At 39.1% G+C, this 72,089-nt stretch overlaps 1 long non-coding RNA gene across 1 annotated transcript; it reads left to right on the forward strand.

The window, feature by feature from the left end:
- Positions 1-21,666: 21,666 nt before the first annotated feature.
- LOC110905311 lies at positions 21,667-24,655 on the forward strand. Its single transcript, XR_002573019.2, has 4 exons — positions 21,667-21,758; positions 21,829-21,923; positions 23,170-23,322; positions 23,804-24,655. It is a non-coding gene; the product is annotated as an uncharacterized LOC110905311 (long non-coding RNA).
- Positions 24,656-72,089: the final 47,434 nt, after the last annotated feature.

The raw sequence follows: 72,089 nt of genomic DNA on the forward strand, positions 1-72,089 counted from the left end.
TTCACTACACTCTCACACTCTCCTCTCACACTTAAAACCTAAAACCCTAGCAAACCAAGATCATCTCCTCTCATCTCCTTCTTCTCGGAACCAAATCGGAGACATCAAGTTCTCGGATCAACTCAACATCGCACTAGGAAGACTACCCCTCACACCCTTCATCAACCGGTTAGTTTTGTGGTCTTGTTGATTTTGAATAACTCTTAAATGTTTGGTAGTGCTTGATTGTTTATGTTAGTTACTATAAAATGCTTGAGATTGCTTGAGGATGATTTTTGTGTCTTAACGAAAATCATCCGGTTTTGGTGTTTAATGGTTTTGTTATTCGGTTAATGCTAGGTGCTTGTTAGAATGATTTTGACCAAGTGATGTGCATGATTTGCTTGATCTCATGAGTTTTGATTTGTGATGAATCATGCTAGATAGGAACCGAGAATAATAATGCCGATTGTGTCAAAACTGATTGTGTTAAAAATGTGTTCTTTGATCTCAAAGCTTTGTGCTTAAATGATGAATGTGGTTTGAATATTGTTTGATTACATGATGAACAGTTTGAAGATGGTTTGCATATTCAAAAAGAGGTGTGTTTAATCCATTTTAGACAAGGAATAGACAAACAAACATGTTTATGCAATATTAGTGGGTAGCACATATTGGTTTCATGAAAATGCATTTCTATTGGTTCGTACAAAATGACAGGTTCTAGAAGGTCTTCATGTGCACGTAACCACGGTTGCGAGTCGGAACCCTTGGTTGCGACTCGAAACCACAGCAGGATTTGTCGAGACCTCCCGGTTGCGAGTCGTAATCAACGCGTATCGATCCGATTGCGAGTCGTAACCACAGCTGCTTTGTCGGAACCGCCGGTTGCGAGTCGGAATCTCTGATTTCGAGTCGTAACCAAAGCATGACGAACCGAGACCTCGGTTGCGAGTCGCAACCTTGGTTGCGAGTCACCCTTGTCTCGACTGGGCTGTTATTGGGCCAAAGAACTTGTTGGATTATCTGCTAACTGGACTGCTTGTGTATCTGTTACTGTTTAGGCCCAATAACCCCACTGTTTGTATGTTGGATTTTCTGTTGACTGGGCTGCATGTATACCTGTTACTGTAGTTGTTTGCATTTATGTTAAGTGTGTTTTATACGTGTTTGCTTGTACCCAACTTGACCCATACTTGGTAACCATGCTAGGACGTGGTGACCAACATACTTAACCAAGTAACGTATCATACCGAGCAACCCAAGGTGAGTTCACAACTTAAAAGAATGCGTCCCTGTGGTATGGGACACGAGACTGAAACAACCCTATCCCCTTGTAAAGGGGATACCGTCTACATTCCTTCCCTAGTTATTGGGAAACAAACTTACTTTATCTTCCCTTGTATTGGGGAAACCCTTTTAGTTAATTACTGTTTATACGGAATGCAACCAACGGCACTAAACGCAACTCTATCACTCAAGTCCCTACTACATAATACCGATTAGTCGCCGGTGCCAGGCGAACGGGTTATTAGTTGATAGCGCTATTTAGGTCTTACCAGCCTCACACCGTGCCATGGTATGGGATCGGTCGTGAACTAATGTACTCAGGCATTCGTCAATGATGATAGAACATTGACATCGGGGCATCCTGCGGAAACGCAAACGGTTACCTAGTGTTCGGTATTGGAAAAACAGTTTAGTCGCTAACTTTTGGGGTAGCTCCCCATGGCATGTATAAACGGATAAATTAACTGGTGAAACAAGTTTTTGGTAATTAAAACTGGACAACTAGTGAACTCACTCAGCATTATTGTTGACCCCTTTACTGCATGCTTTGCAGGTGGCCAGTGACTGGAGCAGCTGCTTGGGATGTGTAGTGGTCGTCTGCCCGTGTGTTGGGCATTTATCATGCTTACCTTATGAACATTGTTTTAAAACTGTTTAATTATGCTCCCGCTACTTTTTACTCTGAACTTAAGACATTGAACTCTAAACTTAACACTTGCTAATCGTAAGGTTAGTAAGTATTGCTTTCGTTATCAATTTAATCATTCAGTATAATTGGTGGCTGGATCCTGGTCAGTCACGCCCTCGAAGCGGGTGTTATCCGCGGGTGGAATTTGGGGGTGTGACAGATTGGTATCAGAGCCATTGGTTATAGTGAACTTGGTTTTAAAAAGGGGAAAAGAATCTTTTTGCGAAAAACCAGACTATAACCCGTGACTCGTGACGACACTACACTCCAAGTACAAGGCTCGACTTATCTGACCTCATAGCTCGGACCCATATTTACTTGCTTGGTTGTCTTATGCTTTCCGTTTTACTATACATACTAGTTTGCCTGATTTGATAGATACATCTTCTCTCTTCTATATTATTCTCGCTATCACACACTCATACTATGTTTTCTGGTTATGAAGACGATGAGTGGACGCGGACGAGGAAACGTCAACATGACTCAGGCTCAGTTCACTAACCTGCTCAACACTGTGGCTGCAGCTTTCGCAGCTCACCCTATAGGTAAACTCGTTGTTTTAGGGTGTTTAGATCCTACCGCCACATCGTCTTTTCGCCTCTAAACCTATTTCGCTTCACTCCTCACAACAGGTCAGCCTGCACCTGTGCAACCACGTGTCTGTACCTTCAAGACCTTCATGGATTGCAAGCCTCTTCCGTTTAGTGGCACTGAGGGTGCCATAGGTCTTCTACACTGGATCGAGAAGGTCGAAGTTGTCTTCGCTGTCTGCGAATGTCCCCTGCTAATTGGGTGAAGTTTGCTACTGGTACTCTTGAGGGAAGCGCACTTTCATGGTGGAAAGCGCAAATTCAAATGCTTGGTTTGGAGACTGCAAACGCTACTGCGTGGGAAGATTTCAAGGATATGATCAAGGAAGAGTACTGTCACAGGGATGACATCCACAAGCTTGAGAATGAGTACTATGAACTCAAGATGGTTGGGTCAGAGATTGAGACCTACACCAAGCTGTCCAACGACTATGCTGCTCTTTGTCCAAACATGTCTCGACCTATGTATCGAAGAATCGAACTGTACATCAAGGGTCTGGCTCCAGAAATTCGAAGCCATGTAACTTCAGCTAACCACACTACCATTCAGCCGATCGTACGACTTGCTCACAAACTCACTGATCAGGCTGTGGAGGAGGGCAGGTTGCCCAAAAGAATCAGTGCTACTGTCGGAACTTCTAGTGACAACAAGCGGAAGTGGGATGGAAATCAGGGCAAGGATGCTAACTCTACTCAGGCCCCAGCTCAGCAAAGGAAAACTGACAACAACAAGGGCACTCAGCAACAGGGTGGCTACCGGGGAAACTACCCTAAGTGCAACAAGTGTAACAGGCACCACAATGGGGCATGCAACAAGGGTCAGTGTCAGCGATGCCACAAGATGGGGCACGAAGCAAAGGATTGTAGAAGTCAGTTCCCGGCAAGACAGAATCAGCAACAACCCCAACAGCAACAGCAGCAGGGAAACAACAGAGCATGTTTTAAATGTGGGGCAACAGGGCACATGCGAAAGGATTGCCCTGAACTGAATCAGAATCGCAACAACAACCAGGGAGCTGGGAACAATGAGCAAAACAACAATGCTGGGAATGCAAGGGGCAGAGCTTTCGTGATTGGAGCTGGAGAAGCAAGGAACGACCCCAACGTCGTGGCGGGTAAGTTCCTACTTGATGATCGTTATGTTTCTGTGTTATTTGATTCCGGTGCCGATGCCAGTTATGTATCCCTTCGCATTAGTAAGAAACTTAAGCACTCGCCTGCATTATTAAGTTCTAAGCACATCGTCGAGATAGCTAATGGTAAGAACATCGAAGCCACGCACATGATCCACGACTGCACCCTAGAACTGTCTGGCCACACGTTTAGTATCGATCTTTTCCCTGTCAAACTTGGAAGCTTCGACGTCGTCATTGGTATGGATTGGTTATCCAAACATCGCGCTGAGATCCTCTGTCAAGAGAAAGCAGTTCGTATACCTCGCCGTTCTGGTCAACCCCTCATCGTTAAAGGCAACAAAGGTGGAGAAGTCACAGGCATTATCTCGCTTTTAAAAGCCCAGAAGTGTTTGCAGAAAGGGCACACCGCTATCTTAGCACTCGTCACCAATACTCCCGAAAAGGAAAAGAGGATTGAAGATTTTCCTGTAGTACGCGATTATCCCGAGGTATTTCCTGAGGAACTACCTGGACTCCCTCCCCACCGTCAGGTCGAATTCCAAATCGAGCTAGCTCCCGGAGCAGCACCTATAGCTCGTGCACCGTACCGTCTAGCCCCTGCAGAACTGAAAGAACTCGCTACGCAATTACAGGAACTATTGGATAAAGGATTTATCCGTCCTAGTTCATCACCCTGGGGAGCCCCAGTACTCTTTGTCAAGAAGAAGGATGGCACATTCCGAATGTGCATCGACTACCGTGAGTTGAACAAGGTTACCATCAAGAATCGTTACCCTCTCCCGCGTATCGACGACCTATTCGATCAATTGCAAGGATCGAACTACTATTCAAAGATTGACCTGCGATCAGGCTATCATCAGCTGAGAGTTCGTAATGAAGATATTTCCAAGACTGCCTTCAGGACTCGTTACGGTCATTACGAGTTCCTCGTCATGCCTTTTGGAATGACCAACGCGCCTGCAGTGTTCATGGATCTTATGAACCGCGTATGTAAGCCTTACCTCGATAAATTCGTGATTGTGTTTATCGACGACATCCTGATTTACTCGAAAAGTCAAGAGGAGCATGAACAACACCTACGTCTTATTCTGGAACTCCTTCGCAACGAGCAGCTGTACACCAAATTATCTAAATGTGACTTCTGGCTTCGAGAAGTCCATTTCCTCGGCCATATAGTTAATAAGAACGGAATTCACGTCGACCCCGCCAAGATCGAATCGATAAAGAACTGGCCTACGCCTAAGACTCCCACTGAAGTCCGCCAATTTTTGGGTTTGGCGGGCTACTACCGCAGATTCATCCAGGGATTCTCAAAGATTGCACAACCCCTCACCATACTCACTCAGAAAGGCATCGCCTACAAGTGGAATGCAGCACAGGAATCTGCTTTTCAGAGGCTTAAGGATAACCTCTGTAGCGCTCCTATTCTCTCGTTGCCTGAAGGCACTGACGACTTTGTGGTTTACTGCGATGCGTCTATTCATGGACTCGGTTGCGTGTTAATGCAACGCGAGAAAGTTATTGCCTACGCCTCTCGACAACTCAAGACGCATGAAAAGAACTACACGACGCATGACTTGGAACTGGGAGCAGTGATCTTTGCTCTTAAGATATGGAGACATTACCTGTACGGTACCAAGTGCACTATTTACACCGATCACAGGAGTCTCGAGCATATCTTTAGGCAAAAGGAATTGAACATGAGACAACGTCGATGGGTCGAACTCTTGAATGACTACGAATGCGCCATCAAATACCATCCGGGCAAGGCCAATGTCGTGGCAGACGTCCTCAGTCGAAAGGACACTATACCAAAGCGCGTGCGAGCACTGCAACTTACCATCCAGTCTAACCTCCCTACCCAGATTCGAAATGCTCAAGTTGAAGCATTGAAGCCGGAAAACATCAGGGCTGAGTCTCTGCGAGGATCGAGACAGCAATTAGAACAGAAAGAAGATGGCACTTACTATGTAACAGGGCGTATCTGGGTTCCACTCTATGGAGATTTACGTGAACTCGTGATGGACGAAGCCCACAAGTCCCGCTACTCAGTACATCCTGGTTCGGACAAGATGTACCACGATTTGAAGACTACATATTGGTGGCCTGGTATGAAGGCCCACATAGCAACATACGTCAGCAAATGCTTGACTTGCGCGAGAGTCAAGACAGAATACCAGAAGCCGGCAGGTCTACTCCAACAACCAGAAATCCCGAAATGGAAATGGGAGCAAATTTCCATGGATTTTGTTACAGGGCTACCTAGGTCTCAACACGGAAATGATACTATTTGGGTGATAGTGGATCGACTGACCAAGTCCGCGCACTTTCTGGCTATTAAGGAAACAGACAAGTTTTCTACCTTGGCAGAGGTTTACTTAAAGGAAGTAGTGTCGAGGCACGGAGTGCCAACCTCAATTATTTCAGACCGAGACGCTCGATTTACTTCGGAATTGTGGCAAGCTATGCACAAATGCTTTGGCTCACGTTTGGACATGAGCACTGCTTATCACCCGCAAACGGATGGACAGTCCGAACGCACCATCCAGACTCTAGAAGACATGCGTAGAGCGTGTGTGATCGATTTTGGCAAGAACTGGGAGAAGCATCTACCGTTAGTAGAGTTCTCATACAACAACAGCTACCACAATAGTATTCAGGCAGCACCTTTTGAGGCATTGTACGGTCGTAAATGCCGGTCACCTCTCTGCTGGGCAGAAATCGGTGATAGTCAAATCACAGGCCCAGAAATGGTGGTAGATACAACGGAAAAGATTGCCCAGATCAGACAACGCATGGCGGCAGCTCGTGACCGTCAGAAGAGTTACGCTGATAAGCGTAGGAAACCCTTGGAATTCCAGGTCGGTGACCGGGTTCTACTTAAAGTCTCACCCTGGAAGGGTGTGGTTCGCTTTGGTAAACGGGGCAAGCTTAATCCGCGATATATCGGACCATTCGAAATTACCGAGAAGATCGGTAAGGTTGCTTATAGATTGAATCTGCCTGAAGAACTGAGTGCGGTACACAACGTTTTTCACGTATCCAACCTGAAGAAGTGTTTGTCGGATGAAACACTTGTGATTCCTTTTAAGGAACTAACGATTGACGAACAGCTACACTTTACTGAGGAACCGATTGAGATCACTGATCGAGAGATCAAAATCCTCAAACGTAGCCAGATACCTCTTGTACGAGTTCGTTGGAACTCGCGACGTGGCCCAGAGTATACCTGGGAGCGGGAAGACCAGATGAAGCACAAGTATCCCCAGTTGTTCCCAAACGAAAACCCCAGCACTGAAGCTACAACCGAATTTCGGGATGAAATTCCAAACTAACGGGGGGATGATGTGACACCCCGTTGAAACGCTTTCACTTACACTAGCTTGACAGTGGCTGCCTTAACTTTCGGGACGAAAGTTCCTAAAACTTGGGGATAATGTGACACTTCGGAATTTCCCGGACAACCTTACGATGTAACTTGTGTGTACATAGATTCTATTAAAATGAAAATTTGAACTATTGTGTTACATGCTATTCATGTAAATGTGTATATAGATATGAATGTGTATGTATTATATATATATAAATAGGTATAAGAGAGTGGGTGTGTATGTGAGATGAACCGGAACCCGAAACCACAACAAAACCCGAGAACCCGACTCGAGACCACGGTCTCGAGTGAACAGTAGCAATGGGCCGGTTTGGGCCTTGTGACCGAGAAACCCAAGCCGGAATCCCCACTAGCCCAATTCGGAACCTTATATAAACCAACCCACCCCTCCCTTAACCATTTTTACAACACTCATTTCACTACACTCTCACACTCTCCTCTCACACTTAAAACCTAAAACCCTAGCAAACCAAGATCATCTCCTCTCATCTCCTTCTTCTCGGAACCAAATCGGAGACATCAAGTTCTCGGATCAACTCAACATCGCACTAGGAAGACTACCCCTCACACCCTTCATCAACCGGTTAGTTTTGTGGTCTTGTTGATTTTGAATAACTCTTAAATGTTTGGTAGTGCTTGATTGTTTATGTTAGTTACTATAAAATGCTTGAGATTGCTTGAGGATGATTTTTGTGTCTTAACGAAAATCATCCGGTTTTGGTGTTTAATGGTTTTGTTATTCGGTTAATGCTAGGTGCTTGTTAGAATGATTTTGACCAAGTGATGTGCATGATTTGCTTGATCTCATGAGTTTTGATTTGTGATGAATCATGCTAGATAGGAACCGAGAATAATAATGCCGATTGTGTCAAAACTGATTGTGTTAAAAATGTGTTCTTTGATCTCAAAGCTTTGTGCTTAAATGATGAATGTGGTTTGAATATTGTTTGATTACATGATGAACAGTTTGAAGATGGTTTGCATATTCAAAAAGAGGTGTGTTTAATCCATTTTAGACAAGGAATAGACAAACAAACATGTTTATGCAATATTAGTGGGTAGCACATATTGGTTTCATGAAAATGCATTTCTATTGGTTCGTACAAAATGACAGGTTCTAGAAGGTCTTCATGTGCACGTAACCACGGTTGCGAGTCGGAACCCTTGGTTGCGACTCGAAACCACAGCAGGATTTGTCGAGACCTCCCGGTTGCGAGTCGTAATCAACGCGTATCGATCCGATTGCGAGTCGTAACCACAGCTGCTTTGTCGGAACCGCCGGTTGCGAGTCGGAATCTCTGATTTCGAGTCGTAACCAAAGCATGACGAACCGAGACCTCGGTTGCGAGTCGCAACCTTGGTTGCGAGTCACCCTTGTCTCGACTGGGCTGTTATTGGGCCAAAGAACTTGTTGGATTATCTGCTAACTGGACTGCTTGTGTATCTGTTACTGTTTAGGCCCAATAACCCCACTGTTTGTATGTTGGATTTTCTGTTGACTGGGCTGCATGTATACCTGTTACTGTAGTTGTTTGCATTTATGTTAAGTGTGTTTTATACGTGTTTGCTTGTACCCAACTTGACCCATACTTGGTAACCATGCTAGGACGTGGTGACCAACATACTTAACCAAGTAACGTATCATACCGAGCAACCCAAGGTGAGTTCACAACTTAAAAGCATGCGTCCCGGTGGTATGGGACACGAGACTGAAACAACCCTATCCCCTTGTAAAGGGGATACCGTCTACATTCCTTCCCTAGTTATTGGGAAACAAACTTACTTTATCTTCCCTTGTATTGGGGAAACCCTTTTAGTTAATTACTGTTTATACGGAATGCAACCAACGGCACTAAACGCAACTCTATCACTCAAGTCCCTACTACATAATACCGATTAGTCGCCGGTGCCAGGCGAACGGGTTATTAGTTGATAGCGCTATTTAGGTCTTACCAGCCTCACACCGTGCCATGGTATGGGATCGGTCGTGAACTAATGTACTCAGGCATTCGTCAATGATGATAGAACATTGACATCGGGGCATCCTGCGGAAACGCAAACGGTTACCTAGTGTTCGGTATTGGAAAAACAGTTTAGTCGCTAACTTTTGGGGTAGCTCCCCATGGCATGTATAAACGGATAAATTAACTGGTGAAACAAGTTTTTGGTAATTAAAACTGGACAACTAGTGAACTCACTCAGCATTATTGTTGACCCCTTTACTGCATGCTTTGCAGGTGGCCAGTGACTGGAGCAGCTGCTTGGGATGTGTAGTGGTCGTCTGCCCGTGTGTTGGGCATTTATCATGCTTACCTTATGAACATTGTTTTAAAACTGTTTAATTATGCTCCCGCTACTTTTTACTCTGAACTTAAGACATTGAACTCTAAACTTAACACTTGCTAATCGTAAGGTTAGTAAGTATTGCTTTCGTTATCAATTTAATCATTCAGTATAATTGGTGGCTGGATCCTGGTCAGTCACGCCCTCGAAGCGGGTGTTATCCGCGGGTGGAATTTGGGGGTGTGACACATTTCCCGAATCCAACTCTTCCCCAAGAACTTCAGCTACAACTGCAAGCTCCTCAATGCTTGTCTCTTCAACAACCTCTTCAAACACTTCTTCGTTCACAATTTCAGCTATGAAAGCTTGTGACACAATAGCTCCTGAGATGTCTTCCAAAGCACAACCCCAGTCATAAGGCTCAGTCACACTCTGTAAAGGTTGAGCCACCATAGCATTGTTTGTCGAAGATGTGGTATTTTCAGACCCACTTGAACGAGCACTTGAGTTGGAGGCAGCATTTGATGTATTGTTTTGAGGTCTTGAGTTGTTTCCTCGGGAGTTGTTGTCAGATCTTTCCATCTTCGGCTTTCGACAATCACGTGCGAAATGCCCGTAGATCCCGCAGTTGTAACATTTTACCTTTGACATGTCGACCCCTATTCGAGTCTTTGTCTGACCTCCTATGAACTTCCTACCCGTCTTCAGCAGAAACTTCTTCGCTCTACGGACTAACAGAGCCATATTGAGCTGTAGATCAAGTTCTTCCATCTCGTCTTGATCTATCTGATCGAAGTCTTCATCGAGACTTGACGGTTCAACGAGCTTCCCAAGACAGAAGTTCTCGTATGCAGTCATGAAGGACGCCAACAGACCCATATTTTCTTCAATCAACTTCAAGCCGCTTGCATCTATCTTAGGAATGTTTACACTTGTTCCTTGAGATTTCTGAGCGCCACTAGAAGAGTACATCCCTTGATTTGAATTGGTTGTTCCGCTTGAACTGACATTGTTGCTTATGAAGGCGTGTTCACTTGCAGGACCTTCATTTTCCGAATACAAAGCAACACCAACTCCACCATTACTACCCTTATCCGTTGGTTTCGAAGCCTTATACAACTGAGGATCTTGGATCTTCTCGAATTCAGATGCTTGATCTTCCATATTCGAAGCGTAACCCCTCAGCTTCTGAACAACTTCTTCCAATGTAAGCTCTTCGTAGAGAACACCCTCTCTGATCAAAGCGGTGTACATATTCCATTCTCTCGAAAGACAATTCAGAAACTTCTCAACCTTCTCGAATTCAGTGTAGATACCCTCTTTACTTCTATCAAGTTCGCTCAGCAGATGATAAAATCGATTCACTGTGTCATCAAATGATTCATTCTTCAAAGCCTTGAACACAACGAATTGAGTCTTCAAACGTTCGAGACGTCGTTTCTTGTACATTTCGTTTCCTTCATATCGCTGGATCATACTATCCCACAATTCCTTTGAACTATTTCTCTTACGGAACGTATGAAGTATAGATTGTGTCATTGCCATCGTTATCATCGACATAGCTTTCTCTTCACAATCATAGAATTTCTTCTGATCGTCTGTGAGAGCCAGATACGTATCAATCGTCAACGTACGTACTGGAGTAGCTCCACATCCTTTAACGATACACAACCAAATTTTGATGTCTTTTGCTCGAACATATCTTTCGAAACGCTCTTTCCACTCAGGAAAATCAAGTTCGTTGACCAACAAAGGAGGTTTGTCGTTACTTCCTACCTCAGCATTGTGCTTGAGGATTTGCACCATCGTAGTCAGATTGTTGTTTGCCATTTCAGAAAACAACAGAGAACTTCCAAACTGTGAAGTGAGCTTTAGTTAGAGTGTGTACCTCGGATCACAGAAACCTGAAATTGAACACAGACAACAGAGCTCGGACACGACACTGTTAGAAAATTTAAACTCAGACACCCTAACTGATTGAAAAATTCGGACACTAACCTCGGACTCTAATATATTAGAAACAAAACTCGGACTAAGAAAAATATTTTTAAGAGGAACTTGGACTTAAAAAGCAATAAAGGTCGGACACTTAAAGCAAAAACTAAAACTCGGACCTAAACTAAACTTAACCTAAACTCAGACTAAATCAAATCAAAAAGGACTCGGACTAAATGAATGCTAAAGGAAACTCGGACTAGAGACATATTTTAAAAAAAAATTCGGACAGAATAAGTTCTAAAATAACTCGGACACAAAAATAACAAAACTCGGACACAATAAAACACTTAAATAACTCGGACACTTATATATATAAAAAAAAATAAACTCGGACTCTCTCTATATGTTAAAAAAAAATTCGGACACTATGTATTATACATAAAGGAACTCGGACTCATATATTCTAAAAGAAAGTGGGACTCAAGATCTTATATATATATTAAAAAAAAAGAAACTTCTAAGTATTGGAATGAAACAACCTCTGACTCAAATTCAAAAGAAAAGGCAGACTATATATTAAAATAAAGAAACTGGGACACAAGACAATATAATATAACTTGGACTAGACTAAAGAACTAAACTCGGATAACACTTTAAAAAACAAACTCGGACCAAATTTCTAGAATAAAACTCGGACAGAGACTTGGACTAAATAACTTTTAAGTAAACTCAGACCTCTATATTCTAAATACTAAACTCGGAAAATAAGATAAAGGCCAAACTCGGACTTAATGAAAAAACAAACTCAAACCAAGACTCAAATAATAAATTCGGATAAGACTAAATAGCTCGGACTGATATATATCAAGTTATACTCGGACTTAACAATTAAACAAACTCGGACTATAATAATGTTAACAAGAAACTCGGACTTAAAATGTTTATCTAACTCGGACTCAAGACTTTACTCTGACTCAAGTTAAACTCGGACTCAAGACTTACTCGGACTCAAGTTAAACTCGGACTCAAGACTTACTCGGACTCAAGTTAAACTCGGACTCAAGACTTACTCGGACTCAAGTCTTTACTAATAAACTCGGACTCAACTAAATCTAAAAACTCGGACCACTTGTAAGGCCTCCTAATCCAAGATCTCACTCAGCTAAAGCAACCAACAGGTGTGCGGAATCCACCTGATGATCAACCACTGTAGATGAAACACAAGAATGCAAGGATTTGAGAGAGAAATCAAGAATACACTGAGTATTCTTGATGAAGATGAATGACGTCACTCACACAAAGCACCACCAGACAAAAGAGAATGATTAGGGCACAGAAATTCACACAGAATCGTTACCTTGTCTATTCCATATTAAAGTATATATACAAGGTGAAGCCCGGACTTTCCACACCAAATAGAAAGCCCGGACAAAACATAGAGCACAAAGCCAACACAGAGTTTTTGCCACAAAACTCAGACAAGCCTAATCTATACAAAACTCAGACAAAGCTAGTCTAAATAAACTCTGTCTAAAATTAAACTCTTTCCAAAATAAACTCTTTCTAGCCAATAAACTCTTTCTAGACAATAAACTCTTTCTAGCCAATAAACTCTTTCTAGACAATAAACTCTTTCTAGCCATAAACTCTTTCCAAAATAAACTCTTTCTAGCCAATAAACTCTTTCTAGACAATAAACTCTTTCTAGCCATAAACTCTTTCCAAAATAAACTCTTTCCAACATAAACTCTTTCCAAACTTTGGACATTGTTCAATAAAGACCCTAAATGTTGGAAGCCTTGCACTTATCACCCAAAAGTGCATTAACAGTTACACATTATATCAAATCACTTTAACAAAAAACAGAATTTTAAACAGAATTTTTTAAACAAAATTTTATCTAATAAATTTTTTGCTGTTTCAGGACGAGAAAGATGGATGATGAAATGGAAATAGAAGACATTAATCCGGAGCAGCCGCAATCGCAGAGGCAGAAGTGTCCACCGGCGGATCCTCTCCTGAATCATCCGTATTTGGAGTTTCCTCCGGATTCTCACGCTGCTCTCCGTTGCGAAAAACTACGGAAGATGCACGTCGGTGCCCATTTTGCGGTTTCTTGGAAAACCCTCCGGGAGCTCGCGGCTGAAGATTGGGCGCGGGAGTTTGGTCCCCGTGATTCACCGTGGGATCGACTGTTTGAGCTAGCGTTTACGCCGAGCTACAGGGAGATACTGATCGAGTTTCTGTCGTCGTTCGAGTTTCATCCTCGTCGGCCAAATCAGGTTGTGCACCCTGCGCAGCCCCCTCCCCCGCCCGAGGTTTCTTTTCGCATGGCTGGCGAGGCGCGTACTATGTCACTTGCAGACTTTGCGGTGCATAGCGGATTGTATACAGAGGCTGAGATCGCTACGGATCTATATACGAAGGTACGTTTAACACAAATTTTTTATTGATATTATTATTATTATTATTTTAATATATAAAATTTATGATTTAATATTAATTTAACGTTTAATAAAACCGATCATCCGTAACTTTTAAAGAATAATAATTTACATCGAGAATGTTTAATAAACATTCGTGTAAACAGGGGTTGGTATAGTTGATAAACCCACGCTTTTAGGGTTTTGGGCTCTGATCGCGGACATCGGTTAGTGGGACCACCAACAATCCAAGGGGAGGGTTACGACGATTAAGGATCCGCTCTTCTGGTACGTTAGTTATTATTATTTTAATAATAGTTATTATTATTTAAATAGAAAATATATTTTTTTTAACCTAAATTGTTTTTTTTTCTAAACAGAAAACTGTTTTTTTAAACAGAATATTTTTTTGAACAAATTTTTTTTTGACGATCTTAGTTTTGACGCTCGTAACGCGCGTACGGTCCTAACGAGCGTGGAAACTAAGTTCGGCGTTAAATTTTTTTTATATTTAGTCGAAGTCGAACCGTAAGGCGCGTAGGTCCCTAACGAGTGTCGAAACTAAGTTCGTCGTTAAAATATATATATTTTTTTAGTATTTTGTCGAAGTCGAACCGTAAGGCGCGTAGGTCCCTAACGAGCGTCGAAACTAAGTTCGTAGTTAAAAAATATATATTTTTTTATTATTTAGTCGAAGTCGAACCGTAAGGCGCGTAGGTCCCTAACGAGCGTCGATCTTAGTTTCGACGCTCGTTAGGGACCTACGCGCCTTACGGTTCCGACTTCGACTAAATAATAAAAAAATTATATATTTTAACGACGAACTTAGTTTCGACGCTCGTTAGGCCCGTACGCGCCTTACGGACGACGTCTACTAAATAATATTTTCTTTATTATTTAGTCTACGTCGTCCGTAAGGCGCGTACGGGCCTAACGAGCGTCTAAACTAAGTTCGTCGTTAAAATATATATTTTTTATTATTTAGTCGAAGTCGAACCGTAAGGCGTAGGTCTCTAACGAGCGTCGAAACTAAGTTCGTCGTTTTATATTTTAACGACGAACTTAGTTTCGACGTCCGTTAGGCCCGTACACGCCTTACGGACGACGTAGACTAAATAATAAAATAAATATAATTTAACGACCATCTTAGTTTTGATGCTCCTAAGGCGCGTACGGGCCTAACGAGCGTCGAAACTAAGTTCGTCGTTAAAATATAGATATTTTTTTATTATTTAGTCGAAGTCGAACCGTACGGCGCGTAGGTCCCTAACGAGCGTCGAAACTAAGTTCGTCGACGAACTTAGTTTCGACGCTCGTTAGGGACCTACGCGCCTTACGGTTGGACTTCGACTAAATAATAAAAAAAATATAATTTAACCACGATCTTAGTTTTGATTCTCGTAAGGCGCGTACGGGCCTAACGAGCGTCGAAACTAAGTTCGTCGTTAAATTTTTTTTTTTATTATTTAGTTGAAGTCGAACCGTAAGGTGCGTAGGTCCCTAACGAGCGTCGACAGAAAACTATTTTTTTTAATAGAATTTTTTTTAAACTTGAATTTTTTTTTTTAACAGAAAACTGCTTTTTTAAACAAAAATTTTTTTTAACAGAATTTTTTTAAACAGATTTAGTTTTTTAAACAATTTTTTTTTAATTATTTAGTCGAAGTCGAACGGTCAGGCGCGTAGGTCCCTAACGAGCGTCCAAACTAAGATGGTTGTTAAAATATAAAACTTCGATCTTAGTTTCTTTGTTTCGACGCTGGTTAGGGACCTACGCGCCTTACGGTTCGATTTCGACTAAATAATAAAAAAAATATATATATATTTTAACGACGAACTTAGTTTCGACGCTCGTTAGGCGCGTACGCGCCTTACGGACGACGTCGAGTAATATTATTTAGTCGAAATTCTAAGTTCAACGCGGTGGCTTCGGAGGAATTTAATGACTTTATTGAAGATATTGGAGTTTGCGAGTATGCTCTACGTGGTCGTAAGTTTACATTCTGTGCTGGGAACAAATTAAGTCGCATTGACAGCATTTTTGTTTCTTCTAATTTTTTTAATGAGTGGCCCAACGCGGAGTACTGGGTGCTTCCTCGGGAGTACTCGGACCATTGTCCGTTAATCCTTAAGGTGGTGTCTAGAAATTTTGGAGCGAAACCATTCCGCTTTTTCAATTCATGATTATGTCGGGAAGGTATCGAGGAGGTGGTCACTAGGGCGTTGTCTTTAGAAGGCGAGTTGGGTGGTAAGCCGGATGAACAGTTTATGAACAAACTGAAAAGAGTCAAATGTGGTATTAAAAATTGGCTCAAGGTTGTTAAGTTTAAAGAAAGGGAGGAGGAAGATTGCTTGAAAAAAGAGGTGTTCGATTTACAGGAGGTTTTGGATACTCGTGATCTTTCAGAAGAAGAGACCTGGATATTTGAAGAAGGCTCGAAGAGATTACGAAGTATTGAATTTTTTCGAAACCAAGATTTGAAATAAAAATCCCGGGTTAAGTGGGCGAAGGAAAGAGATGCAAACACCGTTTTTTTCTATGGATCGATAAATAATCGGAAGGCGTCCAATGCTATTCCTGGTCTTATAATCCATGGGACTTGGGAAACTAGGCCGACTATGATCAAGAGGGAAGTTCTTCATTTCTTTGGTAATAAGTTCGTGGAAGACTTGGTGGTGCGGCCCAAGTTGGAGTGTTATGGGTTAAAGTGCTTGAATTCTATAGAAGCGAACAATTTGGTGGTGCCCTTCACGGATGAGGAAATCAAAGACGCGGTGTTCTCGTATGGGAGTGATAAAGCTCCCGGGGGGTTTCAATTTCCGGTTTGTTAAATAATTCTGGTCATTGTTTGCGCATGATTTTAATGCTATTTTTCAGGATTTTTACAATACCGGCCGGATTAGTCGTGGTGTTGGTTGGTCTTTTATTACGTTGATCCCTAAAGTTAGTGACCCGGTGACGTTAGGAGAGTATCGGCCCATTAATTTAATTGGGATAGTTAGTAAAACTATTTCCAAAGTTCTTGGAAATAGATGAAAGATAGTCATGGGCTCTCTGATCAACGAAACTCAATCGGCGTTTATTGAAGGAAGGTATATTCTTGACGGGCCTTTAATTGTGAGTGAGACTTTGGCTTGGGTGAAACAAAGCGGCAAACGGGTTTTCTTGTTTAAAATTGATTTTGAAAAAGCCTACGACAATGTGAATTGGGGCTTCTTGTTGATGGCTATGCGGCAAATGGGGTTTCCCGAGGTTTGGGTTTTGTGGATCCAAGGTGTGTTAAATTCGGCTAGGTCGTCTATCCTAGTCAATGGGTCTCCCACATTTGAGTTTTCTTGTGGTAAAGGTATGAGACAAGGCGATCCTATATCTCCTTTCTTATTTATTATAGTTATGGTAGCTTTGTCGGGGCTCGTTAAGAAGGTGTTTGACAATGGGTTGTTTAAAGGGGTTGACCTTCCTAATAACGGACCATGTTTATCCCATTTGTTATTTGCTGATGACGCTATGATTATGGGAGAGTGGTCGGACTCAAATTTTAAGGTTCTTAGAAGAATTTTGCGAATTTTTTACTTGTGTTCGGGCTTAAAAATAAATATCAACAAGTCGACTCTTTATGGTGTGGGTAAGAATGTAGAAGAGGTTAGAGAGAAGGCCGAAGAGTTGGGTTGTTGTTCGGGTATCGTGCCGTTCAAGTACCTTGGGATTCAAGTTGGCGCTAACATGAGTAGGATTAATAGCTGGAACCCGGTTGTGGAAGTTTTCAAGAAGAGACTATCGAGATGGAAAGCTAAGGTTCTCTCCATAGGAGGAAGGGTTGTTCTTATAAAATCCGTTTTGGAGAGCCTTCCGTGTTATTATTTCTCTTTATTTAAAGCTCCGGTTGGGGTAATTAACAAACTGGAAGCATTGATTAGAAAATTTTTATGGGGAGGTAACTCGGAAGTTAATAAAGTTCATTGGGTAGGGTGGGAGGTGGTTATTCGATCTAAGAAAAATGGTGGCCTTGGGTTGTCTAGTTTGGACGTTAGTAATAATGCGTTATTACTCAAATGGGTTTGGAGATATAGAAAGGAGGTGGATGTTATGTGGAGGAAGGTTATAGACTCCATTCATGGGTCTTGTAGGATTTGGCAATCGGTTCCGTGTAAGGCTAATGTGAGGGGTGTATGGGGCAAGCTTGTTACTAGTGGGTCTCGGCTATTGATTAACGGTTCATCTTTTAATTCCTTAATCCAAGGGAAGGTGGGTAATGGGTTGCTCATTAAGTTTTGGATAGATCCCTGGATAAGCAACACTCCTTTAAAGAATATGTTTCCGGATATTTTTCGGCTCGAAAAGAATAAATGGTGTTTGATCACAGACAGAATCGGGCAGAATAGTGTTATGTCCTGGGATTGGAAGTCATATCCGAGCACTGTGCAGGAGTCGGACCAGCTTATTAGTTGTCATCGGATGGTGTCGGGGACTGTTCTTAACGAGTATGAGGATTCGTGGCCGTGGAATAATAATCAGCTGAAGAATCTTTGGGTTTAGGATATTAAAGGATGGGTCCGAAGTGGCACGTCACAGGAGCTGGTCAGCACATTCCGTTGGTGTAGATGGTTGTCGGCCAAGTGTAATATATTGTGGAGAGCTTGTTTAGATCGGATTCCTACGAAGGTGGCGTTGAGATGAAGAAATATTGTTACAGGAGATAGCCTTTGTGTTTGTTGTGATAACGCTGAAGAAACGGTCGATTCTCCTTTAAAGAATATGTTTCCGGAATGCAGGTTCGTTCAAGGAGTTTGGAGTGGGATTGCGCGCCGATTTTCCTGTTTTCTACCCAAGACGTGCAGGCTTTGGTTGATCATGTAGGCTGCCAGAGCAGAAAGAAGGAGGTGATTTTGGGCATCTTGGTCATAACATGTTGGCGTATTTGGAAGGCGAGAAACGAGAAGGCTTTCAAGATGACAAATGTGAAGATTGCTCAAGTTATTTCGGACATCAAATCGTTGAGTTTTCTGTGGTATTCTAGTAGGGGCAATGATAGTGTGGACTGGGCGGGTTGGCATTCTTTTAGTTTTGATGTAATGTAATTCGGTTGTACTGTGGATATCTCCGCCTTGGAGATAGTCTGTTATGTTTGGTTCTGAATGAAAGTGGCCCTTCAAAAAAAAAAGTTCATTTTTTAATCATAATTATTAGCTAGTCTTGACTTGATTGACTTTGTTAGTTAGCTACTAGCTAGTTAGTTTGTTAGATTATGTATCTCGTTGTAATCACTCCTTTTGTAATTAATCAAATCATATTGAACGTTTACTCTCTCTCTACTTTCTCTCTCTAAACACACTACTGATTTTTATAATTTTTTTTGGCTTTAATTTCAACAACAGCGGCAGGGGCTTGATTTATAGGAGTTTTAGTTTGTGTTTCGTAACTATAAATAGATGGAAAAATCAGATCAATAGGACATGGGACATGGCACGAACACTCACTACTCTCTCACACTTTTCTCTCTCGCAACTTTCACTTTCACAACAGACATTGTAACACTTAGCAATCTGATCAATATCTTGCACTGTATCCTGACGTTTAAAGCAATAAGAAGAACAAGGCAGCTGCGATTGTCAGCTCCCGAGTTTTTGTGCCGGCGATCTAGATTGATCAAGGGCTTTCCTCGTACATCTCGTGTCAACCTTCACATTTTTGCTCATTTTTTGATGGTAGATACAGCTCGATATCCTGAGGCGTATCCGGAAAACTGTTTTTGCAAACAACTTATTTAGCATATTTCCAACACACTTTTTAGCACACTACCTCACTTAACTAATTTGATCACTTAATTGCTTCGGTAATTTTTGACCAAAACAATTGTTATCGGTCACATTCCTGTACCCTCCGTCACATTTAACCACCATGTATAAACCGAGCAAGTCCACTAACTTGTTATCATACGTGTATGGTGGAATGGGTCGTGTAGAAATTCCCAGTTTGACATTGATGAACCATGTTAACATTTCTTCGAATTTTTTCTCCAATTCATGCTTATACTTAAACACAAATTCTTCATCCTCCATCATTTCCAGCAGTGACTTGCAGTCGGAAAAATCATTGAATTCCATAGCATGAATAATCATTTGACCCCAATCAGGTTCTTGTGTGGATATATTCAGATCTTAAAGTAAGAATTAAGATAATTCTCCTTGTGTTCATCATTCATTGCACTTAAATCGATCACCCTTTGTTTCTCTTTCAAACCAATTTCTTCCTCTTTGGTTAAACCATTTAAATTATTCACCGAAATAGTGATCGGTGCAGAAAACATTGGGTATATCTTCCATGTATCGCCGGATTTTTTAACCGTATAACCTTGTAGTGTTAACTGAGCAAGGCTTAATACATTTCAATATAATTCCGGTGCATAAAACACACTTTGTATACCTAACATTTCATTACCAGATCTGATTTCCATAGCCCCGATTCCCCGAATAAACAGAAAGTTATTCTCCCCTGATTTCGTTTCCACCCCAACCAAATGTTTGATTCGTTTAAGCACATCTAGATTACCGGCAACGTGATGATTAAACATTGAACTCACATACCAGATATCACCCCACTGACCACCTTCTGTTCCGGTAACGATCATCTCTTGACGGTTGACGACTTCATCTTCATGTCTCTGAATTCCAGTGTTGATCGCTTGTTTGATTAATTGAGTGGCTTTGTCATGTTCCTTCGCTTTGCACGAGTAAATCTGATGGCCGGGTTGATGACAGTAATAACACAGCCTTACACGAAGGAATTTCTTCTCTTTTTCGTGTTTTTCATCAAGACAATGTTGGCATGGCATCGTCGTTGCCGTGGGATGAATTTCTGCCTTCTTTGAAACCTTGGCTCTGATACCACTATGTTGGCGGAAGCCGTTATCATCATCTTCATGTTGGGATTCAAGAGGGTTTGCAGCGGAATTAAGAGGACTGTTTTGATTGGTATTCATGATGGAACAAGAACAAAATATGCAGAAATAGTGAAATGAATGAATTGAGGGAAACAATGGAAGAAAGATGGACAATTCGAACAGAATATTCAGAATGTCTTGGTACCGGATCTTGATGCCGGTCATTACATATTTATACCTGAGATTTGGCGGTTATTTTGTGGCGGGAATAACTGCCATAGGCAGTTTGAATATCCCACCCGCTTATCTCATCATTCATAAGTTATAATACATATCGGACATATAAGTTTGCATAATAAATACTAACATAATTAAGTTTACATGTCTAACAACCATCATATTAAGGAAAAAGAGACAAGCGAAAGTCGGATTTCTTTGTTTGGAATAATATTATGAACAACATTTTAATATTGAAATTGGTGGTTTCATAATTGTTCCGTGGATACGTATTGAGTTATAGTTCAATTTCAAATCTGAATTTTGAAGTCACCATTCAAGTCACAAAGGAAAATAAGGGCCGAAAAATGGAAGCAAGTAGCAAGCACCTCTAGTTGTAGTCAAGAAAAACAGAGCGTTGTGAGGTGATTCGGAACCGGCTTACCGGTGGGATTCAAGAGTTGAGCGAGATGTTGTTTAGGTGTGGAATTGGTAACAAATATCCTATGGTGAGTTCTTTTTGCATGTGATTGAAGCTTGAAACCCAACATCTCACCCACGCATGTATTTCGTATATGTACGTGGATGAATGCTTCAAACCTTATTCGATCAAATGTGACATAGAGATACACGACAATGTAATGTGAAAAGTAATGTAAAAATGTGTTGTTTGAAGTATATCATAAGCACATATGCACAACTACATAATTTTTTAGTCTTAGCAAACATACTAAATAAAAGGGCCAGAAGGGTAATTAATAGATAAATAGTGTAAAAATGAGGGGTTAAAATGGAAATCTCACATGAACGCACCATTATAAATAATCAAACCCTGATTCTCTATTTTATTCAGCGCCGCTTCTGTTGGTAAACCCTAGTTCACCGCATCTAGGGCGCCGCATCTTCTGCCTCCAGTTGACGAAAGTATTGTACGGATTCAATGGTTAGTTGTCTTCAGTTCTTGGTTTATATTGTTTTGTGCTGTTAATTATACTGACTGATTCCTGATGCAGGGAACTGAAGAATGCTGGTTAAATCTTGATAGCATGGTGATTGTTCATAGGAATCTATCACCATGCGGAAGATGAAATCTGCGAAAGTGATGCAGGTAACTAACCTAAAAAATGACATTTATGATTAACCTTATTTAAATATCTACAGATGTTTTTTGTATTGGAATCCTTTGTTGAAGTAAGAAATATTACGATGAGCTTTTATACTTTCTCATGAATATAATCAATATTTATTTATAGAACTTCTAAGAATGATAATTGAAACAAGCCGGTAATATCTGAATATACTTTTGGTCGCATTTCAAAACCATTCCATCAAATAATGGGTCCGTTTTCACTTAAGCTTTTATTGATTATGTATCTTTAAAAGGTTTTTGATGTTAACTATATTGATTGTAGAGCTAAAACTTATTTCCAATCCATTTATAGATATAATGGGTTAAATATACAAACTCTATAATTGACGTTAATTTCTATAAAAGAAAAATGTTAGAAAATGAGTGAAAGTTATACCTTTAAAGTTTTACTCTGTATGCAAATAATGGTATTTTTCTATGTGTTATATAATTGATTATTTTGGGTTTTGTTCTTCTTGATGAGAGCTTGGTAACAAGCTAAAATGTGTCTACAACGGAGCTTCTTAATTTCCGTTGAAGACACTGCTTTGAATATGTTTACATTTATGTAGTGTTCAATTTATATATTTAGTCCTTCGTACGACGTTGTACCATATTTTATCATAAGAATAAAGGGAGTACCTTTATTATTATTATTATTATTATTATTATTATTATTATTATTATTATTATTATTATTATTATTATTATTATTATTATTATTATTATTATTATTATTATTATTATTATTATTATTATTATTATTATTATTATTATTATTATTATTGAAAAACACTCATTTTCCATACAGAAATTCCATCGCCTGTGCCCAGTATCCATGTACTGGTATACAACATTAGAAGGCGAAAAAAATAAATGCAACGGTTGTGGACCACAAGATGCAATATTGGTATGCATAACTATATGTTAGCCAATTATACAATCAAGTGTTGCAAAACTATGTAATCTGTGCTTAAATTCTTGAATTACTGAAATTGATTAGATTCTGGAATGTTAAAATGCATCTAGATTGATAATCAATCATCTTCTAATTTTGTAGTAAACATGACTTCTGATTGATCAGTTTCAATCTGGCCTTTTAATGGTAAATTAATAACAGTTGTCAAGTTAGTTGTGAGTTTAGAGTCAACAAATGTGCTTTAATGTTAAATTGTGATCAGGAACTTTTGATTGTATGTTTTTTAATAAAACTGCGATTGCTTAGGTGAAACATTTCCATGCATGGGCCCACAACACGGACTCTAGCATCTTGCGCCCGAATACAGGGAATGGGTATACCGTGTTTCTCTTGATGACATTGGCAGGAAAGCCACACTTGATAAGCTGTTGGAAGATTACATAAGCCTTATTTCAAGAGGTAATTTTTATTATAAAAATTTACCTGAGGTTTGGCTATTTTTGCGACTTTCGTCCATAGTTTGTTTTCCTGCATCTAGATCCAAAAGGTTTGACCTCTTGCCTTTTTCATCCAAGCAGTTAACTTCATCCATTTTTAACGCTAAGTCAGGGGTATTTTCGTCTTTCTAGACATTTTTTTTGTGATGATTAAAGGGTTTGGGTGGGGAGAAAGTCAATAGAGGTGGATCTTTATTTCTTATATTGTTTTTTATTATAATAAAAAATGTCTAAAAAGATAGAAATGCCCCTTATTTAATGGAGAAAAAGGATAGAGTTAACGAGTTGGATGAAGATGGCAAGATTTCAACCTTTTGAATATAGATGCGGAAAAACAAACGTTTGGACGGAAGTTGCAAAAGTGGCCATACCTCAAGGACAAATTGGACATTTTACTCAAAAACTTATACAGCCACATGTTTTCTTACACCGTATTTGTGTAGTTTAATTTCAGATACCGAGTTCTCAAGAAACCCCGCAAGAGTCTACCCGCACACCCACCCCTCTTGCTGCTGTTCAACAAACACTGGTGGCAACTAATCTAGTGACTGATGAACCTCGATCAACCCCTCCACCACTGTCTCTTAAACCCAGTGGAAGTAAGTCCTCTACTAAAGCTCGAGCTCAAGTTCAAGCTCGTAACGATATGCCTGGCACTGGAACCAGTAGGAAGAATAAGCTAGACCGTTATGCACCCAGAATGACAGTTGAAGAATTTGATAGCATCTTTAAGCGGTGTTCTTTCAATTCTTTAAAATACTAGCACCTACTATACATAAACTGAAGCATAGATGATTTTATTTATGCGTAACAAACAAATTCGTTCCTGCCGTGATTCTTTGACTGTGTGAATGAGATGGTTACTCCATTGTTTGAGAAATCATTGACTGCTACAGATACCGGGACGAGTGGGCGCCTTGTGCTGCCAAAAAACTGTGCTGAGGTTAGCATCAGTGGCTTGTTGACGTGGTTTCTGGAATCCCAAGGATGAAACTACGGGTGGTTGTGGACCCAACAATGCGGTTTGTTGATGTGGTTTTTGGACTCCCACGGATGGTGTTCTTCAAGAATCGGAAATATTTAGTTTGGCACAGAAAGGTGAGAAGCTATATGGGAATGGATTAAAACTTTCTGAACCTTGTGATGATTGATTATGATTTGAAGATTAGTTTTAATGACAATTAGATAGTTGGTTGTGATGATTGATTAAGATTTTACGTTTTCCAGAAGTATACACCATTTTATAATTTTATGTGTATCTTGTAATTGATTCCTATAATAGATGTAACATTTAAATACTTATTCAAGGGTTTAACATTTGCTTCGGCTTTTGAATAGTTGTAATTATTTTACAAGTAATGATGAAGAAAGAAGTTTAGAGTGAAAATATATTCTCTTACATATATACTAAGAACAATTTGATAAACATGTTGGTGAGTCTTGGCATAACCAGCTCAAACTCGACTAGAACTCCTAACCAAATTGAATTTTTTACTAAGCCCAAGCTCGACTCGAATTCTAAGGGATTGACTTGGTATAGAGTTGATTTTTAAAGTTCATAATTTTGATTCTTGAAAAAAATAGGCCCACTTTACTTTTTTAAGATTGTAGATTAATTGATGGTGTTAATACCAAAATAAAAAAAACCTTCAAACAATTAAGTGGAGGGCTAAATGCTCCCCTTCTTTATACTTTTCGTTCCTCCTTTCTAAAAATATCAGTTTAAAACTTGTCAAATCATGGCCATTGATTTACATCATAATCTTAATCAAATCATGGCCATTGATTTACACTTGTGTATTGATAAGCAAAGTCAAAGAAAGAAAAGATTGCTAATTGTGATATGTCACTCCTTGCTTAACTACCGATTTGACTTCATTGACTTGTAATCGAATCTTTTATCTTTATCTCTTTAGTTGTATTATGTGGAGTATCTATTAATTATCGAGGTTTAACCGATGTTTATCGCATGTTTTATCGCTTTATCGCTCATCGCAATCGCATTCGCAACTCGAATTATGCGTTCTGGATATTTGTAGGTCCACTAGCGGAGGATCTAGTCGCCTAATCCTTGTGTTGGTGCACTTGTGTCTGTACTTTGTCTGTATTCGGTCTGTATGTAAACGATGTCCTTGTCAGTCTTGTAAGTTGACAAAGTCAACCGTCCTCCTGGTTTGACTTAGTCAACAGTTGAAAGATGTACTGTGTCGAAGGATAAGAGGTCGAAGGATAATGTGGATCCTTCGACCTCATCGAAAGATATGGTTCGAATCATAGACCTCGAAAGGTAATCTTTCGAGGTCCTTGATGATCTTTCGAATACTTGGTCTTCGATAGATGATCCTTCGGACCATCTATCAGATCCTTCGATCAGGCATGCTAGGCTGGGTATATATATACCCATGCAGTGTTGAGTTTGAGATAGAGAGATGCACACAGACAGGACACACACATCCGAGAGATATTGTTGAGAGCATTCTGTCCAGAAAACACACACACACTTTGAGAGTTTACAAGTTAGGTTTGTAAACATTGTGCTTGTAACCGAAACCTTCATTTGCATTAATACAAGTTGTGTTAATCGGTGAACCCGTGTGTGCTTGTGTTCATACTTGTTTAATCCCGGTTTGCTTGCTAGCTTGGATTCCGCACTCGCTAGTGAGTTAGTATAACAAGGTTTGAGGTTCGTCATCCACCGGATAGGGACCTACAAGTGGTATCAGAGCTTGGCTCTTTACCTTGTTTAAAACCGGGTTTTTCAAGTTCTTGGTGTGTGTTTGAACACTTGGTTTAACACCCGTTTTTGTTGGTTTTTCTACACTTTTAAACTGGAAAACGTGTTTTAAACTTACCGGGAGTGTTCATAAGTGGGTTGGGTAACTTAAAACTTGTTTTTAAGTGATTTGGTGTTTTTCCGGCGAATATTCCGGTTAAACTTCCGGTGACTGGTTCTAGGATAAGGTTATCCTTTTTGGGCAATCTTTTCAAAGTTGGTGGGAAAGTTGTCAGCCTGCCATACCCTTTTGCCGAAAGTTGACTTACCAACCCATCACCTTTTCACCAACCCGTCACATCTGTGTCAGTGTGTCAGTGCACATTCGAAAGATATCCTTCGACTTCGAAAGATATCCTTCGACATCGAAAGATCATCTTTCGATCAAGGAAGGCACGATAGATCATCATCTTTCGACACATCCTTCGAAGTCCGAAACATATCTTTCGACCAAGGAATCTATTCGAAAGACAGTGTCCGAAAGATAAGGATTTAACTCGAAAGATAAGGATCTTTCAAAAGGGAATCCTTCGAGTTCTTGAATCTTTCGAAATTATTGTTCGAGATTCAACAGTAATCTTTCGAGAACTGTTGATCCTTCGAACAATAGTTGATCTTTCGATTGTGGTCAGTTTATTGTTAACTAGTTTCTGTGATTTCAGATCTTTCGACCAGGATCCTTCGGCTGTGTGATCTTTCGGGTGGCCATCATCCTTCGTGACTTTGACTTAGAATTTATTTTTCTTGTCAAAGATGAATCCGAGTTGGTGGGGAACTCCTGCTCCAGATAATGGTGAATATACAAGTTCAGGTGTCACTCCCTCATGGTGGGGTACACCGGCTCCAGACGATGGAAAATACACGAATACAAGGTCATCTCCATTATGGGCCGAATCTCCCACACCACCTCGAATTACTGCAGAAATGTGGGCATCAGTTACCAATCAAAGGCAAAGTGAAACGATAACAACAACAGATTGTTTTGGCAATCCAATACAAGTTCCTGTAAAGCCAGCTCCAACCACAGACATGTATGGAAATCCATTACCCCCAGTTGCCGTACAACACCATCATTCTACTGTAGAATCGTCATTTCTTAATCCCAAGAACAGTAGTCAGACAAAAACGGCGTTGTATGCTGAAATTGTCAAAGATGTCAGCAATGGTGGATCCTCGGGGAATGATAACAGTTCTGAACATGTTAGAAGTTCAGATGAAGATGTTTCAACTTCAGTGGAGGGTGATACAACTTCAAGTTCAAGTGAGGATGGATCTGGTATTGATTCTGATGCAGAAAGGCCAACACCTGAGAGTAATTCCAGTCAGGTACGTGTCGATGAACCCACTGCTGTTAATTGTGATGAATGTGCTAGGTTGCATGCTAGGTGTGCTGACTTAGAAGGAAACATGTCTGAGTTGCAAGCCAAACATGATGCTTTACAAGCTAGTTTGTTTGACTTGCAAGACAAACATAGTTCCTTGAGTGCTGAGTGGTGTGACTTGCAAAGCAAGCATGAGGCTTTGCAAGAGAAATATGATGTGACATTCATCCACAATCAGAAATTGACTGTGGATCTTTCCAAATGCACAGAAGCCAACATGTTTTATGAAAACCATGAAAAAGAATTTAAGTCAATGATTGAGACGTTAAAGAAAGATAAAACTGAATTGACTAAAATGGTTTCCAGAAAACAAACGGAAATTAATTTGTATATCTCACGTCTTGAGACAATGCAAAAAGAAATGGTCTGTGTAAAAACGGAAAGTGAGGCAATCCAACTCAAGCTAGATAGCTATTTGAGTTCTAGCTATGTGTTGGATCACATCATTGATGTTCAGAAAGAAAAGCGGGATGTCACGTGCATAGGATATAAGAAATGTCCACCACCTGTGAGACACAATTATGATGCGATGCCTGACGAGGAGGATAGAGTGTTCTTTGAACCATCTGTTCCTCTAGATGTAAAGGAGTTTGCAGCAGGACTCGGATACAAGAAAGATGTATCACCAGACTCAGATACTTCAGCGGATGCATGTGTGTCTTCTGCTGAACTGAATCAGGATCCTTCAGTCATCATTGAGGATGCTGATTCTTCTGATGATGAATCTGATGATACCATCCCAGCAAAGTCCGATGCGGAAGTCAAAGATGGGGACATACCTCTCGAGAATTACATTCTATGTGATCCTCCTGCAAAACCCGCTAAGACTGTTGCAATCGAGTCCTCGTCTGCACAAGAGTCAGAGAGTGTGAATTTGCTGTACACTCTTGTTGGTGATGATAAAATCTACTCTGACAAAGATTTTCCTATTAAGAATGTTAATCAATCTTTAATAAGTAAAGTCTTTGAAGATTCGACTAGTAAGTTTTTGGGAAAGACAGGATCACGTGTTACAGTTACACAGTGTCCTCCTATTCCAAAGGCTGAAATTCGAAAACAATATGGCAATCAAAAATTACCAACAGAGAAGAGGCAGCCAAATCATACCAAACCTAAAGGAAAGGCACCGACTCAGGGTCAGAAGAAACAGACCCAAAAGAAAAACAAGAATGTGAACTTTGTGAAATCTAAGGGAACGGACAAAATCGAAACTTATGAGAACAAATCTAACTTAGATTTTGTTAAACAAGCAACAGTTCTGAAAAGAAATGATCCAAACTGTTCAAAACCTAGTACCTCGGGATCACAAAGTTCATCATCATCGGCAAGACGAACGCATGATGCTTCGGGAATTATTGAACGAAGATATTGTTTTGAATGTGGTACACTTGGACACATAATTCGAAATTGTCCATATCTTCATAAGTTGAAAGCAAAGGTTGATGATCCCCGTGAACAAAATCATGCCGCCCAAGAGAATAGAAAAGGCCAACAGGGCGAAAATCGGAAGATAAACCTGGTGAAATCAAGAGGGACTGATAAAATTGATACTTTCAAAAACAAATCCAAAAAGGATTCTGTTAAACAAAGTAAAATTTTGAAAAGAAACAGTCAAAACAACTATACACAACACACAAACGGTTGTGATGTAGGACCAAGTACCTCAAGATCACGAAGTTCATCATCCGGCTATTGCAGTTATGATACTCCGAGGTTTGTTGAGCGGAGATCATGTTTTGAATGCTGTGGGTATGGACACATCATTAAGAATTGTCCATATCTCACCAAGAGAAAGACAAAAATTGATGCCCCCCATGGTAACAATTACCATAAAAGATCTGTTTCACCAAAACAGGACCCTCGTCTTGTTAAACAACGAGCAAAGAAACAGAAAAAGAAACAAAGAAAAGAAGTTGAAAAGATTTTAAAACCGGAGATTATTCAAACAAAATCTGTTAAATCGGATGTTAAACATGAAAAACAGAAAGAGATTTGGATACCAAAACCGGTAACTGTTTCAGGGGGAGCTACATCAATTCCGAATCATCGGGAAATGGATGTTACAATTCTCGATGATGACGGACGACCCAAGTCTGTGAAGGCTTGGGGTCCCTCTCTCCAACTAATCTCTGAATGAGTGTGCAGGAAGTTCCAGGAGGAACTATTGATAGTCTTAGGATTGTTGATAGTGGAATGTCCTTGCACAAGATAGGCGACAGAAGAAATTGTTGCCTTTGATGGAGAGAGAGGAAAGAAAAAGAAAATTTGGATGAATGAAGTTGCAAAATTCGACCAAATGAAGAACGTGTCAAAATTTGGTCATTATGGTTTTTGATCGGGTCCACAGGAACGAATGAAGTGAAATGTGTGTCGATGCCTTTGCATGGATTGAACATCCGCACACCATTTCTGAAAGAGAAAGTCAAAGACCTTCGCTGGTGAAATGTGGAAGACCAGCCGGACCCGGAGGTTTATGATTTTATTGCTGTCAAGAGACTTTTCAGTAGTTACAAATTCGACCTTGAAGTCCACACCGGGTGGATATCCAGTTGGGAGTGCTTAGATTCCTTGCAATGCACGGAACAGTTGCAGGATACGCCTTTAAATTCTTAATCTCTCCTATACTTGTCGATATTTTAGCTGCTTTGTGAATTGTTATTATCTCGCACAGCACTCTTTGACCTGACACGTTGATCTCGGATATCACCTCACACGTGATTGTTTCAATATGAAACTCATCAATGTTGTCATGGTCCGCATCGCTTACCGACATGCCAACTCACTTTTCCAAAATTTGTTAAATCTTTTCTGATAAAACTTAATTTTGGTAAACGGCATTAAGGTCAAGCACAAGAGTAAACCAACATCGGAAAATCATTTTTGTAAATACCTTTGTGTTTTAAATTTGTCTTAGTTTATTGATTTTAGGGGGAGTAAATCAAAAAATCTGAAAATCCAAAAACATCGAAAAATTTCAAAAACACAAAAACAATAGAAAAACAAAAATGAGTTTCCTGGCGAGCAAAAGAGAAAATGATAGTACATCAGTGGTCTATCCAAACCTCTTTAAACCGTAAATGAAAAACGATAAGCAGCTCTATATAAGATGTATCGGTAGGCACACAATCATTTTAAAGTGTGCAGGGTGATATAAATCTTAAATCGACTGAAGATCAGGTGGGAACCACTCATTGGCATATGGTCTTAGTACCGAAATTTCGTTTGATAGATTGCCGAGGTTCTGAGATATTCGGTCTTTATGCTGCTTATCATCTGGGTATCATGGTTGTATCTTTTACCGAAAAATAACGGGGACGCAAGTCTAGATCTTCCATGATACTATACATACGTGTACATATTGCATACTGCATTCGACCTCAATAAGTGATAAACAATCACATGTCCAAATCAAATAAGTGATAAAATATCACATTTATCCGGGTGTCAAGTTCGTCTCTCTGCTGTACGGAAGTACTGACCTGTTCACGGACTTGCACCTGTGCCCTCATGCATATGAAAATCAAGTTCCTCATCAATAAGTGATTATATCACATAGGGCTTGTTTTCAAATCAAAATAAGTGAGTATCTCACAATTTATACGGTCAAACAGATGATAATCGGTATACTCACCGGTAAGATGAACTCTCGTGCATACCTTGATACGGGAATGTGTCGTGATGTGGATGAACACCGGTCTGTAAGTATAAATCATACCTTAACGTATCCCCTCGCCGTGTTTACATCTGATAAGTTGAGCTTAAGTGGACAACAATACCGATAATTGTTATAGGATGCTTATCTTAATGTTAACTAACTGAACAACAAGAGTGTTTTGGCATGACCGTATACTGATATGATTCTCTTACCCTCGAAACTCACAAAAAGAATGTTTGTATATATTTATTTACTGCTTAACTTTTATTATTTCTTTTAAACAGTTTCGTCGTTTGGTGCATATCAGCACGACATTAGCGGTGATGTCGTTTGATAACACTCAAAGGTTTTTAAATTGTTGTCTTTTAATTTCAAAAATACCAAAAAGATTTTAGCTGTGTTTTAATATAAACTTTATAAAAGCCAAAAAGATTTTATTTCTGCTTTATTTTCGATCGTACGATGTTGGAGCTCAAGTCTTCGTTACCTGAAACCTGACTGAAAACCGAACTGACTAAATCTTCATAAACGGTCAAAAATTTGCATGTTTGAAAGTTAAAAACTAAAATTGACAAATTTAAACTTTCAAACTGTCGGACGGTGTTTGATTATGACATGGTCATTCGTGTGTCATGTGTGTATGTTAACTATATTCCAAGCAGTTGTTCTCATTATGCGTTTAGATTTCTTGCTTGTGCAGATTCTAAAGGCTGGAAGAACATAGTCGATGACAAGCTCTGGAATGAAGACACGATGAGAAGGCGCTCAAGTGATGAAAATGATCGAGTTGCCGTTGGCCATCATCAACATCACAAGGATCTCACTTCATAAAGATAAAGTCTTTTCACGAGCATAACTCAAGGGGGAGCTTATGTTAAGGGGGAGTTTGTCAACACACTTCCTACATGATACGGGTAGTTTGTTGATACACTCTCTGCTTTCAAGACGTGAAGACTTTGAAGATCCTCCGACATTGAAGACTTGAAAGGACATCAGAGTTTTGAGAACTCGAAGACCCAAGACCGTCGAAGTTCGAGACGAGTCTACAACTATAGAAGATAAAGACAAAGCTACAGCCAAGGGGGAGTTTGTTGGTGCACTTGTGTCTGTACTTTGTCTGTATTCGGTCTGTATGTAAACGATGTCCTTGTCAGTCTTGTAAGTTGACAAAGTCAACCGTCCTCCTGGTTTGACTTAGTCAACAGTTGAAAGATGTACTGTGTCGAAGGATAAGAGGTCGAAGGATAATGTGGATCCTTCGACCTCATCGAAAGATATGGTTCGAATCATAGACCTCGAAAGGTAATCTTTCGAGGTCCTTGATGATCTTTCGAATACTTGGTCTTCGATAGATGATCCTTCGGACCATCTATCAGATCCTTCGATCAGGCATGCTAGGCTGGGTATATATATACCCATGCAGTGTTGAGTTTGAGATAGAGAGATGCACACAGACAGGACACACACATCCGAGAGATATTGTTGAGAGCATTCTGTCCAGAAAACACACACACACTTTGAGAGTTTACAAGTTAGGTTTGTAAACATTGTGCTTGTAACCGAAACCTTCATTTGCATTAATACAAGTTGTGTTAATCGGTGAACCCGTGTGTGCTTGTGTTCATACTTGTTTAATCCCGGTTTGCTTGCTAGCTTGGATTCCGCACTCGCTAGTGAGTTAGTATAACAAGGTTTGAGGTTCGTCATCCACCGGATAGGGACCTACACCTTGTATACCAACAAACCCGGTTGTGCAGAATCCAACCGAGAAAGCAAACCGAGATTAAGATAGACACGAGACACAGAGATTCAATGTTTAACACACACACTTGTATATATGAGTAGAGTTCAGGTTACAAGATTACACCGTATAAGATTCACACACACTAAACTCTCTCTCACTGTTCTCAGTTATCTTTTGCTTTCTGTTCTATGTCTCTTGTCTGTCTTCAGTGCTGCTTATATAGAGGAGCAGGACGACGAAACAGGATGCAATCGACGAAACATCATGAGTCGACGAAAGATCATGTCTCACGAAAGACAAGCAGGTCTTTCATCATAAGCATGCAGATAACATGTCTTTCGTCAACAGCAGGTAACTTGGAGGTTTTTCGTCAATCATGAAGGTGTTTCGTCGACAGCAGGTCTTTCTTAACAGATACAAACACAGTAGCAAGCAGACAGATCTGCAACATGCAGATTTGTAACATTTACAACTTGATTCAAAGCTCGACGGAGGATATCGGGCCGTGATCTTCATTCCGTAACATGGACGAACTGAGACGAGCCCCATCCACAAAGTGTATCAACAAACTCCCCCTTGGATGCTATTCGTGAGGGTTCATCTTCCATGTCTATCATGTCGGAGGATCTTCAAGTCTTCACGCGTCGTAAGTACAAAGTGTATCAACAAACTCCCCCTTTCATTTATCAAGTGTTAACAAACTCCCCCTTAAAATAAACCCCATTTTCAGCACTAGATCCTTGAGGTGTTGATGAGAGGTCAGCGGCAACTCGATCATCATTATCTTTTGAGTGCATCCATGTCGTGTCTTCATCCCAAAGCTCGTCTTCTAACACGTTCTCTTTGCTTTTAGCTGTTCCTGATGCCGCATCTGCAGATACAAGAAAGCTAAACGCGTAATGAGAACAACTGCTTGGAATATAGTTAACATAAACAAATGACACACATGTGACCATTTTTCAATCAACTACGGTCCGACAGTTTGAAAGTTTAACAAATTGTTCAACTTTAGATTTTAACTTTCAAAACTTGTAAATTTCGACCATTTATGAAGAATCAGTTGTTTTGGTTTTCGTTCAGGTTTCAGGTAACGAAGACTCGAGTTCCAACATCGGTTAATCAAAGATAATGTAGAAAGAAAACCTTTTTGACTTTTAGAAAGTTTAAATTAAAACACACCTAAAATCTTTTTGGTATTTTTGAATATTTCAAATTTAAAGACGGAAAGCAGTAAATAATTATATACAGAAATGCAGAAACTGAAAGCAGTAAATAAATATTTACATACATTCTTTTTATGAGTTTCGAGGGTAAAAGAATCATATAAGTGTACGGTCACGCCAAAACGCTCTTGTTGTTCAGTTAGTTAACATTTAGATAAGCATCTTATAACGATTATCGGTATTGTTGTCCATATAAGCTCAACTTATCAGATGTAATCATGGCGAGGGGATACGATTAGTGTATGATTTATACTTACCGACCAGTGTTCACCTACACACCACGCATTCCCGTATCAAGGTATGCAGGAGAGTTCATTTTACTCGTGAGTATACCATTTATCATCTGTTTTGACGTATATAAAAATGTGAGATACTCACTTATTTTTGATTAAAAACAAGCCCAATGTGATAGAATCACTTATTGATGTGGACTTGATTTTCATATGCATGAGGGCACAGGAGCAAGTCCGTGAACAGGTCAGTACAACGTACTGAAAAGAGACGAACTTGACTCCCGGATAAATGTGATTTTTATCACTTATTTTGTGGACATGTGATTGTTTATCACTTAATGAGGTCATATGCAATATGTACACGTTTGTATTATGGTATCCTGGAAGATCTACACTTGGTCTCCGTTATATTTCGGCAAAAGAAACAACCATGATACCCAGATGATAAACATCATAAAGACCACGTATCTCAGAGCCTCAGCAATCTCTTAAACGAAATTTCGGTACCAAGACCATATGCCAATGAGTGGTTCCCACACAGTCTTCAATCGATTTAGGTTTATATCACCCTGCACACTTTAAAATGATTGTGAGCCTACCGACACATCTTATATAGAGCTGCTTATCGTTTTTCATTTAAGGTTTAAAGAGGTTTAGACAGACCACTGATGTATTATCATTTTCTCTTTTCCTTGCCAGGAAACTCATTTTTGTTTATCTATTGTTTTTGTGTTTTTGATAATTTTTCGATGTTTTTGGATTTTTAAAATTTGGATTTACCCCCCCCCCCCTAAAATGTAAAAACTATGATAAATTAAAAACACAAGTATATTTACAAAAACGATTTTCCGATGTCGGTTTTACTCTTGCTTGACCTTATTGCCGTTTACCAATAATAAAGAGTTAAATCGTGATTTGTCAAAAACTTTGGTAAAAAGGTCGGCAGGTTGGTCATCGGTGTGGACCAAAACAACATTGACGAGTTTCAGATTGAAACAATCACGTATGAGGTGATATTAGAGATCAATGTGTCTGGCCAAGGAGTGTTGTACGAGATGTTAGAAAATCATAAAGCAGCTTAAATATCGACAAAGATAGGAGAGATTAGAAATTCAAAACCATAATCCTGTAACTGCTTCGTGCATTGCCAGGAATCTGAGTGCTCTCCCAAAGTGGATGTCCACCCGGTGTGGATTTCAAGGCGATTTTGCAGCTACTTCAATGAACCAAGAATTCCCTTTACAGCAACAAGATAATAAACCTTCGGGTCCGGTTGGTAAGTGGCAAATGAAGCATGTGGGAAAGCTTGCACACATCATCATTGGTCGATCCATGCATGATGTATTCCACATGCTTTTGCACCAGCAAAGGTCTTCGTCTTTCTCCTTTAGAAGTAATGTGCGGTTGATCAATCCATGCCAAGGTATCCGCACACCCGGTTGGTTTGTTCAACAAACACATTTTCTTCAATCACACCGAAGAGAAATGTATACTACACGTTCATCTTGTGGGCTTTGAACTTCTTGTGGAAGAAAAATCCATGAATCTTCGAAAAGCTTCAGACGTGCTGCAGACGCGTACATTTCATTGGAATCTCTCCTGTTGATCCGATCAAAACCTTCAACAATCAAATCTTGGCACATTTTTCAACTTGTCGAATTTTTCAACTTCATTCGACCACATTCTTTCACCATCATTCTTTCATCGGACATATTTGTCTACTTTTCTTTTTCATTTCTCTCCATAAATGGCAACAATATTATCCTTGGATACAACAATGTTTCGGAGCCTTATGTCGTTGATCTTGTGCATGGACGCTCCACTATCATCAATCCTAAGACTATCGATAGTTCCTCCTGGAACATCCTGCACACTCATTCAGAGATTAGAGATTAGTTGGAGAGGGGGACCCAAGCCTTCACAGACTTGGGTCATCCGTCATCATCGAGAATTGTGACATCCATTTCCCGATGATTCGGAATTGATGTAGCTCCCCTTGAAACAATTTCCGAGTTTAGTTTACAAATCTGTTTTTGTTTTTCATTTTTAACATCTGATTTAACAGACTGCGTTTGGACAACCTCTGGTTTTAAAGCCTTTTCAACTTCTTTTCTTTGTTGCTTTTTCTGTTTCTTTTCTCGTTGTTTAACAAGACGAGGGTCCTGTCTTGGTGAAACAGATCTTATATGGTAACTGTTGCCATTGGGGGCATCAACTTTTGCCTTTCCCTTGGTGAGATATGGACAATTTCTGACAGTGTGCCCGTACTCACCGCATTCAAAACATGATCTCCGCTCAACAAACCTCGTAGTATCATAATTGTAAAAGCTTGATGATGAACTTCGTGATCATGAGGTACTTGGTCCTACATCACAACAGTTTGTGTGTTGTGTGTAGTTGTTTTGACTGTTTCTTTTTAAAATTTTCTTTTGCATAACAAAATCTATGTTGGATTTGTTTTCAAAAGATTCAATTTTATCCGTCCCTCGGGATTTCACGAAGTTCACCTTCTAAACCTTCTTCTTGTTTTGGCTTTGTTTGCCGTTTCCCTTTCCTTGGTGAACGTGACTTTGCTTTCGTTGATTGTTTTGTGGTTGCAATTTTTGATTCCCATATTTCTTTCTAACTTCAGATTTTGGGATAGGAGCACACTGAGTTACTACAACTCCTGGGCTCGACTTTCCCAAAAACTTACTAGTAGAATCTTCAAAAACTTTATCAATCAAGGATTGATTCACATTCTTGATTGGGAAATCCTTGTCTGAATATATCTTATCAGATCCAATCAACGTGTAAAGCAAATTCATGCTTTCACAATCTTGTGCAGACGTGGACTCAAATAGAATAGTCTTAGCAGGTTTTGCGGGAGGATCACATAAAATATGATTCTCAAGAGGTATGTCCTCTTCTTTGATCACCGCATCAGACTGTGCTAAGTCAGTATCATCGGATTCATCATCTGAAGAATCAGCATCCTCAACAATGACCCGAGGATCCTGATTTTGTTCAGCAGTTCATACATCTGTATCTGCTGACACATCCGAATCTGATGAAACTTCTGTTTTGTTTCCAAGTCCGGTTGCAAATTCTTCAACGTCTAAAGGAACAGATTGCTCAAAATAAGTCATATTCTCCTCATCAGGCATCACATCATAATTGTGGCTAACAGGTGGTGGACATTTTTTATATCCAATGCACGTGGCATCCTTTTTCTCTTTCCGAACATCGATGATGTGATCCAGCACATAACTAGAGTTTAAACAACTATTTAGCTTTAGCTGGATCGCCTCACTTTCACACTTTATACAGGCTAACTCTTTTTGCATGACCTCGAGACGATTGATATAACAGTTTATGTCAGTTTGTTTTCTTGAAACCATTTTTATTAGCTCAGTTTTAGCTTTTCTTAAATTTTCAATCACTGTTTTAAACTCCTTTTCATGGTTTTCATAAAACATGTTAGCCTCTTTGCATTTCGAAAGATCCACTGTCAACTTTTGATTATGGATATATGTCACGTCATACTTGCTTTGCAAATCATCATATTTGCTTTGCAAGTCCGACAATTTATCACCTAAACTAACACATCTATCACACCTATCCGAACTTGGTTCATCGACACACACCTGACTGGATTCACTCTCAGATATTAACTCATTTGCCTCAGAATCAACAACCTCCCTTGTTCATTCATATTCTGATCCATCCTCGCTTGAACTTGAACTTTTACCATCTTCAACTGAGCTACCGTCATGTTCAGAACTGTCATCATTTCCCGAGGATTCACCATTGCTGGCATCTTTGAAAATTTTGGCATAAAAACGCCGTTTTTGTTTGACCATTGTAGTTTAGATCAAGAAATGATGGTACTACAGTAGACCGATAGCTTTGCTCTAAGGCAACTGGTATTGGTTCACCATACATATTTCTTTCCATTTTTGGTTTATGAATTTGGTTAGTAACCAATGCCCACTGATTTGTCGTAATAGAACACGATTGTGCTGATGAAGTAGGCGTGGGAGTCTGAGCCCATGAAGGAGATAAACCCTTGCTCGTATACTTGCTCTCCGTATTTGAATCTGGAATCCAACGACCATACATATCTGCTGCCATTTTCGGTTTACTTTGATGAGAAGGATCATTTGAAGATTGAGATCCTAAAAGTGCTTGACCCCAAAGGTGTGTACTCATGATGAACTGAAAAACAACAACTTAACAACCACTTTGAACCAACTGATATTCATGAAAGATGATAGCCAACTATTAATATGCCACGAAAAATGAATGGCCCACTAGAGTTACCAGGCCCAAATCAAATAACAGGCCCACGAATAGCTTCCAAGTAACATACCCACGAAGAATGATATACTCAATTTTATGAGCCCACTGTATTTCGTAGGTTACTTATTCGTAAGCCCACTAATGACACAAGCCCACCAAATATGTGTGACCAGACTAAGTATTTTGAGAATGTAAAATGCTTGTGTTTTGAGAAAAAGGCCCAGACGAAAAACTAGGAGCCCAATAAGTCTCAAAGTTTAGTTTTTCGTTGACTTTAAATCACAAACAGAAAAGGATATTTTCAAAAGAAATCAAATCTTATCCTGAGAGTAGGTAAGTCACACCTTACTCTTGTCACACTGTGTTTACCAACCCATCATGGTGCTTTGTGTCAACTTTTTCAAAGTAATATATTTTAATTACTAACAAAAATTCATCCATACTCACAAAGCAAATATAACTCAAAAACCTGGAAATTTATGAAGAAACTTATGAACACTTGAAGAACACCAAGAACTCCGTTGAAATACATGATGATTCCGGCCAACGGAAAAATTTCCGAACAATGATTTTGCACTAAAGTTCAAAGAAAAACCGTTTCTTAACATGTAAAAACAAAAACTAACAAGGTTTTTGTGAGAACTAACAGCAAATCACCAAGATTTTCGAAGTTATAAATGGATTTTTCCCAGAAAGTATGACCTTCAAAAACAAGAAAAACACTCGGTTTTAACAAGGAAGAGAGCCAAGGCTCTGATACCACTTGTAGGTCCACTAGCGGAGGATCTAGTCGCCTAATCCTTGTATACGAATAAACCCGGTTGTGCGGAATCCAACCGGGAAAGCAAACCGATATTAAGATAGACACGAGACATAGAGATTCAATGTTTAACACACACACTTGTATATATGAGTAGAGTTCAGGTTACAAGATTACACCATATAAGATTAACACACACTAAACTCTCTCTCACTGTTCTCGGTTATCTTGTGCTTTCTGTTCTATGCTGCTTATATAGAGGAACAGGACGACGAAACAGGATGCAGTCGACGAAACATCTCGACAAAACCTCATGGCCGATGAAAGATATTGGGGAGCCGACGAAAGATCATGTATGACGAAAGATAAGCAGATCTTTCGTCGTAAGCATGCAGATAACATGTCTTTCGACAACAGCAGGTAACTTGGAGGTTTTTCATCAATCATGCAGGTGTTTCATTGACAGCAGGTCTTTCTTAACAGATACAAACATAGCAGCAAGCAGACAGATCTGCAACATGCAGATTTGTAACATTTACAACATGATTCAAAGCTCGACGGAGGATATCGGGCTGTGATCTTCATTTCGTAACATGGACGAACTGAGACGAGCCGCATCCACAAAGTGTATCAACAATATAGTTTTACGCGTGTGTGCTATTTAAATGTTACATGTGCATGTTTATTTATGTTTATGTTTGTGGTGATTAATCGAAACAAAATCGTAATTCTATCGCAACGCAGTCAAATCGTAAACGCTAAAAGGAAGTTATTCATGATGATTTTATGTTACATATAGCGGGTATCGATTAAATTATTTGTAGCTATTGTTTAATACTATCGCATCACATACTTGCTTAAACACATCGCAAAACACAACATGCGGAACGAAACACCAAAACTCAACTCGTCGGACCACCACGGTCGAATGGCCAATCAGATGGCCATTCGATCGAAGTGTCATCCGATCATTGGCCTATCCGACACTTGTGCACTTTCCCTGTTTGGCAACCTATAAATACCCCCCCTGTCACATCATTTGTGATGTGACAGCTCCCTCATTCGACCAGCAGCGTTCCAGACCACATTTCTCTCGATTTCTCGCGATTCTTGTAAGTTTTCAAACTAGACCTTGTACTTCTATGATCTACACGCACTTCTTCATCTTTTTCACCTTTAAATCTTAACTTTTAACCATGAAATCAACGGATTTGAGGTGTTCTAGGGTGATGTCATCATGGAGTTCTTATGAACTTCAAGTTTTGGCCTCATTCCACCAAGAACAACTCATATCTGAAGGATTTCCACATGATTAAACAACGATTTCGCATAGATCTAAACATTTTCAAAGCTAAAAGGATTGAAAGATACTTTTCCAACTTTCTTTCAACTCTTTTACACTCAATACCGATAGAATCGGAGCTCGTTCAAGTCTTCTACTATTTTCTTAGGGAAGTATCAGTCTGAGATCTAGTTTCTATCAAAGAGGCAACCGATTTCGGGTTAAACATGAACAACCGTCTCGAACTAGTCAACTGGTCGGATTAGGGTGATTCCTGTTCGATCGGACGACTAGGGACTTGACGAGATTCCGTTGTTTAGTACGTTATCACATCATCTCGATCAGACTACAAAACTTTCAAAATAATCAAGTTCAAGACAATCAGGTTCGTTGGGATGGAATGTCGTCCGATCGAACTGCAATCCGATCGGATTGCACTTGAGGTTCCACACTTAAAACAATTTCAAATTTCAAACAGACTGAATGTCGAACGGATTGCCGTCCGATCGGATTGCCATCCGATCGAACGACTATCTGAATAGCAGACATTTGGAACTTCGACACTTAATCATTTTCTTAGTTTTCAAAGAACATCAGTTTCTAACGGATTGCCATCCGATCGGATTGCTATCCGATCGACTGACAATCCTGCTTTGAAATTGTTCTCACTAAGTGACCTTCCAATCGGATCGCTATCCGATCGAACGACCGTTCGACCGACGACCTGAAAGGTAGAGATACTTCTCTGTTTTCAAAATGCTACAACGAAAACTTCAAAGCGAACATGCACAAACACATCCTTACCAAACGAATGTCAATCCGATTGAATGGCCATCCGGGAGGATGACCATCCGAATGGATTGACATCTGATCGAGTGATCATCCGATCGGATTGCCATTCGATCGGATTACCATCTGACACTTGATTACTTTGCACCGTTTATCATGCCGTTCTTCGCTTATGCTATCGTTAACTTTTCAGGCTAATCTCTCAACACTCCCTTCAATCCAAGAGAGCGTTTACTTGTTAAGCACGATCTGTGAGTATACTCGATCCCTTTTTGCTTTACGCACTTTCGGGTGTTACATACGTTACTTATTCAAATCACATCGAACACACAATGCAAACACTATTTATACGCTGACCGTTGTTGCATGTTACGTGTTATTCGACGAATGCTTGTATGTTATGTTAACACATCGATTGTCGCCTAACACCTAAGCAACGATAGTACTATAGTTTGGACTCAGCACCTGTCTTGGACAGGGGTTGTTAAGTGTAGGTCCGTTTTTGCGAATCGCCGGACAACTACGAGATCTTGTTTCGAATACCGTAACGACTGCGGAATCCACGTTACGATACAAACCGAGCGAGAGATAAACACAACGCAAATATTCAACGTTTAACACTCAAATGTGTTAATACGTACGACGGTTACAAAGCAATGTTTACAAGATCTCCTTATAAACTCTCAGTGTGTGTGTGTGTGTTTTACAGTGTATTCTCTCTCACTGTGTTCTCTAACCTTATCTGTTTGTCAGGCTACCTTTTATAACCAACCTTATCCACAAGTCCGACGAACCTTACATTTGGGCCACGAACCTTCTAGCGAACATTCAAATATGATGAACTATCTATCTTCATCGCCTATAGGTCTTCATTGGAAAGTCTTCGTCGACATCATCAAGTGGACAAACAATGAAGTTTCGTCATACAATCTTCGTCTAATGCATGATGGTTCATCAATAGAGTCTTTGTTGAGTGAAGGCTCCATCCAAAGTAGTCTTTGTCAACTTTAATCTTCGTCATGTTGAGACTTCATCACAAGAAGTCTTTGTTGTAGAAAGTCTTTGTCACATGCAATCCATAAGATTCTTCGTCAACCTTGTAAAGCTAGTTCTTCATCAATTGAATAATGTTTCTTCAGTCAACAATTAATTCATTAAAACATGACTTCACGTGATAATTCATAGTTGCATGGAATGATTAATTAGACATGACACGTGTGTCACAATCAGGGAGTATATCAACAAATTCCACCTTGAATGATGCTCGTGAAACTTTTGATCTTCAATACTTTTTGTGTTGATGAGTGATCAGCTGCAACTCGATCACCTTTATCTTCTGATTGCATCAATGTCGTGTCTTCGCTTTACGGCATTCATCTGACACGTTCTCTTCACTTTTAGATACTTTGAATGCCACCTCTGCACATACAACAGAGCTAAGCACGTAATGAGAATAGCCGTTAAGTATAATCATTCTTTGAAAGTTTTCAAACGAAAACCTCACTAAGGATTGACTTTTAACAATATAAGCACACGACTCACATGAGACCACCTCTCAATCAAACAACCAACCGAAAACAGTTTGAAAGCTTAGAAAATGTTCAGTTTTAATCCGTTAACTTTCAAAATCTGTCAACTTCGACCGTTTATGAAGATGCAATTGTTTTCCGGCTTACGACCAGGATTATATGGTAGGATAGACTCGAGTTCCAACATCGGACAATCAAAAATAAACTAGAAGCAAAATCTTTTTGGCTTTTATGAAGTTTATATTAAAATACACCTAAAATATTTTTGATTTTTTTTTATTCTTCAAATGTAAAGACAGAAAGCGATAAATAAATATATACAGCGATGCAGAAACGAAGAAATGTAAATAAATATTTACAAACAATCTTTTTGCGAGTTTCGAGGGTAAGAGAATCATATCAGTGTATGGTCACGCCAAAACACTCTTGTTGTTCATTTTGTTAATAATTAGATAAACATCCTATATCGATTGTCAGTATTGTTATCCACATGAGCTCAACTTATCAGATGTAATCATGGCGAGGGGATACATTAAGGTATGATTTATACTTACCGACCGGTGTTCTTCCACACACGACACATTCCCGTATCAAGGTATGCCCGAGAGTTCATCTTACCGGTGAGTATACCATTTATCATCTGTTTGACCGTATAAAAAGATGTGAGAAACTCACTTATGTGATTGAAAACAAGCCCTATGTGATAGAATCACTTATTGATGAGGAACTTGATTTTCAGATGCATGTTGGCACAGGAGCAAGTCCGTGAACAGGTCAGTACTAATGTACAACAAAGAGACGAACTTGACTCCCCCAAAGAATCTATGATATATTATCACTTATTTTGTTTGGACATGTGATTGTTGATCACTTATTGAGGTCGTTTGCAATATGTACACGTATGTATGGTATCATGGAAGATCTAGACTTCGTCTCCATTAATTTCTCGGTAAAAGAAACAACTATGATACCCAGATGATAAACAACATAAAGACCACATATCTCAGAAACTCACTCGGCAATCTCTCAAACGAAATTTCGGTACTAAGACCATATGCCAATGTGTGGTTCCCGCCTGGTCTTTAGTCGATTTAAGTTTATATCACCCTGCACACCTTAAAATGATTGTGAGTCTACCGATACATCTTATATAGAGCTGCTTATCGTTTTTCATTTTAGGTTCAAAGAGGTTTCGACAGACCACTAATGTACTATCATTTTCTCTTTTTCTCGCAAGGAAACTCATTTTTGTTTTCTATTGTTTTTGTCCTTTATGGCGTTTTGCATCATTTTTGAATTTTTTGGATTTCGATTTACTCCCCCCTAAAATTCAAAAGGTAAATTTAAACTTTGAAAGACATCTTTTTGGATATTCTAAAGAAAAATATTTACAAAAACGATTTCCCGATGTTGGTTAACTCATGTTTTACCTCAATGTCGTTTACCAAAATTAAGTTAATCAGAAATGATTTATCAAATTTTTGAAAAATGAGTTGGCACTTTGGTAATCGGTGTGGACCATGACAACATTGACGATTTTCATAGTGAAACAATCAGGTGTGAGGTGATATTCGAGTTCAACGTGGCAGGTCAAAGAGTGATGTACAAGAGGAAAATAATTCATAATGCAGCTTAAATATCGACAAGTATTGGAGATATTAGAAATTCAAAACCGTATCCTGGATATCCACTAGGTGTGGATTTCAAGGTCGATTTTGTAGCTACTTCAATTAATCAAGAAATCTCTTCACAGCAACAAGATCAAAAACCTCTTGGTCCGGCTGGTCTTCCACATTGCACCAACGAAGGTCTTTGTCTTTCTCTTTGAGAAGTAGTGTGCGGTTGTTTAATCCACGCCAAGGCATCCGCACACCCGGTCGGTTTGTTCAACAAACACATTTTCTTAAATCACACCGCTAATAATTTTTTTTAAATGTACACTGCACGTTCATCTAGTAGACTTTAAACTTCATACGTGCTGCAGGTGCGTACAATTTACTTGAATCTATCCCGGGGATCCGATTAAAGCCTTTAACAATCAAACTTTGGTATGATTTTCATTTTGTCGAAGCTTTCAATCTCTTTCATCAGACATTTTTGTCTTCTTTTCTATTTCTTCTCCCCATCAAGGGCAATAACTCCTAGATGTAATAATATTTCGGAGCCTTATGTCGCCGATCTTGTGCATGGACGCCACACTATCAACAATCCTAAGACTATCAATAGTTCCTCCTGGAACATCCTACACACTCACTCAGAGATTAGTTGGAGAGGGGGACCCAAGCCTTCATTGACTTGGGTCGTCCATGTTCATCAACGAAAGTTATCTCAACTTCGCGATGATTTGGAATAGATTGAGCTCCCCCTGAAACAGTTACCGATTTTGGTTTCCAAATCTGTTTTTGTTTTTCATGCTTAACATCCGATTTAACAGATTTTGTTTGAAAAACCTCTAGTTTTAAATCCTTTGCAACTTCTTTTCTTTGTTTCTTTTTCTGTTTCACATCTCATTGTTTAACAAGACGAGGGTCTTGTTTTGGTGAAACAAATCTTTTATGGTAACGGTTACCACGTGGGGCATCAACTTTTGCCTTTCCTTTGGAGAGATATGGACAGTTCTTGACAATGTGTCCATACTCACAGCATTCAAAGCATGATCTCCGCTCAACAAACCTCGGAGTATCATAACTGTAAGAGCTTGATGATGAACTTTGTGATCTTGAGGTACTTAGTCCTACATCACAACCGTTTGTGTGTTGTGTGTAATTGTTTTGACTGTTTCTTTTCAAAATCTTACTTTGTTTAACAAAATCCGTGTTGGATTTGTTTCCAAAAGTTTCAATTTTATCAGTTCCTCGGGATTTCACGACGTCTAAATCTTCTTCTTGTTTTGGCTTTGTTTGCCTTTTCCCTTTTCTTGTTTAGCGTGATTTTGCTTTCGTTGATTGTTTTGTGTTTGTAATTTTTTATTTCCATATTTCTTTCTAACTTCGGATTTTGGGATAGGAGAACACTGAGTTATTACTACTCTTGGGCTCGACTTTCCCAAAAACTTACTAGTAGAATCCTCGAAAACATTATCAATCAAGGATTGATTGACATTTTTGATTGGGAAATCCTTGTCTGAATATATTTTATCAAAACCAGTCAACGTGTAAAGCAAGATTACGCTTTCACAACTAATAGATGAAAATTCAACAGATTTGAATGTAGCAGTCACAAACGGTTTTGTGGAAGGATCACAAAGAATGTGATTTTCGAGAGGTATATTCTCCTCTTTTGTAACCGTCTCTGACTGCTTAGTTTTGTCCTCATCCGACTCATCATCCAAACTATCACAATCCTCAACAGTCGGAGGACTTTGTTCCGGAACAACAGATGATTTTTCTGAACTTTCAGATGAGCCCTTCGAGGAACTGTTAGATTTGAACCCTATTCTAGTCGTAAACTCCTCATAATTAAGAGGTACAGTTGGTTCAAACCGAGGCATTTCCTCCTCATCGGGCATCTTGGTATAATTGTGTCTCAACGGTGGCTGACACGAATTATAACCAACACTTTTCACATTCCCTTTCAGTTGTTGAACTTCAATGATGTGATCAAGCACATATCGGGAGTTAGAATAACTATCCAATTTGAGCTTGATCGCTTCATACTCACATTTAGCCATTGCTAGCTCCTTCTTTGTTTCCTCAATAATTTTAATGTAGTTATTAATTCCAATTTGTTTGCCAAGAACAGTTTTAGACACTTCGAAAACACTTTTCTTTAAAGTTTCAATGATTGATTTGAAATCCTTTTTTATTGCGAGCCAAGGCCATGTTTGCCTCTTTAAATTTTGACAGTTCAATAACTAAACTTTGATTGTGACTATGAATCGTTTCAGATTCATGTTTTATTTTAGCACATTCGTGTTTCATATCAGCACAATCACTACATATGCTAGGAGTTTCAGATTTTACCTGACTTGTAGAAGCCGCGACACTATCCGTAGTGTCATTCTGGCAAGAGAAAGATCCATCTTCAGATAAGAACTTCTCCGTGTCATTCGATGAAGCAGCAGCTTTCTTGATCAAGTCAGATTTTTGACATTTCATCTCCTTTGCACCATTCGACAAACTGTAATCACTCACACTTAAGCCATCTTCATTAGTACTCCACTATATCCCGAACTGTCATCATTTCCTGAAGATTCACCATCATTGGCATTCTTGACAATTTCAGCATAAAACACAGTTCCTCCTTGATCTCCACTTCCACATTGTACTGACCAATCACACCCTTCATCAGTTTGATTGGAGTTGGACGTGGATGTACTTGTTTGATTTCTGAAAGGATTTTGGTTGCCTTTTTGAGGTTGGGCTTGAGGTTTAGGTAACCAGGCAGTAGGGTCAAATTGGGGTTGAGGAGTAGCAACTTGAGGTTGAGGTAACCAAACACTTGGGTCGAATTTGGGTTGAGGTGCAGCAGCTTGAGTTTGTGGTAAACCGAAATAGGTACTTGGATCTAATGGGGGGGGGGTAGATGAGTAGCAACTTGAGGTTGAGGTAACCAAGCACTTGGGTCGAATTTGGGTTGAGGTTCAGCAGCTTGTGGTAGACAGAAATAGGTACTTGGATCTAATCGGGGTTGAGGAGTAGCAACTTGAAGTTGAGGGAACCAAGCACTTGGGTCGAATTTGGGTTGAGGTGCAGTAGCTTGAGATGCAGCAGCTTGTGGTAGACCGAAATAGGTACTTGGATCTAATCAGGGTTGAGGAGTAGCATCCTGTGGTTTAGGAAACCATGCACTTGGATCGAATTTAGGCTTTAGCGTAGTAACTTGTGTTGGAAAAAGATAGGGTTTGTATTGGATACTGGAAAACATCTTTGCAAACTGTTAAGTATGTTTTTGAAAGCTTCTGTTTAAATGTGACGAGTATGGATGACGAAACTTGATTCTTCGTTGACAAAAAGGACCAATTGTTGTTAAGATATATTCCAAAAAGAATCTTATCTTTGACACAAGTTGGAAAGTTGGCAGACAAGATATTTTTCAAAAAAAAAAATCAAATTTTTGTCTGACACACAAGTTTCTAAAGCCACAATTTTCAAACACTCAATCTTTCTTTTTGAACCTTATAGTCAACAAGTCATCATTTGTATGTCAAATAATTCAAACAACACACTGTCACGGTTCAACAACTACCATTATCATCTTGTACACAAATGTCAAACAAATATATTATACTCAACAACACAATATTTTAAATTCACATATAGATCAAACTCAAACAATATTCAATAACAGTTTGAAGACCACTTTGAATATATAAAGAACACTAAGAAATTTCTGATGAACACAATGAGTTTTCTGGCACCGAAAAAAATTTCGAACACAAATATTTTACGTCGAAACTCACAATAACTTGTACCTATGATAATTTCCAACCCTTTTAAACAAGTTTTAAGCAAAACAATGCCAAATAACATCAGATTAGATTTTCGAGCTTCAAAACAAGAATTTCATGAAAAAAAACTGGGTTTTAAAGTTTTTATACAAAAACACACTCGAAAACCACTCGAAAATCACACTGGTAACTCGGTTTTCAACAAGAAATCGAGCATTACGCTCTAATACCAATTGTAGGTCCATTTTTGCGGATCGCCGGACAACTACCAAATCTTGTTTCGAATACCGTAACGAGTGTGGAATCCACGTTACGATACAAACCAAGCGAGAGATAAACACAACACAAAGATTTAACGTTTAACACTCAAATGTATTAATGCGTACGATGGTTACAAAGCAATGTTTACAAGATCTCCTTATAAACTCTAAGTGTGTGTGTGTTTTACAGTGTATTCTCTCTCAGTGTGTTCTCTAACCTTTTCTGTTTGTCAGGCTACCTTTTATAACCAACCTTATCCACAAGTCCAACGAACCTTACATTTGGGCCACGAACCTTGAACCTTCTAACGAACATTCAAAGATGATGAACTATCAATCTTCGTCGCCTATAGGTCTTCATTGGAAAGTCTTCGTCGACATCATCAAGTGGACAAACAATGAAGGTTCGTCATACAATCTTCGTCCAATGCATGATGGTTTGTCAATAGAGTCTTTGTTGAGTGAAGACTTCGTCCAAAGTAGTCTTCGTCAACTTTAATCTTTGTCATGTTGAGACTTCATCACATGAAGTCTTTGTTGCAGAAAGTCTTCGTCACATGCAATCCATAAGATTCTTCGTCAACCTTGTAAAGCTGGTTCTACATCAATTGAATAATGTTTCTTTAGCCAACAATTGATTCATTTAAAGATGACTTCACGTGGTAATCCATAGTTGCATGGAATTATTAAATAGACATGACATCATCATGGTGATGTCATTGTGTTGTGTCAACGGGAAATGGTTCGCGGCTCCCCGTGCTTCGCGTGTCGAACTCGAACTCTGGGGCGCACGACGGTGGAATGTCGCGACGTCGGACTTGAGCCGAACCTAACCGAGTCGAATCGAACCGAGTCGCGTCCATATAAAGTGTAGCAACATTAAGGGCTTTATTTCATGTGTCCCAGTGGGGATGTGTGTTGCGCATTCTACAACTCACAGTCACGTCTGTGCATATTTCTCTATCGATAACCTACTAGTCTTCACTTTGTTACATGATGGTTATGCGTAAACGATTTTCAAACTCTGTTATATTATTTAAACTTGTATGCTCACCTTTACACAATGTGTATTGAACTTTATTTTAACGTATGTGACAGGTGCTTAGGATGCTTGCTTGCTATTTGATGGAATGGTGTTAGGAAGGAGTCTAGAAACAAACAAAACCAATTTATTTATTTTGAATCTGAGTTTTCGGAACATGTTATTAGTCTTTGAGATATCTATGTCTGTAATAATTAGTTTACTTGATGGGTTATGGTATGGGACATAATATTAACTATCCGGTTATTTAGTTGTTTTGGATTTCTCCCAGATAATCTAATCTTTTTCGCTCAGTGCCGCGCCCCGAAGTTTTCGTCATCGGTTGGGGTGTGACAGTGAAGACAGAATACACGAAATGAATTCCGTTGGTATAAGTTCGGTGGTCTAAACCAATGTGATAAAAAAACGTACCAGTTAATTTTGCTTTCTAAATTGTGTAAATGTAGGACCGTGTTTCGTGACCGAAAACGTGATTAGTGTGAGATTAGTTCAAGACGGGAGAGATTAGAGAGATAAATAAACACTTCTTTGTATTAATCGGTAATAAAACATTACAAATCGGCCCCAGTTACAAGACAACCGAACTAATACCAAAGGAGTATACATCAGGGGAGAGACCAAGTGGTGATCTCTCCCCCACACAATAAAGTTCATAGGGAACTCTCCATGAGTTCACCCTCACTCTAACTCTCTCTAGTGCAAATGAAAGACAAGGGTGGTATTTATACCCACACCCATTTCACTTGCACACACACACGGTCAAACACATTACCCTCTTGTTTGACCACTTCAAACAAGCGGGTCAAAACACATTCGTTTGACCGTTTCACTAACTGTTACATATTCAACGTAAAATAAAATCTAATCTATTCGACAAGCATCGGACACAAAATCTGCATCAACAAATTCCCCCTTGTCCGTTGCTGTCGAATGCTGAAAATGCAACTGCAATCGATCTTCAGTCAAGTATTTATCTTCTCTGTGTTAACAAATTCCCCCTTGACCGATGATCCAGGTAAGTAGTATCTTGACGCTCCTTGTATAATATTTCCCCCTCAAAGTACGCGTATCTGTGTTGGGTGTTGTGCAATTTCCTCACAAGGCTCAATACCGATCTTCCGCTGATCTTCCAATACTCCAACCGGCATTTGATAAGGGTTCCATTCCTTAAAAAACTGCATCAATTCTTGATCTGTCATAAGACAAACTCTACCACCTGTGATTGCGTTTAGAAATTTACCGTAGAAATTCAACATATGAAAAAATTTATCCCCCCATTTCTTTTGTAAGATCTCTAAACCTTAACAGATTCCCTCCACTTCAAAGAAACTGTCATCAATTTCACAGAACAAATTCCCTCCACTGAGTAGAATTTATCTTCAAATGTTCACCAATTCCCTCCACTGAGCGAAACTGTCATCAATCTTCATTGAATGTTCTCGGTTGTTCGAAAAATCACGAAAATTACTTTCTTCTTTGCATATTCTAGTTGAATAAGAACGTACCCTAGTACCCAGTAGGATCCGACTTGTATCCCTCCAAAGACTTTGTGAACTCGTTAGGACTGGTATTGACATTCTAGGTTCATTCATTCGTTACCAAATGCGAGAATATGACAATAAACAAAAAGATTTCTTCGTTGCATATTCTAGTTGATAAAGAAATTTCGCCTAGTACCCCGTAGGATCCGACTTGTATCCCTCCAAAGACTTTGTGAACTCGTTAGGATCGGTATTGACATTCCAGGTTTATACGTTCGTTTTCAAATGCGAGAATATGATAATAAACAAAATGCTTTCGAACATTTACGAATAACCGATAACAATCATAAACATTGACGTGCGGAAGTGAACATACCATTTTGGTTTTTGGCCCATAGTAGTCGCATCACAAATTTTGACATTTGCACCGGTGACCATGACTACCGCACGTTTAACAAAAATCATTTGTTTTCATCAAGCTTCATCATCCCGCGTGCTCCCAAAACCCGTTCGTATTTGACGTTGACATTTAGAAGCACGGTTCAAATAAACTTCGTGAACACCCGACCCCATTTTGCAGCTCGCGAATAGAACCAGATCCACGACTCCATGTCTCATCTAAACATTTGATCTATAATCCCAATGCCAAACCATGATTTTAAATTCAACTTTTAAATTTTAAACATGTAAAGGTGAATTTAAAATCATAATTTTAAATCAACTTTTGAATTTAAATTCCACTAGTAAACGACCCAACTTTAAACATTTAAAAATCAACCCAATCATTTAAAGTGAGCCCAAAAGAGAATTTCTTAAATCACCAATTACTTGGACTTTCCAATTTTTATGAGGCCCAATCCTATAACGAAATCCCAAGTCCATGATGACCAAACTTTGTCCCAATCCAAAAATTCTGTTCACCATAATTGTGACCAGAACCTAGAGACATAAATGCCAGACGCCAACATCATCTTCTAGATCTATCTCCTCTTTTAGATATACCACCACCACTTCCATCTATCTTCTGGTCTTAAAATCAACTTCAATAAAAGTCGACTGTTTGGGGTAGGGGTGTCAAATGTCGAAATCACTAGTATGGCAGCAATCCTACATTGTACGACGTGATCGCTTCCATTTAATTATCTGGGCCTACCGGTAGGGGCAAACATGGGATTAGTTAGAAATTGGAAACCCGTTATAGAAAGATTTGAAAGCAAACTTACAACATGGAAGGCACGAACGCTATCTTTTGGTGGAAGGGCGACTCTTATCGAAGCGGTTCTAGGTAACCTCCCATCCTATTACGTCTCACTCTTTAGTGCATCGGTACAAGTAATCAAACAGTTAGAACGTATACCACGAAAATTCTTATGGGGGGTTGCTTGGAAAAAAAACAAAATTAGTTGGGTTCCATGGTTCAAGGTGGTTGCTCCCAAGGAGGAGGGGGGTTTAGGCATTGGCATTCTCGACTCCGCAAATAAAGCATTGATGGTTAAGTGGAGTATTAGATACAAGAACGAAAACTCGGTGCTCTAGGCGAAATTAATTGTAAGTCCCGTGAAACGGATCTTTCAGTGATATCAAACAACCAATTGATTGTGCGGAATCCAATCAATTGGTGATTCAAGAAAAACACGAAAATATGAAGAACAAACCGAATACAAAAAACACACCGAATCACTTTCAACACTTGCACACGATTCTATTACTATGAAAGCAAAATCGTCTGGTACAAGTGTTTTCACAACCAATCGCCTCTCTCTCTCTCTCTCTCTCTGTAGGAAATTCTGTAACTGTCAAGATCAAACCCTAAAACAAGTTAGAAACTTGTTTATATACTAACTCAAGCCCACTTCCCTACATGGGCTCCCCTTGGGCCTGCTTGGCTCACATGGCCTAAAGCTTGGCCCAAGTGACCTATAAAGGTCCAAAACCTAATATAAACTAACCCGGTAAAGCCCAGTTCGTAACCATAACCGTTGTGTTAATTTGATGCGTCAGTCTCACACTTTAGGGGCTAACAATCTCCCCCTAGACTGATGCCATCAAATTTTCTTCATAACATGAATTCAGCAACGTCTATGGTTGTCGCTATGCTGCGGATGTTGTAGAAGTTCTTGACTTCTGAACTCTCAGCACTGGGTCTCTTTCTTCAGCTCTTTTGGTTAGCTTCATATCAGGATCTTGATTAGCATTTGCTTGAAAATCTTTGTCAAAAAAATGTGAGAGGAGGATTCTCAACGGCTCTTTTCTTCTTCAGTCTTTTTCTTCCAAGCAGATTCACAGGTACTTCTTTAAATGTACTTTCACTGTCAGACAGCGCTTCATATCCGGTTTTTCTGACTCAGGTACATCTTGTTGGTGTGATGCTTCGTGCTTCGTCAGCAGCTAACAGCATCTCAGTCTTCAACAACCCATGTTCTTGATTAAAATCAAGTTCTGCACATGCTCACAAACTCATAAGCAAACATTTCTTATTCAACAGGGAAAGTACCATATGAACACTAGGTACATCCGAGTACTTGTACTCGGATTTCACAATTTAATTCTATCACCTTTTGATGATCAGTCAAATCTTCAAGAACGGTTACATTTTTAATTTTAAGAAAAACAAATAAGCACTCTATTTTTGGATTTTTGAATTTTTCAATTTTTTTTAATTTTTTTTTAATTTTAAGAACTAAAAACAAATAAAAATCAAAATATAAACAACTACCATAATATACAATTACAATCGCAATGGGATCAAAATTCGTTCTCAGGCAGACTAAGGAACACTTTTCAGCACGAGCCTAATCAAATTGGTCTATGCGATTGCCAATATGTTTGTCCACTTAAACTTTAACGCTCAACTTTCAATTTTCAACTTCGTGATATGCTTAAGGTAATAATATACTATTATACCCGTGTGTCCCATTCCAAGGCATACCCCCGCGATCAAAGTAAGCACAACGATTCATCGTAACAGGTGAGTATACTGATGTCATCCTTTTTGATTTACAACGTTAGACCATTGGTGACAGATCAGTACTTTCGTACAACAGAGCGACCAATGATTTTGTCCAATGAGGGCAAGGCAAATACCTTTTTGGTACGAATTTGGCTCTTTGAGCATTGGGAATTTTCTCATTTTGAGATTTTATTCCTCAGGGTTTTTGTCCTCTTTGGGATCTTTTAAGATATCTTGACTGTGTCTAGGTCTGCATATAATATGTTTTATCATGTTTTGATTTCTTAACAATGAACACCCAAATAAATACTAATCAAATCCCGGAAATATAAACAACACACTCTATCATGCAAGTATCTTCCCTACCACATATTTCACAAGTCCAATCCAGATTTCTGAAATCTTAACTGGGAATAGGTTGAGAAGAGAACAAAATAGATCTTTTGCAGAGATGGTATAATATACAGTTCAAATGAGTTTTTCTCAGTTTGATATAGGTTTCTTGGGTTTCTTTTGGGCACTTGAGGGCCTCTTTCGGGTGTATTAGATCTATAGCGCGACAACGTACAGCTAGGTCAGCATGTATCTGGATGCAGCAGAAGCTGTCATTGCCTAGCACCTCCAGGTAAGCATATATCTGGATGCAGCAGAGGAGGTACACGACTTTTTTCAGAGAAGATTTCAGAATCAGATCAAAATTGTGTGTATCGGGACAACATACAGACATTCAAATAGAAATGAGCTAATTCCAAGTGACTTTCTTTCCTGGGGTCATGTACAATTTTAGTTTTGAACAGAAGGACAACCAAGATATCCCCGGATGATTCAACAATATAAAGACCCGAAACCTCAGATGTTGGCTATCTATCAACGCAAAATTTAAGACCACGAAATCATACGCCGTTGGTATGTTACCCACATGGTACATAGTTGGTTATGTTTATATCACTTAGTATCTTTTATCATGTTGAGCGTCAAGCCTATCGACATATCGCAGTAGATCCTGGTCTTTTCAGCTATGGCACCTTACATGTGTTAGTCAAACCCTTTTAACACGAACATTTATTTCCCTTCCCATATCATGCAATATATCTTTTTGGCTTTTTCATTTTCTAATGTTTTTGTATTTTTCTCATTTTCTCCCCCTAAAACAATGCATATAGATACAGCAAACTCTTTTTGTATTTTTCTTTTCTGAGATTTCTCCTCCTAAACTCTATATCTATCTATATGTTCCTCTCCCCCCCTAAATTTGTGCATAAATCTTGTATTTTTGCGCAAATTTACCATTTACTAGAGAAAGGACACTTTATATGCAAAATAATGAACTAAGAAAGAGAGAAAATATTTTTGTTTAACAATTCTATCATCAGATTGAAGACTAATCATCAAAGTACTGAATTTAAACGGTACCTTTTGCTGATCTTATCTTACTTCTCTAATATCCTCCAAAGGAAACATATCATCTGTAAAAAAAATTTTTGAACTTTTTGCAACAGTGAAATGTTACCCGTTTTTATCTCTGGAACAACCGCTATCAACATTCCAGAGATTGTCAACAGCTCCTCCTTGGTTGTTCCTGAAAAGTAAGGAGATTAGTAAGACATGGGTACCCAGGCCATCGTGGTCCTGGGTTTACCTGAAGCATCAAAATAAGACACTTCTTTTAAACACAAGTCCCCTTTCGTCTCAAGGATTGGAGATGTTACCATTTTGCATTTGGGTTTCCAAATTTGTTTCGGCTTAACAAACGTGTTTGTTGCCTTCAGTTGAGCAACTTTAGCTGTTTCAAGTTTGTTGGTTTTAGAAACACGATTTTGTTCCTGAACAGCCCTTCGTTTGTTTTTAGCAACATTCCAATCCCCATCAGAAGGTTTAACCTTGGGATTCACATTCTTCATTGCCTTAGGTGATGATACCTTCATCGGCTTGGAATGGTAGTTACCCTTTGGTGTAACCCTCTGATTTTGAATATAATTGGGTACGTAGGGACGATTTGTGCAGTTTCGAGCAATGTGACCAACAATGCCGCAATTGAAGCATGTTTGTCTCTTCACGTAGAAGGCATTTTGATCAGCTTGTGTAGCTCTTGCAGGCCCTGAAGGATGAACCGGTCCTTTCTGTGCTTGTTATTGTTGCACATTTCCAGCGGACGGAGATGAATTTGGATGCCTATACTTGTCGTTTGCCGGGGCCTTCTGTGGTGGAGATTTCTTTTGATTCTTCTTGTTTTGATGAGACTGCAAGTCTTGTTCAGAAATCTCACCAGTCTTTCCGAACGCTTTATTAGCACAGTCAAATGCATATTTTTCACATTTTCCATTACTGACTGGCTTAACAAAAGCATTTCTCACATCACGGGCCTTTTGAGGACTATTGCTGCCCGTTGAGGACTGTGGAGAGCCTGCTTGTCTTTGATGTTTAGGCTTCTTCTTTCCGCATCCTTTACTTGCTTGCTTCGGCTCTTGTTGCTTGATCTGAACCTTTTCATCACTAACAAAAGGTTCAGAATGTTCAGCTTGCGCACTTGGAGCCTTGTTCAGGTTAGTCTTCACTTCTTCCTTCATGTCGTCAACTTTGACAGAATCGGAGAATTCTGATTTATTAGATGAAACACCAGAAACTTTAGTAGAAGCTTCAACTAAATCATTAAACGAATTATCAGCACAAGATGGTTCTCCACATGACACCCTTGAGCTGAATTCACTAGAATCAACTGATTCCAGTTTCTCAGAATCAGCTGCTTCAGGTGATTCACATTTGGAATCAGATGGTTCAGCTGGCTCATTCGTTTCATTTGCCGATTCAGTCTCTGTTACGCAAGCCTCAATGTTTTCGCCCAGATCATCAGGCCTGAAATTAATCATAGAGCGAAAAACCTTAAAAAAATCAAACGTCGAAATAGAGTATATTTTTAGAAGAATCAGACTCTGAAGCATTAGGATCAAAAGTACCCTTTGAAACAAAATTTACCCAAGGAGTAGACTTCTGTTTCTCAACTGGTCTGTCATTAGATGATGACTTATTGTTTTTGGGACCATAAGTCATTTTACTTTCATTCATCATCTCCTCCTAAGTCATTGGTAAATAAGTATAATTATCATTGTAAGGAGGAGGAGTCTGATTATAACCCAAACCGCACCCTTTCTTTTCCTTGTACGCGAGCTGTTGATCACACAAGTTTTTGACTAATTTGCTGGAAGAATCAAATTTCTTAATATTAAGCTCATTTATTTGATATCTATCTCTGATATCTTCCAGTTCCTTAGTTATAGTGCATAGTTTCTCCTGAACATAAAAGAGTTGACTTGATTTCACACTTACATCATCCTTGAGTTTGACGATGTCTTTTCGCTGAGCTTCAATCTTTTCATTATAAAGTTTTTCGTTTTTTGATAAAGTAAAGTTTTTATTTTTGATATCTTGATAATCTTGAATTAGCTCAGCGTTGTGTATTCTATAAACTTCAACTCTTTTTCTACACTCAGGAGTACAGAAAACAGAAAGTGTATCTTCAACAGTCATTTCTTGAACCACGAGTTTGTGAAATATGAATGCCATAATTTCAGCGTGGTTGATACTTTTGTTCTTCTCCTCAAAACACAAACCAAACAAGAACCCGTGTACTCGCTAACTCAAACCCTTGTAGGCGAATGAACCCGCTTTCTGAACCGCACCTCAAAAACCTGTCAAAACTGTTATCACAAAACCAACAAAACAATTTTTTATTTTATTTTATATTTTTTAATTTTTTAAAGATTTTTTAAGTTACTTTAATAAATTTAATAAATATAAAGGTTTATTATTATTATTATTATTATTGTTATTAACTATTATTATTATTATTATAAATAATGATTATGTAATGATTGCTTTATGATTATGATTATATTATAAAATTAAACCTAAACGACAAAATATCATGTTTGGCTGTCTTTCTCTTCGTTTTGTATAATCACACAACACAACAGTGGCTGTCGATGATGATGATGAATGGCGGGTGTAAACTCGAACGGTAATCGTGGTTGGACGGTTTCACGATTGTCACCGGAGAAGATGGTTGTTAAGTGGAGTCCAGTTACCAGAGGATGATGTGAGGAAGACGACCGAAGATGTATAATGCTCACAAGTAACCTGAAATCCCACTCGAAATCTCAGTTCGAAAGACTCGTTGCGAGTCGGAACGATGTTGCAACTCCAGACTATGAAATCAATTACTCGAGACCAGTTGAGTCGAGACCTCAAAATTGATGACTCGAGACCTTTGTGAATTGAGTTGAGTCGAGACCGACGATAAAGATGAGTCGAGACGGTGATGGTTGCGACAGGGTCCTGAAGATGTGGAGACTCCTGTTGAATCGAGACCAGGAGTGAGGGAGGTTGTTGATATGGAAACAAAAAATTATGAAATCCCACTCGAGACCAGTAGAAGAGATAACACAGATGTTGAAGACTCGAGATCAGTTAAGAAAGATGAAAGAAACTTTGGTGATGTGAGTCGAGACCGAGGAAGAAGATGATGACTCGAGATGTGATGACTCGAAACCTCTTAGTCTCGATAGTTATGTTCCTCGAAAATTGTTGTTGACAAACCTGTTTAAATCTAAATAATTTTCAAATCTCGAAAATGATAAAACAGGAAACAGTGTACCAAAAAAATGGAATCTTCTAAAAAAATATCTTTGATTTAAACAAGTTCAAATCTTTTGAGAAGATAACAATTATCCCAAACCCTCTAACAACTTTCAAAACTATCAAAATACCAAAATATAACGATTTTTGATAAAATTCCGATGAACACTACCAAGAACACGAAGAACACCGAACCAAAAATAACAAAATTCTTGAATCTTTGATATCACACCGAGCCTAGAAATAGGTTCTAAAGGCTCTGATACCAATTGTAAAACCCGTTATTCGGATCGTTCAATGATATCAAGCTATTACTTGTGTAAGTGTGGAAACCAAACACAAGTTGATTCAAGAACAACTAATAAGAAATATAAACACGGTAATCAAACAAAATTCTATCTTGCATTCACCTTTCAATGATGACTGATACAAGACTTGATATCAGATCTCGAGTGGCCTGCCAACCTTTACATCAACCAACAACCCTCTCAATGACATGAGGGATTACTTATATACTAGATTAGATGGACCGTAACCCCTAAGCCCACTCGAGACCATGTACATAACCCAAAAACATAACTGACCCAAATAACATATTAAACAAAACAAGACTAGCCCTTCACTTAAGTATCTCTCTATGAATAAACCTTAATGTTCCAACAATCTCCCCCTAGGTTTATGCATAGAGAGCTTTGAGACTTCAACTGTCACGAGCACCACCCAGACGATCTTTGAGCCCACCAAATCCTTTCGTGCGAATGTGAATAGCTGAAGCAACCGCTGCAGTCCATCATTTGGCAATTTCTTCATATTTTTCAGTAGCTCTAATTTGATTCTGAGCTAACACCTCAAGATCCTCATAAGCAAGATTCAGTAAATCAACTTGATCCACCAAACGAAAGTTCACATCATCATCACACACAATCACTGCCTGCCCTAGACGCTCATCGTAAGCCCAAAAATGCAAAGACTTCAAAGCGCCTTTTGGAATTTTTCTTACTAAAGGAATCACTTTCTCCTTATCAGTAGCAGGCCAGTGAACAATCTTCATTCGCTTGTTCGTATAAGGATCTCGAACACCTTTAGCTGGTACAACAAGAGATTCTGCAGTATGCATAGAAGGAAAACCACGAAGAACCTCCCTCTTCAATCTCTGATAAAGCAGATAACCACGATCTCCAGGCTTATCATCTACATAAGGTGCATTAGACAAGTTCGTCAAATCAACCTTTGTAAATGTCTGAAACTGAGCTGGAGCCTTGTACCATTCAACAGGACCAACTTTTCTTTTATGAAACAACTATTACGAATTAAAAATCTACATTATATACATATAATTTTTATCATAAATTAATAATAACTTTATAATATTTATAAACTTATATATGTATATACTTCACAACATACAAAATATAAATATTATTATCAAATATGTATGCTAAAAGAAAAAAAAAATCACATCATGAACATACTAAAATAAATCATTAAACGATAAGGATTAATGGAAAAAAATAAATAAATTAAAAACTTTGGGTATATGATCGGGTATATAGTTCGGGTAAACAGGTATGTGGTTTCGGGTAATCGGGTCAGGTATCACCTAATCCCATACCCGACCCATACCCACATTTTTTTTAAAACTAATCTCATACCCGGCCTAATACCCATCGGGTATCGGGTATACGCGTACCATTTGTGTCTGGTTTCGGGTATACCCGTCGGGCTTGGGTATTTTTGCCATCCCTAATTATGGGTGCAAACGAGTTAAGCTATTCGATTTTGGCTCCAAACAAAAACTCGAAACGAGTCAAGCTTAAACTAGTCTGAGTTTCCCTTATCGAACTCAAGCTGGCTCACGAGTCTTAACGAGACCACCGTTTATATATTTTTTTAATTAATATATTAAGTATATAATTAATTAACAATAATAATTACTATTTGTAAAGTATGACTATATATTAAACGATCCGAGCCCAAGCCTAAGCCAAGACCTAACTTCAAAAACTACCTGAAAGCCGAATTCAAGCTTTATAACCAAAGGTACACACATACATGCACAAGCACATATGCATATACGCATAGACATAGACACATGTACATATACACACAAACACATATGCATATACACATAGACATTGTGAAGGAATGACCCGATTCGGTCATTTTGGGTCAAACACCAACCATTAAATAAGTCGTAAATAGGGAAGATATTCCCATATATTTCCATACATATAAATATCCGAGAAAATAGGAGTCGCCTAACCAAGCTTGAGCTCGAAATTAAACGAGGCAGCTCAACTCGTCTCGAGCTCGAGTTTGAAGTGAGCGAGCCTAAAACGAGCCGACGAGCCGATCTTGGCTCGAGCTCAGCTTGGTTACAAAATGTGCTGGCTCAGCTCAGATCGTTTTAAATCAAGTTTTTTACCTAGTTTGTTTCAAGCCTTTTTCGAGCGAGCTACGAGTCGTGAGTTTTTTTAGATAGTTTTCAAATCAGGACTGAAGTTATTCAATCGGAATAGGTTCGTTTGTCACGACACCGGTTTTTGTCACGGTAAATCAGGACCTGTTTTTATCAGTATGGTAGTTTGTTTTGTCATGGTAAATCAGGACCGGTTTTTGTCAGTATGGTAGATCTTAAGTACTGCTCACTATAACAACTGATGAACCAAACACCGATGAAACTCTAAAGACTGCTGAAGACAAACACTGTTTGCTCTATCTACTGTTGTTTCATAAGTACTGCTGAAGACACAAGCACTGCCCATTCAAGGACTGATCACCTTTGGAGAAAGCACTGATAGTGCTCAGGCTACAACAGCGGAACGTGAAACAGTAGTTATCTCTTGTTTTGTATTGTACTTATAATCAGTTGTTAAACATCAGTAGTTTGTATAGAACAGTGTTTATAGGTTGTTAGGTTATTAGATGTCACTATCATGGTGACGTCAGCTGAGATGCCTCAGTGGTTTGGTTTGCCTATAAATGGAGTAGTACCCTGTACTGTTACATTTGATTTTGACTAAGTGGATTCTTCTTCTCCAGTCTAATCCTTTCATCTTGTGCAACCAACCTTGGAGTATCAGGCTGAGGGGGAGCTTAGTTCTGTAAGCATGCTTGTAATCATTTGCTTTGTAATTGAATCATTCAACTTAATGAGAAGCATTTGTTTACTAAACTATTTTCTCTCTTGATTGTGTTTACAAGTTTGTTTTTCATTTCCGTTGCACTTAATCTTATTTTATATTCATTGATTTGTTAAATTCTTACAAACAAGCACAATCATGACATCCTTCGATCCTAACAGTTAGTGTGATCCATTAAGGCCAAGTATGATCCATTAACACATGTATACTAACTATTGTCAATTATGATCCGTAATGGCCCAATATAGTCCATTAAAACACGTATTATCTGCTATTGTCTATTGTGATCCATTAAGGCCCAACATGGTCCATTAAGACATGCATGGTCTACTATTGTCCATTGTGATCCCATAAAGTCCAATATGATCTATTAAGAAATGTATGATCTACTATTGGCATCCATTAAGGCCCAACATAGTTCATTAAGCCATCCATTAATGCCCAACATGATCCATTAAGGCACGCATGATCTATTATTGTCCATTGTGATCCATTAAGGCCCATATGGTTCATCAAGACTTTGTATGGTCTATTATTGCCCGTTGTGATCTATTAGTCGCAACATGGTCCATTAAGACATGTATGATCTACTATTGTCCATTGTGACCCATTAAGGCACATATGGTTCATCAAGACTTGTATGGTCTATTATTGCCCATTGTTATCCATTAAGGCGCAACATGGTCCATTAAGACATATACGGTCAACTATTGACAGTTGTGGTCCGTTAAGGCCCAATATGATCCATTAAACCATGTATGATATGTTTGTACGCCTTTTAGATTAAAAGCGAATACCGGTAGTTCATCACGGTATCGTATCGTATCGTACAATATAGTACAATACAGTACAGTATACTGTAGTATAGTTTTGCATAGTACAGGATCGTATCGATACATATCGTACAATATAGTATATTATAGTATACTACAATATAGTATATAGTATAATGTAGCATAGTATATGATCATATCGTATCTTACAATATAGTATAATATAGTATCGTATACTATGTGGTATAATATATTGTAGTGTAGTATTGTATAGTATATGATAGCATCGTACAATATAGTTATAGAGTAGTGTTGTATAGTATTGGACCGTAGCGTATCGCACAATATAATATAGTATATTATACTATATCGTGTCATGTTGCGTCGTGTCATGTTGCGTCGTGTCGTGTCATGTTGTGTAGGATTGTATTGTCGTATGGTACAACATAGTATAGTATGGTATAATATATGGTATAGTATGGTATGGTATGATATAGTATAGTACAGAATCGTAGGGTCAATTGCCACAAATTTCCGACAAATTTGACATTTTGCAATTTAAAATTATATGTTTTTCTAAATTGATAGATTAAAATAGCCTTTTTTGTAGGAAATCTGTAGCAACTTATGTTCATTTGCTACAAATTTTCGACAAACATAACATTTTATCAAACTCAACAACTGTTTTGTAGGAAATTTGTAGCAACTTGTGTCAATTTGCTACAAATTTCTAACAAATTTATTATTTTATTTTTTAAAATTATATATTTTTCTAAAATTGATAATAACATAACTTTTTTTAGGAAATATGTAGCAACCTGTGTCAATTTGCTACAAATTTCTGATAAATTTAACATTTTATTTTTCAAAATTATGTTTTCTTCTTAATTTGTTGAATAATAGCCTTTTTGTAGAAAATTTGTAGCAATTGCTGTTAATTTCCTACAAATTTCCGACAAACTTATCATTTTATTTTTGTTTTAAATTATCTGTATTTCTGACAACTTTAGCCATCTATTTGCCATGGAAATGCAAATAAGCGTACTTACCAAGATATGGTAGCAAAGTGAATCAAGAGTAAAAATAGAGTTGGATCTGTGTGAACCGATCAAGCAAGAGAGCTATAAACCTGTGTGTTTCAGTTAAGGAGAAGAAGCCAACGTCAGAGGATTATCGGGGTAAATGTAGGATAATCTTGACGGGTTCGGTTCGGGTCATGGATACGGGTCTGAAACAGGTCATGGCTTAAGTATTGTTGATTGAATCAAGTAGTTGGCTTGTATTATTCTTTATTTACGTAGCATGAGTATGTATTTATGTGTGTTTTAAGCAGTAAAACAAATATCCTATGGTGAGCTTTTCTTGCATGTGATTGAAGCTTGAAACCCAACATCGCACCCCCCCCCCATGTCATTCGTATATGTACGTGGATGAATGCTTCAAACCTTATTCGATCAAATGTGTCATAGAGATACACGACAATGTAATGTGAAAACTAATGTAAACATGTGTTGTTTGAAGTATATCATAAGCACATATGCACAACTACATAATTTTTTAGTCTTAGCAAACGTACTAAATAAAAGGGCCAGAAGGGTAATTAATAGATAAATAGTGTAAAAATGAGGGGTTAAAATGGAAAATCTCACATGAACGCACCATTAAAAATCAAACCCAAATTCTCTATTTTATTCAGCGCCGCTTCTGACAACAACTGTTGGTAAACCCTAGTTCACCACTGCCGCATCTTCTGCCTCTAGTTGACTCCACTGTCGCTTTAGACGCTTCTAGGTCGCCGCATCTTCTGCCGGCCTTCAGTTGACGAAAGTAGCGTACGGACTCAATGGTTAGTTATCTTCAGTTCTTGGTTTATATTGTTACGTGCTGTTAATTATACTGACTGATTCCTGATGCAGGGAACTGAAGAATGCGTGTTAAATCTTAATAGCATGGTGATTGTTCATAGGAATCTATCACCATGCCGAAGATGAAATCTGCGAAAGTGATGCAGGTAACTAACCTAAAAAATGACATTTATGATTAACCTTATTTAAATATCTACAGATGTTTTTTGTATTGGAATCCTTTGTTGATGTAAGAAATATTACGATGAGCTTTTATACTTTCTCATGAATATAATCAATATTTATTTATAGAACTTCTAAGAATGATAATTGAAACAAGCCGGTAATATCTGAATATACTTTTGTAGGTCCCTTTTCGGGATCAAAACCGTGATTTTCATGGTTATGTTCAAAGATGGAAGAGATAAGAGAGATGATAACAAACAAACTTTGTATTAATCCGGTAGTAAACATTACAAGTCGGCCCGGTTACATGACAACCGAACTAATACCAAAGAAGTATACATCCGGGGAGAAACCAAGTGGTGATTTCTCCCGGTGAGGTCTCAGACCTCCATTCTCTCTCTAGCACACACTTGTGCTTTCACTCTTGTGTTGCAAATGACAAAGTGTTGGTATTTATACCAAAACACAGGCTGCAGGTCGAAGGATCAGACTGACTGGTCGAAACATCATCCTTCGATCAGACAGTCTTCGAAAGATACACACATACCTCGAATGATATCCTTCGAGGTCCATCCTTCGATGGGTATCTTTCGAGCTCATCGAAGGATATTCATAATCCTTCGATGCCTTATCCTTCGACACCAATAACAACACAGCAACTTTGTCTAGCAACACACACACACAGTCAAACCAACAACCCTCTCGTTTGACCACTTCAAACGAGCGGGTCTATACACGTTCGTTTGACCGTTTCACTAACTATTACAAATTCAGCATAAAATAAAACTAATCTATTCGACAAGCATCGGACACAAAATCTGCATCAACAAATTCCCCCTTGTCCGTTGCTGTCGAATGCTGAAAATGCAACTGCAATCGATCTTCAGCCAAGTATTCATCTTCTCTGTGTAGACAAATTCCCCCTTGACCGATGATCCAGGTAAGTAGTATCCTGATGCTCATTGTATAAGATTTCCCCCTCAAAGTACGCGTATCCGTGTTGAGTGTTGTGCAATTTCCTCAAAAGGATCAATTGACCGATCTTCCGCTGATCTTCCAATACTCCAACCGGCATATGATAAAGGTTCCATTCTTAAACAACTGCATCAAGTCTTGATCTTCAAGCGTCTGTGCAAAACATTCCACGCTGAACCGTTTGTATCGCCAGAAAATCACAAACTCTACCACCTGTGATTGCGTTTAGAAATTTACCGAAGAAATTCAACATTTGAAAATTTTTATCCCCCCATTTCTTTGGTAAGATCTCTAAACCTTAACAGATTCTTTCCACTTCAAAGAAACTGTCGTCCAATGTTCACCAATTCCCTCCACTGAGCGAAACTGTCATCAATCTTTATTGAATGTTCTCGGTTCCGAAAATTCACGAACATGACTTTCTTCTTTGCATAAACTAGTTGAATAAGAACGTCCCCTGGTACCCCGTAGGATCTGACTTGTATCCCCCCAAAGACCAAAGTCTTTGTGAACTCGTTAGGACCGGTATAGACGTTCCAGGTTCATACGTACGTCTTCAAATGCGAGAATATGACAATAAACAAAATCCTTTCGAACATTTCCGAATAACCGGTAACAATCATAAATACTGATGCGCGGAAGCGAACATATCGTGTTGTTTTTGGCCCATAATAGTCGCGTCACCATTTTTGCCATTGCATCGGTAACCGTGACTACCCCACATTTTCAACAATCAAGTCTTCATCATTTCTTGTTTTCATCATGCCGCATCATCCTGCACTCCCAAATCAAAGGATATATTACAAGACCTTTGAAAGATCTAATCAACCGAAGGATGATTGTGCCACAACCGAAGGATGATCCATCGAAAGACTCCACACTGTTTCCCACAATCGAAAGATATGATGAATCGAAAGATGATCCTTCGAAAATTCGTGCCAAGAACGAAGGATATGGCATATCTTTCGAACATATCTTTCGATCCTTATGTTTCGAAAACATATATCTTTCGAAGTCGTTGAAGGTTCCCACAAATATCTTGATCTTTCGATACCCAACAGCTGGATCTTTCGTAACAATTGGTATCTTTCGATCCAGATCTGGATCCTTCAACCCAAAGACTCATCTTTCGAGCACCCTTTTCATCTTTCGAAATATCTTTCAAAAATTTGTATCCTTCGAAATATGAAGATCTGTCACGAACTTCAAGAACATCAAGAACACAGGGACTGTTCATCTGCAGATCCGACGAAAACACTTGTACACGTTGTTTTGATGAAGAAAACTTGAGTATTTTAGAGAAAAACATAAAACCCAACACCCGGTTTAGCACAGATCTGGATATCCGGGTCCAGATCTGGGTTTTTCTCATTTTCACCTTTTTACATCTTGAACAAAAACCCACAAAAATCACAGATCTAGAGCACATGTGACTTAGTAAACGGTTAGTTTTACTAAATCGGGCACCATGGCTCTGATACCAATTGTAGGTCCCTTTTCGGGATCAAAACCGTGATTTTCATGGTTATGTTCAAAGATGGAAGAGATAAGAGAGATGATAACAAACAAACTTTGTATTAATCCGGTAGTAAACATTACAAGTCGGCCCGGTTACATGACAACCGAACTAATACCAAAGAAGTATACATCCGGGGAGAAACCAAGTGGTGATTTCTCCCGGTGAGGTCTCAGACCTCCATTCTCTCTCTAGCACACACTTGTGCTTTCACTCTTGTGTTGCAAATGACAAAGTGTTGGTATTTATACCAAAACACAGGCTGCAGGTCGAAGGATCAGACTGACTGGTCGAAACATCATCCTTCGATCAGACAGTCTTCGAAAGATACACACATACCTCGAATGATATCCTTCGAGGTCCATCCTTCGATGGGTATCTTTCGAGCTCATCGAAGGATATTCATAATCCTTCGATGCCTTATCCTTCGACACCAATAACAACACAGCAACTTTGTCTAGCAACACACACACAGTCAAACCAACAACCCTCTCGTTTGACCACTTCAAACGAGCGGGTCTATACACGTTCGTTTGACCGTTTCACTAACTATTACAAATTCAGCATAAAATAAAACTAATCTATTCGACAAGCATCGGACACAAAATCTGCATCAACAAAGGATTCTGTTGATCCTTCGAGGTGATCGAAAGATAGGCTTCGAACAATAGACCTCGAAAGGTGATCTTTCGAGGTCCTTGCTAATCCTTCGAAAGCTTTCTATCCGAAAGATGATCCTTCGGACCATCTATCGGATCCTTCGACCAGGCATCATGAGCTGGGTATATATATACCCATGCAGTGTAGTGTGAAAGGTAGATGCACACAGACAAGAGATAGAGAGCCTGAGAGCACTCAAGACTTGAAGGGTGAACCTGTTAGCCCTTCGTACTATCGCGCGATGATCGGATCCCTTATGTACCTCACAGCATCAAGGCCAGATATAATGTACCCAACGTGCCTACTTGCCAGATATCAAGTCAACCCGAAGGCCTCACATCTTGCGGCTGTCAAAAGGATTTTTCGTTATTTGAAGGCTTATCCAGACACCGGTCTGTGGTATCCTAGGGATAATACCTTTGACTTGGTCGCATTCAGTGATTCTGATTTTGGCGGATGTAAAATCGACGGCAAATCCACAACGGCTGGATGTCAGTTTTTAGGAAATCGCCTAGTCACATGGCAGTGCAAGAAGCAGACGTGTGTAGCTACATCAACATGCGAAGCTGAATACATTGCTGCCTCAAGTTGTTGTTCACAAGTTCTTTGGATCCAACAACAATTGCGGGACTACGCTTTTGAATTCCTAACTACTCCTATATACGTTGATAATTCTGCTGCTTTAGATATCACTAAAAATCCTGTGCAGCATTCAAAGACCAAACACATCGAAATCAAATATCACTTCATACGTGATTGCTTTGAGAAAAGGCTAATCGATGTTGTTAAGGTCTCGAAGGATTCTGTTGATCCTTCGAGGTGATCGAAAGATAGGCTTCGAACAATAGACCTCGAAAGGTGATCTTTCGAGGTCCTTGCTAATCCTTCGAAAGCTTTCTATCCGAAAGATGATCCTTCGGACCATCTATCGGATCCTTCGACCAGGCATCATGAGCTGGGTATATATATACCCATGCAGTGTAGTGTGAAAGGTAGATGCACACAGACAAGAGATAGAGAGCCTGAGAGCACTCCTGACTTGAAGGGTGAACCTGTTAGCCCTTCATACTATCGCGCGATGATCGGATCCCTTATGTACCTCACAGCATCAAGGCCAGATATAATGTACCCAACGTGCCTACTTGCCAGATATCAAGTCAACCCGAAGGCCTCACATCTTGCGGCTGTCAAAAGGATTTTTCGTTATTTGAAGGCTTATCCAGACACCGGTCTGTGGTATCCTAGGGATAATACCTTTGACTTGGTCGCATTCAGTGATTCTGATTTTGGCGGATGTAAAATCGACGGCAAATCCACAACGGCTGGATGTCAGTTTTTAGGAAATCGCCTAGTCACATGGCAGTGCAAGAAGCAGACGTGTGTAGCTACATCAACATGCGAAGCTGAATACATTGCTGCCTCAAGTTGTTGTTCACAAGTTCTTTGGATCCAACAACAATTGCGGGACTACGGTTTTGAATTCCTAACTACTCCTATATACGTTGATAATTCTGCTGCTTTAGATATCACTAAAAATCCTGTGCAGCATTCAAAGACCAAACACATCGAAATCAAATATCACTTCATACGTGATTGCTTTGAGAAAAGGCTAATCGATGTTGTTAAGGTCCACACCGATGACCAACGTGCCGACTTATTTACCAAAGCTTTTGACAAATCTAGATTTGACTTCTTATTATTGGTAAACGGCATTAAGGTCAAGCAAGAGTAAACCAACATCGGAAAATCATTTTTGTAAATATCTTTGTGTGTTTTTAAATTTATCTTAGTTTATTGATTTTAGGGGGAGTAAATCCGAAAATCTGAAAATCCAAAAACATCGAAAAATTTCAAAAACACAAAAACAATAGAAAAACAAAAATGAGTTTCCTGGAGAGCAAAAGAGAAAATGATAGTACATCAGTGGTCTATCCAAATCTCTTTAAACCTTAAATGAAGAACGATAAGCAGCTCTATATAAGATGTATCGGTAGGCTCACAATCATTTTAAAGTGTGCAGGGTGATATAAATCTTAATCGACTGGAGACCAGGTGGGAACCATTCATTGGCATATGGTCTTAGTACCGAAATTTCGTTTGATAGATTGCCGAGGTTCTGAGATATTCGGTCTTTATGCTGCTTATCATCTGGGTATCATGGTTGTATCTTTTACCGAAAAATAACGGGGACGCAAGTCTAGATCTTCCATGATACCATACATACGTGTACATATTACATACTGCATTCGACCTCAATAAGTGATAAACAATCACATGTCCAAATCAAATAAGTGATAAAATATCACATTTATCCGGGTGTCAAGTTCGTCTCTCTGCTGTACGGAAGTACTGACCTGTTCACGGACTTGCACCTGTGCCCTCATGCATACGAAAATCAAGTTCCTCATCAATAAGTGATTATATCACATAGGACTTGTTTTCAAATCAAAATAAGTGAGTATCTCACAATTTATACGGTCAAACAGATGATAATCGGTATACTCACCGGTAAGATGAACTCTCGTGCATACCTTGATACGGGAATGTGTCGTGATGTGGATGAACACCGGTCGGTAAGTATAAATCATACATTAACGTATCCTCTAAACATGATTACATCTGATAAGTTGAGCTTAAGTGGACAACAATACCGATAATTGCTATAGGATGCTTATCTTAATGTTAACTAACTGAACAACAAGAGTGTTTTGGCATGACCGTACATTGATATGATTCTCTTACCCTCGAAACTCGCAAAAAGAATGTTTGTATATATTTATTTACTGCTTAACCTTTATTGTTCTTCTTTTAAACAGTTTTGTCGTTTGGTGCATATCAGCACGACATTAGCGGTGATGTCGTTTGATAACACTCAAAGGATTTTAAATTGTTATCTTTTAATTTCAAAAAAAATTCCAAAAAGATTTTAGGCTTGTTTTAATTTAAACTTTATAAAAGCCAAAAAGATTTTACTTCTACTTTATTTTCGATCGTACGATGTTGGAGCTCAAGTCTTCGTTGCCTGAAACCTGAACGAAAACCAAACTGACTAAATCTTCATAAACGGTCGAAATTTGCATGTTTTGAAAGTTAACGATTTAAAATTGACAAATTTGTTAAACTTTCAAACTGTCGGACGGTGTTTGATTGTGACATGGTCATTCGTGTGTCATTTGTTTATGCTATGTTCCAAGCAGTTGTTCTCATTACGCGTTTAGATTTCTTGCATGTGCAGATTCTAAAGGCTAGGAGAACATGGTCGATGACAAGCTTTGGAATGAAGACACGACGAGAAGGCGCTCAAAAGAGGAATATGATCGAGTTGCCGCTGGCCATCATCAACACCACAAGGATCTCACTTCATAAAGTTAAAGTATTTCACGAGCATAACTCAAGGGGGAGCTTATGTTAAGGGGGAGTTTGTCAACACACTTCCTACATGATACGGGTAGTTTGTTGATACACTCTCTGCTTTCAAGACGTGAAGACTTTGAAGATCCTCCGACATTGAAGACTTGAAAGGACATCAGAGTTTTTGATAACTCGAAGACCAAAGACCGTCAAAGTTCAAGACGAGGCTTCAACCATAGAAGATAAAGACAAAGCTACAGCCAAGGGGGAGTTTGTTGGTGCACTTGTGTCTGTACTTTGTCTGTATTCGGTCTGTATGTAAACGATGTCCTAAGTTAGTCTGTAAGTTGACCAAGTCAACTATCCTCCTAGTTTGACTTGGCCAACAGTTAACATATGTTTGATATGTGTGTCGATGTCGAAGGATAGACTCGAAGGATTCTGTTGATCCTTCGAGGTGATCGAAAGATAGGCTTCGAACAATAGACCTCGAAAGGTGATCTTTCGAGGTCCTTGCTAATCCTTCGAAAGCTTTCTATCCGAAAGATGATCCTTCGGACCATCTATCGGATCCTTCGACCAGGCATCATGAGCTGGGTATATATATACCCATGCAGTGTAGTGTGAAAGGTAGATGCACACAGACAAGAGATAGAGAGCCTGAGAGCACTCTGCTGGAAACACACACACACACTTGAGAGTTTACATCTTTGGTTTTGTAAACATTGTGCTTGTAACCGTAAACCTTCATACGTATTAATACAGTGGTGTTAATCGGTGAAATCTTGTGTGCTTGTTTCTCTACTTGCTTCATCCCGGTTTGCCTATTAGCTTGGATTCCGCACTTGCTAGTGGGTTAGTATAACAAGGTTTAGG

Source organism: Helianthus annuus, chromosome 14 (assembly GCF_002127325.2).
Source record: "Helianthus annuus cultivar XRQ/B chromosome 14, HanXRQr2.0-SUNRISE, whole genome shotgun sequence".
NCBI lineage: Eukaryota > Viridiplantae > Streptophyta > Magnoliopsida > Asterales > Asteraceae > Helianthus > Helianthus annuus.